The sequence below is a fragment of the Bos grunniens genome, chromosome 3 (genome assembly GCF_055505025.1).
Source record: "Bos grunniens cultivar Pamir isolate PY7600 chromosome 3, Bosgru_T2T1.0, whole genome shotgun sequence".
NCBI classification, from domain to species: domain Eukaryota; kingdom Metazoa; phylum Chordata; class Mammalia; order Artiodactyla; family Bovidae; genus Bos; species Bos grunniens.
The window spans coordinates 88,385,876-88,456,856 of record NC_141167.1 but is presented as its reverse complement, the minus strand read 5'-3'; the positions used below and the strand labels follow the sequence as shown (position 1 = coordinate 88,456,856).

At 48.3% G+C, this 70,981-nt stretch overlaps 2 protein-coding genes and 1 pseudogene across 6 annotated transcripts in view; all 3 read right to left on the bottom strand.

Moving 5' to 3' along the window:
- LOC147376016 (chymosin) overlaps positions 1-3,866 on the bottom strand; it is a 10,820-nt gene extending 6,954 nt beyond the window's left edge. Inside the window, exons 1-2 of the mRNA XM_086394465.1 lie at positions 3,778-3,866; positions 689-839 (exon numbers count right to left, since the gene is read on the bottom strand). Coding sequence (XP_086250591.1) covers positions 689-839; positions 3,778-3,839 — 213 coding nt within the window. The 5' untranslated portion in view covers positions 3,840-3,866. The remainder of the gene's footprint in view (positions 1-688; positions 840-3,777) is intronic.
- A 10,965-nt stretch (positions 3,867-14,831) lies between these two features.
- On the bottom strand, positions 14,832-41,013 carry PROK1 (prokineticin 1). 5 transcript variants are annotated; one of them, XR_015161421.1, is made up of 5 exons: positions 40,797-41,013; positions 20,740-20,865; positions 18,942-19,021; positions 16,130-16,409; positions 14,832-15,239 (listed from the first exon to the last, which is right to left on the bottom strand). XR_015161421.1 is itself a non-coding variant. In XM_086394093.1 (3 exons), exons 1-3 carry the CDS (start codon positions 23,897-23,899, stop codon positions 18,902-18,904), a joined length of 318 nt encoding a protein of 105 aa, XP_086250219.1. The 5 variants fall into 5 exon arrangements, 1 of the variants encoding a protein (XP_086250219.1); XR_015161422.1 differs by lacking the exons at positions 20,740-20,865; positions 40,797-41,013 and adding an exon at positions 19,400-19,521; XR_015161424.1 differs by lacking the exon at positions 16,130-16,409 and having other exon boundaries at positions 14,838-15,239.
- Positions 41,014-66,647: 25,634 nt separating this feature from the next.
- Positions 66,648-67,659, bottom strand: LOC147376014 (syncytin-1-like; annotated as a pseudogene).
- Between the last annotated feature and the right edge of the window lie 3,322 nt (positions 67,660-70,981).

Sequence of the window (70,981 nt, the reverse complement as noted above, 5' to 3'; positions counted from 1 at the left end):
GTGCCTGTTCGGTTCTGTAGGCTCCGTGATTTCTGCCACAAATCCTGCAACCCCTGCTGGAATCACACTAGAGCAAAATGTAAGCCCTGCCTGGTAGGGAGCCTGGGCCACCTGCCAGGGACAGGGACACAGAGGTGGGACACCAGCCAGGTACAGACCCCAGACCCAAGGTGCCTCAGTCACACCTCCTTCTGGCTCTCTCTGTGTGTCAAAACTGGGGCTCAGGTCGGGGTGGGGATGACCTAGATAAGGAAACGAGGGCACCTAAGAGAAAAAGGGTGGGTTGTTTACTGAGTGACAGATGAGAGAGACAGGCTCCAGAAAAGAAGAGGGCATAGGGGGCACTCCTGTCATGTCCCAGGCAACTGACACCAGCTGCCCCCTCCCTGCCCCGGAAACCTAAGATGTGGGTTCCTTGGACCTGGAAAGTCAGGTGTGAGGCTGGATCTGGGCGCAGACCATGTGTCCCCAAGGGATGCTGTCTGCGGGCAGGTCATCCGGGCTCAGACCCTCGAAGGTGGGAGGACCAGTTTTGCAGGGCCTGCTGCTTCCTGAGAGTTACTGAGGGGTGGGAGACAGCCTCACACACCCCCACAGGGCTCTCTGGTTCCTGAAAGAGGGAAAGGGGGGCGGGGTGTCCATCACGCTGTGTGGGGATCATTACTGGAAAGCTGGCAGAACCACTCACATCCAGGTAGTTGGTCAGGGGCACGCTGGCCACCTCCCCGAAGCCGGAGTACTTGCTGCTGACGCCATACTGCTGTTTCTGCAGGAAGTCCTCCAGAAGCCCATGCTCCTTCAGCGCCTTCCTCAGAGACTTGCCTTTGTACAGAGGGATCCTGAGGAGAGGGGAAGAATTAGTGATGAAGTGGGCATCTCCCCAGGGCCACCTAGCCTCAGAGGAGCCCAGAGGCTCTGGGCCCCATAAGTTACTTCTCCATTTTTGTATCATTACCTAAAGTAAAAATTGTGTTCTACATTAGCCCATGCTGGCCTTTACCAACTGCAATGCAATCTGATATTTACAACTCCTTTCTCTTTTTTAATGGTGGTGGAGACTCAATCGATGTATTTTATAAGCCACTAATGGGCTTCCCTGGTGCCTGGACTTCCATGGTGGCTCAGACAGTAAAGAATCTGCCTACAATACAGGAGACCCAGGTTTGATCCCTAGTCAGGAAGATCCTCTGGAGAAGGAAATGGCAACTCACTTCAGTATTCTTGCCTAGAGAATTCTATGGACAGAGGAGCCTGACAGGCTACAGTCCATGGGGCTGCAAAGAGTCAGACACGACTGAGCAACTAACACACACAATGAGTTTGCAGCTCCGCTGTTTGAAAGACACTCGGCATATTCTCATTCAGTCTCCAATTCTTGCTGTGGACCTACTATGTGCCAGGCACCATATGCGGTACCAGGGACACATGAAAAATGTTGTCTCTACCCTCCAGGAGCATACTGTGTGGGGAAGAAAATGGTGTCCCCTACACTCTGGAAAAAGCTATGACTATGCTCCCACCCTTGGCCAACCCCTGTTCTCTGCTTTCTGGGCAGCCTAACATGGGTGGAATTTTTTCAGACTGTTTCTGCACAGAGCATGGTCCCCAGTGAATATGATTAGAGTTTAGATGATAGATGATGGAGGCAGATCAGCAGGAAGAGAATCAAGAAGGAAAACAGCAGAAGCTGGTTGGAGACTTGGTCTCCGGCAGCTGGTGGCTGGTCAAGGCCCTCTGAGCTTCAACTGTTGTGCAAAATGGATTATCTCTTCCTTTCCAGCCACTCTCGGGCACTGCTGTGGACGAACTGAGTGACTTAACCTCTCCAGCTCTTAGTTTCCTCTCCTGCAGAGTGGAAGACTAGAGCATGATCGTTCCCAATGTCACCCAGCTCTGAGTCACGTGGTCCTTCTCCTTGGGGCTGTTTTAAGGACAACTGGAGCCTACAGGTGTGAAAGAGCTTTGAGAGTAATAAAAGGGAAGCAGATTTAACACTCATAAAGAAAATGGGTTTTCTCACGTTGTTCACGTCTCAAAAGGATCCCATATGGAATGCCTTGTATATTAATGACGGTCTCTCCTCTGGTGCCTCCCGCCCCCAGCCCTCATGTGTGACTTTGGCTGGGACCTGATCTATTGATAGAAATGAAAGGTTCTCCAGACGTTTCTCAGCCTTTGTCTCTGATGACAGAAAAGGACTTCAGCCCGAAAGGAAGGAGGTTGGGTTGAGCTCCTGGGAGCAAGCCCACAGCTGTCCTTTCCCATGTCCCCATGTCTTTCTGCTTGTTCCAACTCTGGTTCCCAGTCAGCTCAAGATCCACAGGCTGAGTGCCTGGTGACTCTCACAGTAGTAGCTGCGACTCTGCTGATCTGTCCTGTCTCGGCACAGGACCCACAAAGCCACCCTCAAGGCAAGCGAGGCTTGAAGGCAGTCTACTGCCCTGTGCTAAGAACCAGGAATACAGCCCTGAACGTTTGCAGCTCCAGCCACCACAGAAACCTCCACCTCACTTCTGCCTCCAGATGCCATGCTGAGCCGGCCAGGTGCCTGGCACTTGAAAGAACTTCACTTTTAAGACCGCCACCTGCAGCCCCCACTGGTGAAAGGCACCAGACCCCTTTTTAGGGACCCTGCTTCCCAGGGATGGATTCAGATTTCCCTGGGCTCGGGCCTTGACAGAGTTAGAACCTGGGAACCAGAGGTAGTGTGGTGTCATGGCAAGAGTGCCAGTCCACGGGACTTCCCTGGTGGTGCAGTGGTTAAGAATGCATGCTTCCGCTGAAGGGGGCACAGGTTCAATCCCTGGCTAGGGCACTAAGAGCTCAGATGCTGCACGGTGTAGCAAAAAAAAAAAAAAGTGCCCATCCACCTAGAACCAAGTCTGGCTCCTTCATACCTAACCACCAGGCCTTGGACAGCTCAAGGACCCTTCCTGAACAGCAATTTCCTCACCTGTGAAATGCAAAAAATATTATCTACCTAATCCCTGAGGCTTAGTGAGAGTATAGGTAAAGCCCTAGTTAAGTGTCTGGCATCTAGTAGCAAGCACTTAATAAATACCACTTATAATTTTGGGAGAAAACCTGGAAACTTCACCCACAAAGGATGTGGCACAACAGAGAACTTTAACAGATGCACACATAACTCTTAAAATGTGCCAGGCACTCTTCAGAGCCTTTTATAAATACTAACTCATGTACCCCTTATGAGGGCTTCCCTGGCGCATTGGGTAAAGAATCCGCCTGCCAATGCAGGAGACTCGAGTTTGATTCCTGGGTAGAGAAGATCCCCTGGAGAACTGAATGGCAACCCACTCCAATTTTTGCCTGGAGAATCCCATGGACAGAGGAGCCTGGTGGGCTGCAGTCCATGGGATCACAAAGAGTCAGACATGACTTAGCGACTAAACAGCACCAACTTACCCCTCAGGACAACCCTGTGAGGTGGATACTTCTGTCATCCTAAATTTACAAGTTTACCTTACGTTCATGACGAAGCTGAGGATGAGGCAGTTTGACTCCAGAAGCTGTGTGCTTAATTCCCACACAGCCCATCTGACCCCCTGTTCTTGTTCACCACACCCTGAAGAATAGAGGAACGCTTTAAAGGAAAAGGCCCCAACATAAAAGGCAAAACTGACTGATAACGATTATCCCAGGAACCTGCAGCATTTCCTCGAGGTCTCCCGAGGGGAGCCGATGGCTGGAAGACGAGGGAGACCCACTCAGAGCAGATGCATGCGATGCCCATTCCCTCCCCTGGGGCCTGACACTCACCTGGTGATCTCAGCGCCCTGGGAGAGAGCGAAGACAGCAAGTAGCACCACGAGACACCTCATCTTGGATCTGGGTCCAGCCGCTGCTGTAGCCAGGGCCCACTCCCACAGCTCTTATAGAAGGTACGGGGCTCCCTCTGGCTGGGAGCCCAAGCTGCAGAGATAGCCCCTAAATTCGGGCCACTCCACAAACACATTAAGATAGCACCCAGACTACACAACACCCACTCTGATAAGGGCCACGGGTTCCACCACCCTGGGGACTTCAAAGTTGAAGGGTACGCATGCCTGATCTTCAGGCTAGGAAATGTCATGCAAGCCTCCCTGACCTGATTTCCCCTTTCAAACAGGACTTCTTGAGCTAACACAGGTGGGGCCACTGCCAAAGCCCTATCTCATGTCCCACCTTGTGGTCAGTAAAGAGGCCTGTTCTCAATGGGCGCCTTCCAACCCTCAATGACTCCCTTTCCTGGGCCTGACTTCACAGGAGTCCCAACCTGCCCTGTCCAGGCATCTCCCAGCCCAGGTTTCCAGAAGCCACTCAGTCCACTCCCCAAGGGGCATCTGATGCCAAGGGTGCTTGTTCAGTCTGTCACCTCCATCTAAGAGAGATACCGGGGCTTCCTTGGTGGTCCAGTGGTTAAGTCTCCATGCTTCCAATGTGGGGCGAGCGGGGTAGGGGGCGCAGGTTCGATCCCTGGTCAGGGAACAAAAATCCTGCATCCTGCATGCTGCGTGACATGGTCAAAAAAATAAAAATAAAATAATTTTTAAAGCTCCAAAAAATAAGAGAGATGCAGGCCCAAGACCCCTGCTCCCTGCAAGGCTGTGGCCCTTGGTTCCATGTTAGAAGGATGTTGGGAGGGGAGGGGTAGATGCCAGATCCCATGAGCCACTGGGAGGCCTGGGGAAGGTGGGTGGAGAGGGCAGATGTGTGCCACACACAGAGGAAAAGGAGGAAGCTACGACATGATGGTCAGGTTTGGGGGATGGGTTAGGCGTCTGAGCCACACACAGGGGACCTGGAAGAGTCTCTCAGGGGCACACGTGCAGGCGCTTGTGACAAGTAGAGGGTCCCAAGGTCCAAGCCAGGCATGCTTTCAGGCCTGGAGCCTGGGAGAAAATCAGGGCTAAAGGGAAAACAAAGACACAACCACAAAAGTGGAGGAGATCACATCCCAGGTATGAAGGGAGACTAGGAACTGAAAGATCAGGTTCAAGTCAGGTTAAGGCAGGGGCTTTGGGACCATGGATGTGAGGGAGACTGAGGTACCAGCCACCCACATTCTGCAGGACAGAGGTCTACAAAGTGAGGTAGGCCTGATGAGGTGGAAGATCGGGGCATGTACCTGGAGTAGAGAGGACAGGCTGGGCAGTAGAGAGGTGGACCCTGGACACAGGGAGGTGAGGTGGTGGGGGACTCTGAGAGGGACAGATCCAGAAGTTTATGTATTTGACTTGCAAAGGCCTCAGGAGGCCAGTCGACAAGGGACCTGTATATTTTATGACAGGCCTTAGGAAGACAAACAGGGAAAGATTGAAAGCGGGAGGAGAAGGGGGCAGCAGAGGATGAGATGGTTGGATGGCATCATCAACTCAATGGACATGAGTTTGAGCAAACTCTGGGAGATGATGAAGGACAGAGAAGCCTGGTGTGCTGCAGTCCATGGGGTCACAAAGAGTCAGATACGATTTAGCAACTGAACAACAAACAACAGGAGGGCAGGCATACCCCATCCTGGCCATGGCAGTGCTCCACCCCCATGTCCTTTCCCAGTAGGCCAGGACGTTGCTGCTTCCCAGGCCCCAGGAAGCAGCCATGGGCACATTCACTATTCCAAAAACACCCTAACAGCATCATCACGGCACCCTCCCTTTCCAAAAGCCAGGGAAGTAGAGAGAAAATAACACCACCAAATGGTACAGTGTGTTCCTTGTTTCCTTCCCTGAGGAGGCTGTCCTGCCAGACCAGGGCCTTCATGTCCTCTCTCAGCGGCCCTGCATCCAATCAATGCTCCCCCCACCCCACATCACCATCCAGCATGACCCTTGGTGGGCTTCCCTGGTGGCTTAGATGGTAAAGAATCTGCCTGCAATGCGGGAGACCTGGGTTCGATCCCTGGGTTGGGAAGATCCCCTGGAGGGGTGATGGCAACTCACTCCGGTATTCTTGCCTGGAGAATCCCATGGACAGAGGAGTCTATGGGGTTGCAAAGAGTCAGACATGACTAAGCAACTAAGCACAGCACAGCATTGACACATGGTGGATGCTCAATAAATGCTTGGTTGAGCAGATGAATGGACAATTGATCTTGCCACCACTTAAGGAATAAATAGACGGTCGCATCTTTATCATGTCCTCAGATGAGGAGATGGAGGCTCGGAGAGGTTAGAGTTCTTGCTCATAAGGAAAAAGAGCTTGAACATAAAAAAAATCCTGTCACAAGGCTCCTGGTCTGATGTGCTATAGCTTACCACAGGGCCTGACAAGTTATGGGGGCAAGAGCTGGGTGGGTCATGAGTTTACAATGTCAAGTCTGGGGCAGCACTGCTTCAAGCTCACTGCTCACAACCTCTGGACATCCCTTGGGACAGTCATACTTCTGAGCAGTGGGCCCATCTGTAGCATCTGGGGCTGGGACCTGTGGGTGTCAGCACATGAGGCAGGAGTACGGTACCCCACCCCCCCAACATCTCCCCCCCCACCAGCTCCACGTTGCCAGTGGCCCAGCATGACCCAGCAGCAAACACTCCTGGACAATAAGCCTTGAAACTCAGGCTCAGCCCCCTCTCCCCTTGAGGGTGACCCTCAAAGCCAAGAACCAAAGCACTGGTTTTTCCGTGTTTATTCACAAGATTGGGATCATTCTAACAGCATTCAAGTGCACGCTATCAGGAAGGCTGCCTCAGACTGCACAGGATGTTAGGACTGTTAGGACTGCTAATCCCTGGGAAGCAGGCCAAACACTTCAAAAAGCTTTTTGAAAAGCCACGATAAGATTTCATCAGTGGTTACCCAGAGCCAGGTGGGGACAACTCTCCTTGGTCTAGATTCCTTGTGTCAGGGAACTGACCCACAAAAGTGGTTCAAATGAAATCAGGGCCCAGGGACAGCCACTCCAGGGTACCCAACGTTGGGACCTCCACTCCGATGTGAGCAGCAACAAGGTCAAACATGCACCCTTCCCTGAGCATCTCCTATGAGCTCACACTGTGTGGAGATGGGGGGCTTATTTCATCTCCACCTCCAGGGAGCCCACAGTCAAGTGGAGGAAAGATTGGTTCTGGTTGGTGACCCTGCTGTGATCCAAAGAACCAGGCACCTCTTCTACCAGCATTGGTTTGCAGGGGAGCATGGTTTCTGGAAAGTATGTGTGGGACAATCCTGGGCTTGAACCCTGGCCATGTGGTGGTGTGACCTTGAGTGAATCCCTTTACTTCTCAATGCCTCGGTTTCTTCTTCTGTAGACTAGAGACAGTGACACTGAGAGGGTCATGTGAGGGTCAAAGATAAGAGTCTAGTGCTGCTATTCGTTAGGCATCCTACAAATGGGAGGCATAAACGACTGAGGTTGTGTGGCCTTGAACATCTCAGTCATTCCCCAGCCTCAATCCTTCGTCTGTGAAATATGGGCTTCGCAAGCTCACAGAGCTGGTCTCCATCTCTGCTGCGTCCCAAACAGCAGTTCTTTTTCCTGCTCTAGGAGTCAACTCAATTTCTGCACTGTGCCCCCAGCCCTCCAGACTGAGGGGTCAGTTAACCTCAGCCGTTTTTGCAGCGCCCCGCAGGTGTGCTTTGATGCACATGACTCTCCAGCTGGTCAAGTTTGCAAGGGGTAGGGGGTGCGTGGCGGTCTTCCTTTGTCTCTACCTGGGTTCCTGTTGCCTCCATATCTCACCTGAGCCAACCCAGTCTTCTGGAAGTCGCTGCGGTCATATTCCCCCAGACAAATCACACGGACCCTCCACCCTGACCTTGCCTTCTCCCTGCACCACCACCAAGAAGCAGGATCTGGGTCCCCACCACTCAGAATCTGCCTGCGTCCCCTGCCTCTGCTTCTACATCCTCTGAGGGGCCTCAGGTCCTTCCAGGGCTTCAGGAGAAACGTCCTGCTCTGCCAGTCCCTTCTGCTTTCTGCCCTGCCCACGTCTTCCCTAAGGCAAACAGAGGCAGAGCTGGCTTTTCCTTTCCTGAGGAAAAGAGAAAAGAGAAAATGGGAGGATTTTTTAAAAATAATAGATCAGTACCTCAAAATATTATTCAAAATATGATTCTTGGGGGTGCATCCTCTTAGTTTGACCACATGACCCTCCCAGCACCAAAACCCTATAGTTAAGCAAAGATGACCACATTACATCCACACTCAGCAAGCCTCGGGCTGAAGAAGATGGGAGGAGTCCAGGGGTCTTTAATGCAGGACAGAGGAACTGCAACGGCTCACCGGAGAGAGATCTCAGAAGGCCGGAAACCTGGAAAACACGTTGGAAAATACTGCTGGCACATGTGGAAGTCCCCACCCTTGTCCCCTCCTGACCACAAAGGGATCCCTGTGAGTGACATACTGGCCAGTCCTCCAGTCTTGGTCAGCAGAAATCTGGGACAGACCAACTCCCAGACTCCAAACCCATACCTCTGTTTGTTCTGCATCAAGTGACCTGAGCCCTGGGAATGTCTGCCCAACACATCACAGAATTGCTGGGTCCTCTCATGAGAGCACTGGGGCTGGGGACCTGGCCCCCCGCACACACAGGAGAGCACATTGTGAGTTATGGGAAAATGCAATGGGGAAGCCCATTCCAGCTTCCTGAATAGAATGGGAGAGAGGGAGGGGTAAAAGTGACCCCCCCAACTCCAACGAAGGACTCAGGGTCCCCAGCAAACCAAGTCTCTGGATCCCTGGGTCATGCATCTTAAGATCGTGTTTTGCTTTATAAACACAATTTTAAGGAATCACCAAATAGTTGGGAAAGAGGATTTGGTCAACATTAAGTAATAGTTTTGTATTGATGTCAATTTCTGGCTTCAATACTTGTTTTTTTACGTGTTGTTTAGTTGCAGGAATTCTTTGCATATTCTGGATGTTAACCTCTTATTAGGTATTTGGTTTGCAAATATTTTCTCCCATTCAGCGGATTGCAGTTTCACTCTGTTGACGTGTCCTTTGATATACAAATGTTTTTTGTTTGTTTCGCTATAATCTAATTTGTTTCTTTGCTTGTACTTTTGGCATCAAATGCAAGAAATCATTGCCAAACCCAATGTCATGAAGCTTTTGAAGTTGAAGTTTTGGATTGAGTTCTCCTCCCCAACTATTTAGTGATTCTATAAAACTGTGTTTATAATGCAGACATTCATGATCTCAAGATGCATGACAGAGAGATTCTGTGTTGTTGTCCTGCAGTGGCTCGTGTTCTCCACGGCCAACTTCTCTGTCCCCTTTTAGCCCTGGTTTGTCCCATCATGTTGTGCAGGCATCTTGTGAAAGTGGAGGAACCGTTGGGAGGGGCCTGGTTTCTACCAGAGAATCTTCGCATCCCTTTCTTCTTCTCTTTCCCCCACTTTTCCTCCTCTTTTCAACTCCCTACTTGAAAAGCAACCCCATATGGGATTTAGGAGTGACCTGCCAGCCCCTCTTCCCAAAACCCAAGCTCAATAGCTTTCCCTGGAGTGGGGCTCTGGGTATTGAGTAGCATGCTCCATTGCTGTTTGGTTTCTAACTTCTGAATGTGCTGAATGTCAAATTTATGACTATGGAATTTATTTGAAGAGGTCTTTGGATTGTCTCAGTCTTTAAAATCTTTTTATTTAGAAATAATTTAGAAATAAATTGTACGGAAATAGTACAAAGAATTCCTGATACCCTCAACTCAGATATCAAAAATGTTGAAATCTGACCACACCTGCTTTATTTTCTCTTGTATGGTGTACTTAGAGAAGTCAGATTCATAAAGACAGAAAGCAGAATGGTGGTTGTCAGGCCTGGGGGGAGGAAGGAAATGGGGCATAATTGTTTAATGGGTATAGATTTTTCAGTTTTGCAAGATGAAAATAGGTCTGGAGATGGAGGTAATGATGGCTGCACAGAATGCAAATGTACTTAATGCCCCTGAACTGTACACTTAAAATGATTAGCATGCTAAATTTATGGTATGTGCTTCTTGGTATTTAATCACTAAGTCGTGTTCGACTTTTTTGTGACCCCATGAACTATAGTCTGCCATGCACCTCTGTTCATGGGATTTCCCAGGAAGGAATACTGCAGTGGGTTGCCATTTCCTCCTCTAGGGGATCTTCCCCACCCAGGGATTGAACATGAGTCTCCTGCATTGGCAGGGGGATTCTTTACCACTGAGCCACCAGGGAAGCCCCTTAGTGGACAGTAGGCATTAAAAAAACATAAGCTCTTATTATTAATATTTTTCTCCTCTCTTCTAATCACCACCAAAAACATACAGAGTGGATATCTTTACCCATATTTTACAAATGAGAAAAATGAAGTTTAACAAAGTTGTCACTTACCCAGCTCCCAAATCAGAATAGGATACTGCCAGGATTTCAATCCAGGACCAGTTTGACTCCAAAACCCGTGATCTTTCCATTCCACCCTGCTTGGGTCTCATTTAATGGATGAGAAACCTGAGGATTGGTGACACTGAGCACTAGGAGAAAGCTCAGATGCCCACAGGGGCCAGGCAGGTAATGGAGAAATCATCTGCCAAAGATTCTACCAGAGAATCTTCGCTTTAACTAAATTATGGGTAAAGCAAGTCATATGATATGCGCCTATATGGTACTCTAGACTGTGTTTCCAATTCTAATTTTTAAAGTAAATATCAAAAAATAGAAATACACAGTTAATTTAATTGCCTTCCAAAAATTTTAAGCATAACGCAGCCAGCGCTGTGTAGATCAAACAAATTATTTTCAGATCAGATGGAAATCCCGGTCACTCGGTGGCCACCCTAAGGAAGGTGTGGCAGAGACCTCGACACAGGTGTGGCGAGTTCAGATGTGTCTAAACAACCCTCTACAGCTGAATACCACACCCTCCAATTAGTGCCACTGTGGGAACCCAATTCCAGGATGCCAGGATTCATCATTTTCTAAGAGGTATAAGAAATGTAGGGGCTTCCCACATTCTCAAATGGTAGAGAATCTGCCTGCAATGCAGGAGACCCGAGTTCAATCCCTGGGTCTGAAAGACTCCCTGGAGAAGGAAATGGCAACCCACTCCAGTATTCTTGCCTGAAAAATCTCATGGACAGAGGAACCTGGCAGTTTTCAGCCCACAGGGTCGCAAAGAATCGGACATGACTGAGGGACTAACACTTCCACTTTAACACTTTGATAGGAAATGTGGGTTTGGGGGAAATATACCAAATTTTAAATACAAGTCACTTTATTTACACTGTGCAGACAAAATAAGACAGGTCTTCAGGCAAGCCCACATCGTTGGCCTCCAGTGAGCCTCCTCACTCTCGGGCAGAGCCCAGACTCAAAAGAAATCCTAACTTCTAGGCTGTGATGGAACCAACCTGTGATTTTTCCAGCCCAGAACTGGAGCGGGAGGCACAGAGGAGAAAGGATGGGCTGAGTGAAGGCAGTGCAGGATGCCCAAGCCTGACAGAACCTGCCTGAAGAGGCAAGTCTACAGACAACCTGACTTCATGGCTCATTTTTTCTTCCCTCAGTCAGATCTTTGCCTGAAGCTACACCGGAAGACCTGTGGCAGCCCATCGTCAAGGGGAGGATTGCATGACAGCCGGCCACGCTAATTAAAGGGGATTTTTTTCCTCCCAGATGAATGTGTGTTTAAAATATCAAATATTAATCACTGGCAACATTAATTTATAATAATGCTTGTCTCCCTTTCAGCTTCCAAACCGACATCTGGCATGACTGCTTTGAAACTGACACCCGCTCCATCGCGGGAATTATAAATAGCCTGGGTTAAAATCTTCACCTTGAACCAAACAGGCTGACTCCGTGCGGCGGATTATGGAATGAAGGGGGCTGCCTTGGGCACTAAAGTCCTGGGTGGGTCTATTTGGGATGGTGTTTAAAACATTTTAAAAAAATTAAAAAGACACCAGAGGTGTACTGGGAGGGAAGGTTCTAGAATGGCTCTGATGGCTTCCTCCCTGGAGGAGGTCAGCCTGCCTCCCAGCTAGCCCATTTCATGCTAGGTGAGGTGGGACGGGGCACAGGCTGTTTCATCCTGCGCTAAGTTCAACACCCAGTTTCTGTACTTGCTCTTGGTGACTGATTAGTGCAGACACCATCCTTTATTGAAGGGGCACAAAACCCACTTTCTATAGGCAGAAAAAGTCCTCTATCAGCCTGCAGAGTGCTGTCCGTACACAAGCTCACTGGGCCTGGGATTCGCACCACCTCATTCCAGCCTCACGACAACCCTGCAAAGGGAATCCCAGTGGGAACGCCATTTCACTGAGGAGGAAGGTTAAAGAAGCTGTTTCCCTGAGGTTCCCCAGGCAGCTAGTGGTGGGCAGAGCCAAGATCACCCCAAGAAGAGGGAGTCCCTGGGGTCTCCTTGCTCAATACCTTTCCAACATTCTTCCTGTGGCTAAAACCCCAGCTTCCTAAGGGTCCCCTTTCCAGGAATTAGGACCCAGCATCTCTGCGATGGAACACAGGACTCTGGGTACCTAATGAACAACCCCCACCGTGCTCCACCACCAGGGAGGGTTGGGGCCACATTGCTGTGGGGTCTACCTCACAACGAACTGGCGAGATGGCCAGAGTCGCTGTCCACATGTAGCAGAGGTGCAAACAGACTCTGAGAGCGGCCTCAGCCCTAGCAGAGCTGAGCTGAGAATCTGAGCCGTTGGCCCCAGTGTCACCGGGAGGGGCAGGACCATCAGACGGAAGGGCAGAGGGAGGACAGAGCATGCCGTGGAGGGCAGAAGGCAGGTGGGGGCTGGGGAGGGCAGCATCTGGGAGGGAAGCTGGGAGATGCTAGGGGCAGTACAGGACCCTATTTCTGATCATCCCAAGCTCCCCAGGGGCTCAGGACATCTCTGGGGCAAACAGCGAAGCCCTTCCCGGCCCCCAGACTTTGCCATCCCCATGGGTCTCCCCTGGCCCAGGGCTCCTAGGACAGTGCAGGCTGTCCGGGGCCGTGGTGGCTGTAGGTAGCCTTGCCCAGGATCAGAAGTGCCCACAGGCCCTCATGGAAGGAAGGAACGAACACCTGGAGAGCAGCCCACCGACAGCACTCCTTAGTTACCTCACAGCTGCCCTTGCCAGTGAGGACACTGGGGCCGGAGACTCTACAGGGAGCCCGGCTGGCGCTCAGCACCCCAATGGGACCAAATCCTCCCAAGAGCGTAATTCTACCCGACCCCAAAAACAGTCGTCCCTTTGCCTCTCCCAGGGCCTCATTGAGCCCCTTCTCAGTGTCCCTTCCTGGAAGCTAGTGAGGTCAGGTAGGCAGTTCCCACAGTGAGCTCTCAGAGGTGTGTCCCCTCCCCACACCTGGGAGTGAGCTGTGGGCTGCCTCGGCCCAGGGGCTCCTTGTGAAGTTCTCCATCCCCAGCAGGCTCCTGGGGCAGGACAACCCCGAGCCACGGGGCCTGGGCCCCATTTTCTGCTGCCCCGTCTCCCAAACATCCCCTGCTGACACAGAGCATCCTGTTTGGCAGCTCAGGTCCAGGTTTCCACAGCTGGGCCCCAGATGGGGGCCTGGGAACATATGTAGGACACGTGTTTGCCTCTTGGCTGGGGCCTCGGGGCAGCCAGAGCCGCCTCCTCACCTGCAGGGCTTCCCAGCCTCCAGGTGGGGCCCCAGCTGTCCGCCCTCAAGTGAGCGGAAATTATAGCCCCATGGGGGGCCTCCCCTCTCTCCTCACAGTGGCCCCCTCCTTGTGTTCCTCTTCCCCCTTGGTTTCACTTCAGCGACTGAGGTTTCCTCAGGGACAGTTGCACAAACTTTGAAACCTAATTCTGGATGGATGCAGACCCCATCACATTCTCCCTGCCTTCCCTCCTGTCCTGCTCGTCCTTGTTTTAATATTAAGCCCACGCTCTAGCTTGACTGGTGCTTTTCCTAATGGAAACTAGTCTCTCGGTCCCTTGGGGGAAAAGTAGAACTTTCATTGTATGTTTATTTCCTCCGGAGGTTGGGGAGACAGACAGGGTCGGGCAGCGTTTCTTGGGAAAGGAGGCACCGGGACCACCAGCATCGGTCACAGCTGGAGGGGGGCTTGTTGTAGGCCCCACTGAATCTGAGTCTCTGGAGGTAACCCAGAGACTCAGCATTTTAACATCACCCTTTGGGCTTCTATGTACACTAAGGTTTGGAAACTGCAAGTCTACAGGGTAAATGACATTTCCTAGTCCTGGGGTCACCAGCCCTGAGATGCTTATCTCAGGGGACACACATGCATTGGCAGGTTTAATTTGAACACAATCTGAGAAGAGCCAGAATAAAATTCAGAGCCCACACTCCTTATGCTTTTCCTAGAAAAAAAAAAAAAAAATTGTATAACGCAGTATTAAGATCATAGCCCATATTGAGCAAACATTCCATTTCACTTGGAAACAGTGACTCATATGTTTAAGCACGGTATTAAGAAGCTCTTAGATAAGATTTGTGTAGCTATGTTCCCAAACGGAGTGTTATTAAGCTTTTCCCACATAAACCTGTGCTTTTAAACTACATTATAATAATGGCACACAGGCTGAACAAACTGAGATTTCTTCCTACTGCGTTCAAATTCTGGGAAAGTGAAACGCATCCAAGAGCAGGTGTTTGTTTCTCCTCGGCAGTTTTATGAGTCTCTCACAGGGGAGATGCCTCAGGTAACTGGCTTAGTGAGCCAGGCAGACAGATCCCAGTGTTAATGGGACGTCTTCATAAATAAACAAAAAGTGTGTAAAACATTCCCATGGAGCTTCCACTGGCCAAGGCCGCCCTAAACTCTTCCTGTGCACTAACATCCTGACACCAACCCAAAGGGGCAGATACTATTGTTACTGAACCAAACGTGGACCCTTTGCCCAAGTGCAGTAGAGCCAAGACAGGTTGTGGTGAAGCAAAGTACAGGGTTTATTTCAGGGCATCAAACAAGAAGTCCTGGCAGCTGAGACTCAGAAGATCCGAACTCCCCATTGGCTTTCCAGGGGCAGGCTTTTAAACACAAGGTAAGCAGGCGTTCCCTGACGGTCCATGCTTCCACTGCAGGGGGCATGGGTTTAATTCCTGGGTGAGGAACTAAGATCCCGCATGCCACAAGGTACAGCCAGAAAAATAAAATAAAGACAGGGTGAGGGAGAGGGTTGCAGGGTGTGTAATCAGCTCATAGACATTCTTCTTTTGGTTAGTAGTGAGGTCATGGGGAGTCAACATCATCAACCTTCTGGTTCCAGCCTGTCTGAGGTCTCTGTGCTTCCAGGCAGCATACAGTCAGTTAACTTCTTCCACCTGGTGGGGGTTTCAGTATCTGCAAAACAACTCAAAGGATATGGCTCAAGATACTATGTAGAGCCCCTGAGGGGGAACTAAATGTCCTTGACTTTGTTTAATGGCTAAACAATTATTATTTGTCTCATTTGACTGTTTTCCTTTCTGCATTTTCTCACTTCTCAAATAAAATTTATTCTTTGGAACTCTAGCAAGGCCTAAGAGGTGAAAGTTTTTCTACAAATAAGAGGCAGTCAGAGGACATGGAGATGTCTGTCCAGGCAAAGCCCATAGGATCCTGCTCAGTTACACTATTATTATTATTATTGCCCATTTTACAGATGGGGAAACTGAGGTAGAGAGGCTTAGTAACTTGTCCACAGTTCCTGTCTAATAAATAGCCTGACCAGGGTCCAAACTCGAAGTCTGTGCTGTTACTGCTGTGTCACCCGGTAGCAAGGTAACTTTGCTGCTAATTCTGTGAGAGTTGCCAAACGAGCTAAATGCAAAATGACAAGAAAATGTCAAGCTGCCATTTGACAGATTTGTTTACTTGGTCTTTGGGGCTTAGTTTCATGACGAAACCTCACAGGTTTCTCTGTGCCTTGTCTCTGTCAGAGCTATGCCCACGGCTTCTTACTCATCAGCCTGTCTCTCTGCTTAGATCCAGCTAATCCTCCTCACTAATCTTCAGTCCCCAAATTAAGGCCCCTCTGTCCTCACTAGGCCAGGGCCTTTTCCTGCCCCTGACAACGTAAGCCCACTCTGGGGGCTCTGATCCCTTTTAAAAACCATACCCATATTTTTCCTCCAAGTCACACTCATACTTAAATAAATCTAATATACCTATGATCCATGGGCAGTAGAGCCTTCCAAGTAGGGGTCTAACACAAGAAAGAATATTCAAGATGGAGGGCCCCAAATTGTTACCTTCCTGTTGTCCTAGGCCCAGTGGTCCCTTTGAGGCCCACACACTGTTCTCTCAGGCTTGTGGCAGGCTCCAGGCTCCCACAGGAGGCTTTCTTTATAAACTTTGAGTGGAAAACATCAGTGGAAGTTTATGGAGTTCGAGAGGGGTGTCAGAGGACCGAGGGGGAAGCCAACAAGGAGTGGATCCTGTTTCACCCTTATTCCTATCCAGGGTCAGCTGTCCCAAGCCTCTGTCCTCCGGCTGTGCAGCTGCTCCAGCCACGACCTTCACCATTCAAGCCTGGGGACACAAACAGGACTCAGACACTGCCCTTCTTTCTCCTGCGGTGGAGGCTGACCGAAACATGAGAGCTTTCTAAGAACAAGGGTCAACTCAGGGCCTGAGGTGTGTCCCAGTCACTCTGTGTCGATGGATGCAGGTGGAGGTGAGGGACGCATGTGGGTTAATCTGCACAATTCCTTGAAGTCACAGGACATGAGAGGAAAGCAGGGCATTCCCCACAGAGGGAACGGCCTGGGCAAAGATACACGTGGCATCTTCCACAAACCAAGACAGTCCTGAGGTTGGGAGGGCTGGTGGAGACAGTAGGAGAGCAGAGAGAGGGTGGCCGGGCCAGACCACAAGGAGCTTTTTGCTTCCGGACAAGACAAGCTTTCTCCTTTGTTGCAGAGAAGCCTTTTGGGAGATTTTTGATGAGGAAAGAACCAGGCAAATTTGTTGCCTAGAAGGATGACTGGTGGGTATGCAGGGGTGGATCCTAAGGAGAAACTGAAGGCAGAGAGAGTAGGTAGAAACAGTTGTCATGAACCACACCAAGCAGGGTGAGGGCTCAGACAGCCCCGGACTAGAGGGAACAGGGGCAGAACCGAGAGACTTTCAGGAGGTAAAAGAAAGAGAGCTTGGTGATCATTTGACAAGGAAGTCAGAGACAAGGGACAGTAACAGAGAGGCAGACAGTTCTAGACTGCCCTCGAGCTTCAGACTTCACAGTAGGGGGCGGTGGGAGCACAAACCATCAAGACCAGCAGAGAAAAGGAAGATTTGGAAAGACAAGCGGTTCTTCCCATGCAGTGCTCTGCTGCACACAGACGGGCTGGCAGGCAGTGGGGGGTGGCAGGAGGGGCAGCACCCAATCATTTTCCTCTGACCCCCATCCAGCACCACTTTTCTAATCCTGGAGAACCCGTGAGAGGTGATGTCTCACAGGAAGATGACAGAGGCTTCCAGGAAAGAAATTTGTAGGGTGGAACTGGAAGCAAAAGAGCAATTAAACATGTGTCCTGGCATGCCTCTTCACCCAGGTGGAAGCTTTGTCCCTCTAAATCTCTGATTGAATATAACACACGGGATGTCTGGGGAGTGGTCCCCATCTGCTCTGAGAGCTCCCTTCTTTCTGATGCTGCCATCTATTCCTCCTCAGCTCTTCTGTGCCACCCCCATGTCAGCCACTAGATGGCACCAGACTCCACCAGCTGAGAAGGAAACCTAGCGCATTTGTGCAGGCCTTTGCCACTCTTTGGGCTTCACTGGTAGCTCACAAGGCCTCCTGCCTCCAACCCAGAAACCCATTTGAGCCACACCCTCCTCATCACCTAGAGCCCACTGAGCTGCCTCGAACCCTTCATGCAAACGGACCCTGTATCCACTTTCTCCAAAAAGTTGCCCCAGAGGGGAGGAGGGATTCCGGTCACATCCCTCTCCTACCAGGACACAGCCCGGCCCTGCCCCCTCCCCACGTCCCAGGCACGGCAGGAACACACGGCCACTTGACCCTTGTTCATGCTTTTATTCTGCAACTAGTAGTCAGTGCACACGGCTATGGGCACCACCACGCCTGGGCGAGCCTTGGGCAGGGTCCAGATGAGAGTGCTGAGGGGGCCTGGGATTGTACGCCAGATGGAGGCCAGTGGTCTGACACCCAGACAAACTGCTCTGAACTAGAGGCAACCCTCAGCCTCTAGAGAAGATGCCATATTTATAATAGAAGTGGGGCACACACAGCCTGGCCAGGGTCCTGGGTCACGGTCCCCTCTGTGCCCAAAATCAGTGGCCTGCCGGCTAGCTCCCATCTCTCCTGCAGCTGAGCAGAGGCCAGAGGCTTCCTCAAGGTCACACATAGACCTGCTCTTGACCCTTGGAAGGGGGCTATTGGAGGGAACTTACTCACGGCCTCATGAACCACCACTGTCTGCATTTCACAGGGAGGCAGCAGGATCGGGGGCTTCACTGGGAACTGGTAACATGTGCTGGGAGGGGCATGGGAGGCCTGCAGTTCTGACCCAGTGGGCTGAACCCACAGCAGCCGTGTGGAGGCCGATTGACCTCTTGGGGCCCCATACTTTGCACGAGCTCACTGATGCAGGCAGAAGTGCACGTGCTGGAGGGGAGCAGCAGGGCCCAGGGAGGACGGTTCACCTGTGGTGGAGGAAGGGCCGGGCAGGGAGACACAAGGAAGGAGTACGTCCCTGTTACTCACCGCCCCTGAGGCGGCCTCAGCAGTGCACATGGGCTTCCTCCAGGACCACAGCCACCAGCCAGGACCCCACAGCCCGGCCGGGCAGACCGTAAAACCCTGTGACGTGTGTCTGCGTCGGTGCACATATGTGGGCAGGGGAGCAGGGGTGTAGGTCAGCAGTGCAGGGAGTGGGACAGCAGAGGGGATGCAGGGCTGGGCCTTTCCGCAGAAATAAAAGTCCAAGGGAGACCACCACAGGCTGTGCTCAGAAAGAGGCCTGGCACCCCCAGTGGGTGTCCTGAGACCAGACACACTCCTAAAAGTTGATGTTCTTCAAGTTGGTGGAGCAACGGTACCTGCCGTCCAGGCCACGGGAACACAGCAGGTTGGGCAGGCAGGGGCAGGCGTGGCGCTGCCGTTTTCTGAAGAAGGGGACCTGGGGAGAGAGAGGAGAGTAGACATCACCTTCACCAAAGGGAGGCGGGCCGCCGGGGGAGCCTCTGGCCGGCCCAGCCCTGGCTGAAATGTCTCATCACCTGCACCCCAGCACCCCAAAAATAGCTTTTATAGAGGAGGAAACTGAGGCACAGAGAGGTTAAGTAACATGCCAAGGTCACACAGCCAGCTTGTGGAGGAGCCAGGGTTTGACCTCAGGCAGTCTAGCTCTGACACTGTGATCAGCCGCTAGGCAATGTGGCCCACCCGCCTATCCCCCAAACTCCACGAGCCCCACACCACCCACCGGGGTCCCCCCGCTGACCCAGCACACCCACTCTCCCACAAATTCACACCCACACCAGTGATTGAATATCACCTGTAGCTCATCCATTACACTCTCCACCCTGTGTGGGTGTCGGGGATGTGGCTGCACAGGACAGGGTCCCTGCCGGGTGACTCACACCCACAGGAAGGCTGAGCCACTAAGGGTTCCTCAAGGAGGGTGAGTAGGAGGGGTTAGGAGCATAGATAAGTCGGACAGCCTGGGCTCAAATTAGGTCTGCCAATTCCCAGCTGTGTGACAACCGGCAAGCTTTTTAGCCTCTCTGTGCTTCAATTTATTATCCGTAAAGGGAGTTAATAATAGTGGCTACCACATATGGTTGTAAATAGGTTTACATGATAAAGAGGTTTAAACGTGCAAAACCATCACTTAGTATGATGATTGGCATGTGGTAAGCACTCGGTGTATTACTACCTCTGCTGCCTGTTTTGGGAATACCCCAAGGCTACAAGGACTGTGCTCTGTCTCCCTCACCGCCTCAGCCTCCTCACGCCTAGGAGGGCTGTGCCAGGGAGGATGATGGTTGGAGGATGCTCCTGGGTGCAGGCGTGCTCCCCAGAGGGGCTTGCAGGGCATCTCGGCCACAGAAAGCCCAGGGAAGCGGGCGCAAGCCCACAGGTGCTGCCGCATCCACCTGACAGAAAAGGCCCTGGGGCCGTTCTGTGGTCTCTGGGATGCGGCTCCTCAGGAAGCAGAGTGGGTGCTGGATGCCTAGGGCACAGAGGAGTAAGTCTCCTTAAAGTGTATGCCCTGGGGGCCCGGCCAACCTCACCCTGCACACCCCCTCATACTCAGGCTCTGGGTGGGAACCCACTTTACAGTCTTACTGCGTTGTGTTCTTAACGGGAGGATATGTGTGCGCGTGCTGAGTCATTCAGTCGTGTCCAACACTTTGCCACCCCATGGCTTGTAGCCTGCCATTCTCCTTTGTCCACAGGATTCTCCAGGCAAGAATACTGGAGTGGGTTGCCATTCCCTTCTCCAGAGGATCTTCCCAACCCAGGGATCAAACCTGTATCTCCTTCGTCCCCTGCATTGCAGACGGATTCTTTACCGCTGAGCTACCTAGGAAGTCTAGAGGGAAGAACCCTGTGCAGTAAAGGGCGTTCAGGAGACTCCCAGAATCTAATTTATCATAACAGAAACTTTAGGGATGTCAGTCTAGTCCCCACTTTGTATGCATGAGGTAACTGAGACCCAGGGGCTTCAGCAAATGAGGAACTGGGGTTCCAGCCTCTAGGTCTAACAGGCTGCGTGATTAGGACCCCGCTGTACCCCAACCGCCCCCAAAGTAAAGAGGTGGCAAGAAATCCCTAGATTGGAGTCGGAACACTGGTCCAGCGCCTTGTGCTTTGAGCCAGTGTGAGCAGTACCTTGTGGCTGCCGGGGTGGCACTCCTCTCCTGCCCGCCCCAGCGGGGTGCACACCCGCAGCCCACGCAGCCACAGGCTGACCGCACAGCAGGTGCCCGCCCTGCACTGGACATCCCGCTCGCAGGCCTGCGGGGGGGAAGACAAAGGGGCCGTTAGTGCCCATGGGCACCACTGCAGAGAAACCAGAAGGGAAAGTACATCCAAAAACCCTTCAGAGGGGTGCTAGGAGCGGAACCCAGGCCTCGGTACCCAGGCCTCAGTCCCCCGGGACACCCGGGGCCGTGCAGCACCACCCCTGCTCCTGTCGAGGCAGGAAACTCAGGGCTCAGCGGGGCAGCAGACTTGGATCTGAGAGCGCTCTGAGCTCCTCTGAGGCCACTCGGTGGGGAGGCTCCCCTCTGACAAGGCTAGAGCTTAGGAGACAGAGCTTTTCTAGCACCAGAAGATGCTTAGTGGATGCTAAGGAGATTGAATTAACTCAAATTCTTCGAGGGGGAGGGTCCCAATGGCCTGCACCCCAGGGTGATCGGTGTCAAGTTTCTGTGGACAGGGACCCTCCAGCCCTCACCCAGCAGTACTCGGGGCTGGTGCCTCTCCTCCCCACCACGGCTCCCTCAGTCCTCCCTGGAAACCCAGTTTCATCTGAGGGGCCAGCACCCCCCAACAGGTGTTTCCCCGCCAGGGTGTCTCTGCTGGCCTGCCTGGCCCTTATGTGACAATTGGCAAGTTATTTAGCCTCTCTGTGCCTCAGTTTACTACCAGTAAAATGGGTTACTAATAGTAACTCCTCTAGGATGGACTCCTCTGGGTTGGGCTCCCAGAGCAGGGGCTGAGTAGCCCTGCCTGGTTTCTGAAAGGTGCCATCTGTGTGTGTTTTAGTCTCTCAGTCGTGTCTGACTCTGCAGCCCCATGGACTGTAGACCGCCAGGCTCTTCTGTCCATGGAATTCTCCAGGCAAGAGTACTGGAGTTGGTTGCCTTTCCTGTCTCCAGGGGATCTTTCCAACCCAGGGACTGAACCCGGCTCTCCTGAATTGCAGGCAGATTCTTTACCATCTGAGCCACCAGGGAAGACCCACACAAACCTGCTTAAGCTAAAGCCTACATTAAGGAAAACAGAACTAAACTGCTCCAGACTCAGGAGAGGCCACCTTGTTGAAGCACCCCACCTTCCCATTTCAGAGATCTGTGGCTTCTCTGAGCTGAAGCTGGGAGCTGGGTTTGGGTTGGCCCTTTTCCACGGGGCTTCCCTTGTTGCTCAGCTGGTAAAGAATCTGCCTGCAATGGGGGAGACCTGGGTTCGATCCCTGAGCTGGGAAGATCCCCCTGGAGAAGAGAAAGGCTACCCACTCCAGTATTCTGGCCTGGAGAATTCCGTGGACCATATAGTCCATGGAGTCGCAAAGAGTCAGACACGACCGAGCAACTTTCACTTCACTTCTTCTCTACTGGGCCATGCAGTGCCCTCTGGCTGCCTTGTGGGGCCCTGCAGTAAAGTGGGGCATGCTGGGGCTGCTCGACACTCAGAGGGGGTGCAGGGAGCAGTCATCTGGTCTCCAACCTAGTGAGGGCACGTCTCACACACCAGCCGGTCCCTGAAAGCTCAGGGTCAGGGCTGAGTGGACTCCACATGACTCTTCTGCCACAGAGGTGTGGCATCACTGTCCCCCCTGGGAGGAGGGCCCCTCCAGGACTGAATTTGGGACAGTCGAGGTCTAGGGAGCAGGGCACTGCGGGGATGGTGGAGCCCAGCCTCTTTCTGAGAGTCAGACAGGGCAGCAGCAGGGCTTGGAGCGCAGAGGGAGTGGCTCTAACCACTCTGACTGCTCGCAGTGGGTCTGCTTGGTGTGGCCCTCTTCTCTGTCTTCCCAAGGGTCCGCTTGGAGGCTCTTCTAGGAAGCCATTTTCCCATCTCTAAGCCCTCCCTCCTGCCAGACCTGCCTCTGGGCCAGACTCAGGGTCAACCTGCTGCCTGGTGGGGTAACCAGCGCTTCTCCCCTCTGCTCTCACCCTCCCAATCTTCAAGCTGCACGAGAAGAAGGCAGCCTTCGGTAGCTCACGTTCATTAGGTACAATTCTGTCCTGACAGTTGTATTTATGCTTCGGGTCCCAAAAGCACTGGCTTGCCTTTCATGTTTGTTCTGCTTTGAAACTCAGTCTTTTTCCTCTAAAAGGGAGAAGAAAGAGACTTCGCTTTCTGTGAACATTACAGTTAATCCAGTTCCAGGAATGGGTTGGCCTCCTCTACATTTCCATTTTCTGTGTAAAAAGCTGGAGGAAGTTGAAACAAAAGTGAATGTATCTCTTTTTTGTTGTTGTTCTAGTGGCTTTTTATCTAGAAAGCTCCCAGGTCAGTCATTACTTTCCTGTTTTCATAAGAATGGTCCCATCACCATCACACAACCTGTGCCCATGAGAGGGAGTGCTTCTGAGGGAGAACCACTATTGGGGTGTCTTGAATATTACAATGTGCCGGCCTGGGTGCACCCACAGTGGGGCTGGATTTCTACTTGTTATCTGACACTTGTTTCTCGGTCACTTAGCCAATTGTTGACATCACCTTTATTCCTATCAACTGGGCACAGAGTTAAAACATATAAACTGCACGGGAAAGAAAGAGTTTCAAGATCGACTTTCTTAAGAGTAGAGAAAGCAGAGATTAAACATACCCAACAGAAGGTAAATAAGCTCACAGCCTTTAATTAAGTCAACTTACTATGACATGTGAACCAAACCACGCATGAAAACTAAAATTTACACAAAAGATAAATTAGGGAGTGCTAATCCACTTTATAAAAGATTCATTATTGCTCAAAAACCTTCTTTTGACCAAAGGTCCAAACTTCAGAATTTGCAATGCTCTCCTCATTTATTGAAAGCAGAATTTGATTTACACAGTTTCTCTGAAGCAGATCCCCTTTATTGAGGTCTAACTAACGTGAAAACCCTGTGAGATGCCTCTCGGAAGTGCGGTCTGGAACTGGCTCCCATGCCCTTGGTTTGCTTCCTGTATGGTTCCTGGGTCCTGTCCCATGCAGACCCTGACATCCTCCCAAAACCCAGGGCAGAGAGAATGTTGGACGACTTACCCCGGTGATCACAGCACAGTCGGACACAGTCACCAAGAGGAGTATCACTGAGACTTGCGTGGCACCTCTCATGGTCACTTGGTGTGAAGGCAACCACTGCCAGCTCTGCTGCCTCTGCTCTGCCTCAAACCTACCAGCTCGGAAAGCCAGGCTCTCCCCTGAGATTTATAGTGTCCGATCCAGGCTGCCCGTGGATGTCTTGTCTCCACTCTTGCCCATGACTCTGTTATTCAGATGATCTCAGAGATGGAGATGAGACCTGAATCCCTAATGACATTGAATCACCATCGAAACCAATAAAGATGAACCATCAGTGGCAGTGACAGTCGCTCTGACTCTCAGGATGCAATGACCCAGTCAGCTCCGTGCATCGCACTCCACAGTCCTTGTCGCCTCTGGGGCATCCTTCTATTCTGCTTGGGGCCAGGGGAAAGCTTTGGTAATAAATCAAGGGATTTGCAACATCACCATTCACTCCTCCCTGCACCAAACCCAGGATCATCGGCTCCTTCACACTCAAGCCAACAAGAATGATCTGGGCTTTTCCTGTCGGAGTGAGGAGCTGAGACGACATAGTGAGAAGGCAGTGTCCTTGGTCCCCTAGAACAGGGGTCCCCAACCTCCAGGATCTAATGCTTGATGATCTGAGGTGGGGCTGATGTAATAATAATAGAAATAAAGTACATAGTAAGTGTAATGTACTTGAAATCATCCCCAAACTATCCCCCCAACCTGGTCCTGGTCCATGGAAAAATTATCTTCCATGAAACTGGTCTCTGGTGCCAAAAAGGTTTGGGACCGCTGCCCTAGAAGGTTAATATTCCAATAGGGAGACATAAGACAGTGAGAAAACAAAGCCAGGCTTGTGGGGTTGATGTTCCTGAGAAGTTCATAAGGAATTGCCCTCTAAGAGGCTCTGGACAAACACCAAGTGTCACTTGGCTCAGGAACCAGAGGGCAGAGGATGAGCCAGTTGACAGGTCCCTGAGGAAAAGCATGCTTGAGCTGGGTTTCAGCTAAAGTTACCAGGGGCCACATGCCTTCCTGTTCCATGGGTTGAGCTTGACCTTATTCAGGGGCTAACAAACATGGTGGGCTTGGACACCAGTCTTGGGGAAGGTGAATCTGGGCACAGCCCCTCCTACCAACTGATGCAGAGACCTCCCAGGACCTTTTATCAGACAATCCCCACAGTGATAAAAGTCCCTTCTCTCCACAGTGATAAAAGCCATTATTGCCCAAGAAATGTCCTCAGTTCAGTTCAGTCGCTCAGTCGTGTCCAACTCTTTGCAACCCCATGAACCGCAGCACGCCAGGTTTCCCTGTCCATCACCAGCTCATGGAGTCCACCCAAACCCATGTCCATTGAGTCGGTGATGCCATCCAATCATCTCATTCTCTGTCGTCCCCTTCTTCTGCCCTCAATCTTTCCCAGCATCAGGGTCTTTTCAAATGAGTCAGCTCTTCGTCCTGCAATATGTTAATAGGTGTTGCAACTGCTACTGCTAAGTCGCTTCAGTCGTGTCCGACTCTGTGCGACCCCATAGATGGCAGCCCACCAGGCTCCCCCGTCCCTGGGATTCTCCAGGCAAGAACACTGGAGTGGGTTGCCATTTCCTTCTCCAATGCATGAAAGTGAAAAGTGAAAGCGAAGTCACTCAGTCATGTCCGACTCGTCGCAACCTCATGGACTGCAGCCTACCAGGCTCCTCCGTATATGGGATTTTCCAGGCAAGAGTACTGGAGTGGGGTGCCATTGCCTTCTGTGTGCATACAAATACATACGTATGAGATTTCCACAGTTGAAGCTTTGGGAAACTGATTACATAGTTCCACCAGCTTTTTTTTTACTGCAGGACTTTTCAGGGCCTTTTATATACTAGTAAGCTAGAAACACCAGGCAGGAAAATGCAATTGGTAATTATTTCCTAAACAGATTAATCCATCCAACACTTTTTTTCTTAGAGTGTCTCAAGGGAATGTGACTCCTAGGTAGACACACTGACCAGCATTTATGAGTGAGAGGGCGGGGAAGAGAAGAGCAGCTCAGCTTCACCACCATGAGCAGAGTGAGAATCTAAAGCTAACCTCAGTCTTCTCATCTGTAACATGAGGGTGAGAATAGCACTTACATAATGGGCTTTTGTGAGTATCCGTCCATGTATTTATGTATTCATTGACTATATATTTAGTCACAACTACTGTATTGAAGGGCTCAGACGGTAAAGAGCCTGCCTGCAATGTGGGAGATCCGAGTTTGATCCCTGGAGAAGGAAATGGCAACCCACTCCAGTATTCTTGCCTGGAAAATCCCATGGATGGTGGAGTCTCGGGGGCAACAGTCCATGGGGTCGCAAAGAGTAAGACGCAACTGAAAGACTTCACTTTCACTTTCTTTTCACTATATTGAAGGCACTATTTTTGGCGCTGGAAATAGAGAGCAAAACAAGATCCTTGCTCTCATGCAGTGGAGACAGATAATAGACAAATAAACAAATAGATTTATAGTAAAATGGCCAGGGGTGCCGAGTGCTATTAAAAAGGAAGATAGAGGGACTCCCCTACTGGTCCAATGTCTAAGACTCTAATCTCTCAATGCTGGGGCCCTGGGTTTGATCCCTGGTTGGGGAACTAGATCCCACATGCCACAGCTAAAACCATGTGCAGCCAAATAAACAAATAAAATTCAATATTAAAATAAAAAGGAAGACAGAGAGGACAGCAGAGTATGACATGGTATGGTGCTTTAGATGGGGTGAGGGTCTCTCTGAGAAGACACTCAAGAACCCCGATGAAGTGAAGGAATGCACTGGGCAGAGCCTGCAGGGAGGAAGCGGTGCAGAGGTCCTGTGGTAGGGCCTTCTTGGCCAGTTCCAGGAGCAATAAGGAGGGTGGAGAACAGGGGAAGGGGGAGGGAGGGATGCTGTCGGAGCAGAAGCGGGGGCTACACCCTGCCAACCTTGCAGGGCATGGTGGAGGCCTGCAGCAAAGGTGATGCACACCCTTGGAGTGTTTGGAGCAGAGGAGGAGCAGGATGTGATTTACACTTTGAAAGATCTCTCTGGTGGTTCGTGGAGAATTAAGTGAGATGCTGCTGCTGAAGTCTCAGCAAGATGCCTGGCACACGGCAGCATTTGCAACTACTGCCATTTTCTATCATTAAAAAGATGGGCCTACGGGGAGAAGGGATAGTTAGGGAGTTTGGGATGGACATGTACACACTGCTATATTTAAAATGGAAAACCAACAAGGACCTACTGTACACCACAGGGAATTCTGTTCAATGTTATATGGCAGCCTGGACAGGAAGGGAGTTTGTACGAGAATGGATAGATGTGTATGTATGGCTGGATCCCTGCACTGTCCACCTAAAACTACCACAACATTTTTAATCAGCTACACTACAATACAAAAGTTAAAAAAAAAAATTAGATGGGCCTGAGTGGGGGACAAGAGGGAAGGATTGGGAGTTTGGGATTATCAGAGGCAAACTTTTATATATAAAATGGATACACAACAAGGTCAGACTGTATAGCATGAGGAACTTGTATTCAATATCCTGTAATAAACCATAATGGAAAAGAATATTGTATAACTGAATCACTTTGCTGGACATCAGAAATTAACACAACATTGTTAATCAACTATACTTCAATTAAATTTTTTAAACTGATGGGCCTGTCAGCCTTCATGTAAAATTCTCCTTCCAGGTGAGAATCAAAATAATATGGTTATGGCCCATCTGTACACCACGGCACTGAGCCAGACACACCACAGGAGAACCAGGAGACCACCACCCGTCAGTAACTTACAGAGGGAGAAGGTGGCATTGTGCCGGGTGCTAGGAGGGGCACAGAGGCAGGCCGGCCTATGTGCTTCTGGGGCCCTGCGCAGACCGCCAGTCTCACACAGGTCGCTTCTCAAGAGACAATGTTAGCTAGCAGCGATCTCAGGCTAGCACCCACCTTCTGCCCTCATACCCCACTCTCACCCCCTCCCTCACTCTCCAAAACAAAACTAATTATTGCACACAATGGCGTGAAGAATGGTAGCGAGCGATGCTGCTGCAAACAGGACCAATAACAGCAACTGAAAGCACTTTATTTCTCTTGGATACTGGTACTTGAGGACAAGCCAGTTAGAGGGAGGCCAGGGATCAACAGCAACCTGGTGGAAATACCAAAGGAGACTCTAGGGAGATTTGGGGTTCTTGACTCAATAATTCCCATCAGCAGATGTTCACACGGAGCCTCCCACATGTCAGGGTCACGGTTCACGGCTGTCGGGTCTGCTTTCTTCCGTAACTGAGGGCTCTCCTGTTTCTGTGCACAGGTGGATTTCAGCAGTATCCTCCCAGCGCCCAGCACAAAACCAACTTCTCCCTCTCTCTGCTTTAGTACTGTGGTGCGGATGTCATTATTTTATGGGACTGTTTATACAGTCCGTGTGTGTGCCTGTGTGGTGAGCACAGCCATCCACTCAGGTATAGGTATGCCCTGGAACAGAGGCACAGGCTCAGGAAGCCTGACTTGACTCAGTCCCCGAGGTCATTCATCCTCATACGTGGGGTAACCTGGATTCCTAGGGGGTCTGAATTCTACCTTCAGCTCTACCTTCCAGCTCTACCATGAGGCCATTGCTCTGCAAACTAGAAAGGGAGTGCATGTCCACAGGCCACACAGCTCCTGCCTGTGACATGGGTGATCACTGTATTAGTGGTTCATTAGTGGCTAATGATTAAATGAGAGCTGCCTCTGATCCACTTAAGAGAGATGTGAAGAAAGGAAGGAGCAACCAGGGACTTCCCTGCCACCCAGTGGTTAAGACTCTGTTCTTCACAGCAGGAGGCACGGGTTCCATCCATGGTCAGGAAATTAAGATCTCACATGCTGTGCAGTGCAGCCAAAAAAGAAAGAAAGAAGCAATAAAACTATGGAAACCCACACATCCAAACCAGCAGTTCTTAATCTAGGATCACAGCTCCCCAAACGGTTCATGAACAGAATTCAGAAGATCCATGAACCTGGGCAGAGAAAACAATTGCATTCTGTTATCACTCACTGCTAAGTGAATTGTAACATTCTTCTCTTCTAACAATAGGCCACAAACACAGAAGTATTCATCATACCTGGGTCCTTGTCACCAAGAGAAATTAGAGATCTTTTAATACCGTGTTGCTACCCTACGTCCAAGGTAAGAGAAACCTAGGTAAGATGGTAGGTGTTGCAAGAGGGCATCAGAGGGCAGACACACTGAAAACATAATCACAGAAGACTTGCCAATCTGATCACAAGGACCACAGCCTTGTCTAACTCAATGAAACTAAGCCAGGCAGTGTGGGGCCACCCAAGATGGGCAGGTCATGATGGAGAGGTCTGACAGAATGTGGTCCACTGGAGAAGGGAATGGCAAACCACTTCAGTATTCTTGCCTTGAGAACCCCATGAACAGTATGAAAAGGCAAAAAGATAGGATACTGAAAGAGGAACTCCCCAAGTTGGTAAGTGCCCAATATGTTACTGGAGATCAGTGGAGAAATAACTTCAGAAAGAATGAAGGGATGGAGCCAAAGCAAAAACAATACCCAGTTGTGGATGTGACTGGTGATAGAAGCAAGGTCCGATGCTGTAAAGAGCAATATTGCATAGGAATCTGGAATGCTAGGTCCATGAACCAGGGCAAATTGGAAGTGGTCAAACAGGAGATGGCAAGAGTGAACATTGACATTCTAGGAATCAGGGAACTAAAATGGATTGGAATGGGTGAATTTAACTCAGATGACCATTATATCTACTACTGTGGGCAGGAATCCCTTAGAAGAAACGGAGTAGCCATCATAGTCAACAAAAGAGTCTGAAATGCAATACTTGGATGCAATCTCAAAAACGACAGAATGATCTCTGTTCGTTTCCAACGCAAACCATTCAATATCACAGTAATCCAAGTCTATGCCCCAACCAGTAACACTGAAGAAGCTGAAGTTGAAAGGTTCTATGAAGACCTACAAGACCTTTTAGACCTAACACCCAAAAAAGATGTCCTTTTCATTATAGGGGACTGGAATGCAAAAGTAGGAAGTCAAGAAACACCTGGAGTAACAGGCAAATTTGGCCTTGGGATACAGAATGAAGCAGGGCAAAGGCTAATAGAGTTTTGCCAAGAGAACACACTGGTCATAGCAAACACCCTCTTCCAACAACACAAGAGAAGACTCTACACATGGACATCACCAGATGGTCAACACCAAAATCAGATTGATTATGTTCTTTGCAGCCAAAGATGGAGAAACTCTATACAGTCAGCAAAAACAAGACTGGGAACTGACTGTGGCTCAGATCATGAACTCCTTATTGCCAAATTCAGACTGAAATTGAAGAAAGTAGGGAAAACCACTAGACCATTCAGGTATGACCTAAATCAAATCCCTTATGACTATACAGTGGAAGTGAGAAATAGATTTAAGGGACTAGATCTGATGGATAGAGTGCTTGATGAACTATGGACAGAGGTTCGTGACACGGTACGGGAGACAGGGATCAAGACCATCCCCATGGAAAAGAAATGCAAAAAAGCAAAATGGCTGTCTGGGAAGGCCTTACAAATAGCTGTGAAAAGAAGAGAAATGAAAAAAGCAAAGGAGAAAAGGAAAGATATAAGCATCTGAATGCAGAGTTCCAAAGAATAGCAAGGAGAGATAAGAAAGCATTCCTCAGCAATCAATGCAAAGAAATAGAAGAAAACAACAGAATGGGAAGGACTAGAGATCTCTTCAAGAAAATGAGACATACCAAGGGAACATTTCATGCAAAGATGGGCTGGATAAAGGACAGAAATGGTATGAACCTAACAGAAGCAGAAGATATTAAGAAGAGGTGGCAAGAATACACAGAAGAACTATCCAAAAAAGATCTTCATGACCCAGATAATCACGATGGTGTGATCACTGACCTAGAGCCAGACATCCTGGAATGTGAAGTCAAGTGGGCCTTAGAAAGCATCACTACGAGCAAAGCTAGTGGAGGTGATGGAATTCCAGTTGAGCTATTTCAAATCCTGAAAGATGATGCTGTGAAAATGCTGCACTCAATATGCCAGCAAATTTGGAAAACTCAGCAGTGGCCACAGGACTGGAAAAGGTCAGTTTTCATTCCAATCCCAAAGAAAGGCAATGCCAAAGAATGCTTAAACTACCGCACAATTACACTTATCTCCCACGCTAGTAAAGTAATGCTTAAAATTCTCCAAGCCAGGCTTCAGCAATATGTGAACCGTGAACTTCCAGCTGTTCAAGTTGGTTTTAGAAAAGGCAGAGGAACCAGAGATCAAATTGCCAACATCCGTTGGATCATGGAAAAAAGAAGAGAATTCCAGAAAAACATCTATTTCTGCTTTTATTGACTATGCCAAAGCCTTTGACTGTATGGATCACAATAAACTGTGGAAAATTTTGCAAGAAATGGGAATACCAGACCACCTGACCTGCCTCTTGAGAAACCTATATGCAGGTCAATTCTGAAGCAACAATTAGAACTGGACATGGAACAGACTGGTTTGCTTATTTAACTTCTATGCAGAGTACATCATGAGAAACGCTGGGGTGGAAGAAGCACAAGCTGAAATCAAGATTGCCAAGGGAAATATCAATAACCTCAGATATGGAGATGACACCACCCTTATGGCAGAAAGTGAAGAGGAACTAAAAAGCCTCTTGGTGAAAGTGAAAGAAGAGAGTGAAAAAGTTGGCTAAAAGCTCAACATTCAGAAAACTAAGATCATGGCATCTGGTCTCATCACTTCATGGCAAATAGATGGGGAAACAGTGGAACAGTGTCAGACTTTATTTTGGGGGGCTCCAAAATCACTGCAGATGGTGACTGCAGGCATGAAATTAAAAGACGCTTACTCCTTGGAAGGAAAGTTATGACCAACCTAGACAGCATATTCAAAAGCAGAGACATTACTTTGCCAACAAAGGTCCATCTAGTCAAGGCTATGGTTTTTCCAGTGGTCATGTATGGATGTGAGAGTTGGAGTGTGAAGAAAGCTGAGCACTGAAGAATTGATGCTTTTGAACTGTGGTGTTGGAGAAGACTCTTGAGAGTCCCTTGGACTGCAAGGAGATCCAACCAGTCCATCCTAAAGAAGATCAGTCCTGGGTGTTCTTTGGAAGGACTGATGCTGAAGCTGAAACTCCAATACTTTGGCCACCTCATGCAAAGAGTTGACTCATTGGAAAAGATCCTGATGCTGGGAGGGACTGGGGGCAGGAGGAGAAGGGGACGACAGGATGAGATGGCTGGATGACATCACCGACTCTATGGACATGAGTTTGGGTAAACTCCGGGAGATGGTGATGGACAGGGAGGCCTGGCGTACTGCAATTCATGCGCTCACAAAGAGTCAGACATGACTGAGTTACTGAAGTGACTGATGGTTGCAAATAGCTCAAAATATTTCTGTTCATCACTACATTGAAACTACAGTAGTTATTAGTCCATGCCATGTTATTTGATCAATAGACATGAGTTTGAGCAAACTCCAGGAGATGGTGAAGGACAGGGAGGTCTGGCATGCTGCAGTCCATAAGGTTGCAAAGAGTCAGACACGACTGAGAGACTGAACAGCAACAATGTTATTTGATACATTAATAAAGAAGGACATATATCACCATATCATAAATTTGTTTTTAATATAATCATTTGTAACATTTAAATTTCAGTATAATTATTTGCAATCTTACATATTTATTTTTATACATTTTAAATAATTACTCTGAGTGAGAGTCACAGACTTCCAAGACGTCCATGGTACAAAAATAGCTAAAAACTCCTGAGGCAGGGTGAGGAGACTTAGGTGGGATATAGGGTCATAAGGTCAGGCTAGCCAAACTTAGCTAGAACATTAGGCTGGACACATCTGGGGGGAAATTGTCAAAAAGAAGAAGCAGATCTGTGACAACCTAGAGGGGTGGTGTGGGGTGGGGTTGGGAGGGAGGTTCAGGAGGGAGGGAACATATGTATACCTATGGCTGATTCACATTGTTGTATGGCAGAAACCAACACTGTAAAGGAACTATCCTCCAAATAAAAAAAAAAAAGAAAAAGGAAAAAAGTCAGAAAAAGAAAAGAAAGAAGCAGACACAGCTAAAGCAGCCAGCTAGAGCAGGCACAGAGCTGTGTCTGGGGTGAGTTGCACCAGCAGGACTCACACTGTTGGTGGCTGTTCCCACATGAAGAGGTCACACAGTGATCTGGCTTTTGATCTGGGTCTAAGGAGACTCCATCCTGGGCCCTTGAGACTCCCTAACCCACAGACAGCTTGTACTGTATCTACCTCATCTTCAGAACTCAACTGGATTTTAAAAATCCAAGGACCAGTTCCAATCAGTCCTTGCATCTTAAGTCCCCACCAAGTTACTTCCATCCCAACCATCTAAGTGGGTTGACAATGATTGATCACCAGACCTCTTCCTTCTACAACTGGAAGATGCAGTTAAAGAGAAGACACAACTACAATGTATCAGAGACTACCAAGTACCTAAGAAGAAATACTCCACAACCTGGACTGATCACCCACCACCCACACCACAAGCTCACTGCTCGAAGGAACTGCCCTTGGGCTTGCCCTTGAATGTGGCCCCACTCCCTCCTTCAGCTTCCACCTGTTCCTCTTCTTCCTTGCACTGTAGGTTTCTAGAAAGTTAGGCTCCATTCCTCTCCTCCTGTCCCCTCCTCAACCCTCTCCAGCCTCTCTTTGGTTCCCACCTCACCAGTGAAACCACTTCCTCTAAGCCGCCCTTGTCCTCTAAAAGCCAAATACATAGTAGAAGGTACTGCTGCTGCTAAGTCGCTTCAGTCGTGTCCGACTCTGTGTGACCCCGTAGATGGCAGCCCACCAGGCTCCGCCATCCCTGGGATTCTCCAGGCAAGAACACTGGAGTGGGCTTCCATTTCCTTCTCCAATGCATGAAAGTGAAAAGTGAAAGTGAAGTTGCTCAGTCGTGTCCGACTCTTCGAGACCCCATGGACTGCAGCCTACCAGGCTCTTCCGTCCATGGGATTCTCCAGGCAAGAGTACTGGAGTGGGGTGCCATTGCCTTCTCCGAGTAGAAGGTAACACAATGTCATAAATCAACTATACTTCAATAAAAATGTTTAAATTAGAAAATAAACAAAAAAAAGCCAAATACAAAACTCCATTTTCAATCCTCATCTCACTTGCTCATTTGCAGCCTTTGACACAGGCACCTACTCTTTCCTTAAATCCCTCTCTCTTGCTTTTCACAACATGGTTTTCTCCAAGTCCCCCACAATTTTCAGTCTCCTCTAGAGGTGCCCTAGGGCTGCACACTCATTAGCCTCTTGGTCCCTCCACAGGTTTCATGGTCACCTAAGTGCTGATGACCCCAGACCTGTCCCCACCTGAGCCACCCTCATCCCTGCCTATCTAGCCAATATCCTGTTGGATGTCACAGGTTGATACCCGGGCACCTCACCTTCATGTGCCCCTGTCCTCCAGCATCCTTTATTATCACTCTTACCTCTGTACCCACTCATACAGCTCAGGGATATTAGTTCCAAATAACAGAATCCATCTGACGAGCTTAAGCAAAAGGAAATTTAATAAAGATTAGTGAGTAGTTCATTGAGTGGCCTGGGGTCTTGAGAAATGGATTGGAGCTGAGTGTCCAGGAACAATGCCCAGAACCACACCACAGAGTCAACTAACAAGGAAGGCATCTCCCTCAGGGCAGCTCTGTTGACATCCATACCACACATGGAGCCTCTTTCTTCCTGCAGCTTCATTCCTACAGAATGGAATCAGCATGGCTTGGTTACAGAGCATGGGTCCAATGCCTGCCCTTCTGCAAGGACCGTGGGAAGGACCCGACTCATAACTGAACACAGAGAAGATGTTCAGAGTTCTTGAGTAGCTACAAAGCGTGGGCACCCACCAGCCCATCCTTCCTGCTGTGTCCCCTACTCTGTTAGTGGCCACAACACAGTCTGTGGCTGAACCTGGGAGTTTCCTAGATTCCTGAATTTCCCTGCTCTCAACAGTCATGTAATCCTGTCACTCAGCCCTTCCCTGGACCTCAGACTCTCCCCTGCTTTCCACCTTGACCACCAGGGTCTATTATCATCTTCCTGACTGGCCCCCTCCTTTCAGGCTTACCCATCTTCCACACAACCCAGAGATCTTCTCTTTATTTTTGGAGACTGAGAGTTCTCCAAGGAATCCTTGCCAACCTCAGGATCAAGCCCAAACTCCTCGGCCTGGCAGCCAAGGGCATGAATGACACAGCTCTGCTCCCCTTCCAGCTTCGTCTCCATCACCCCCACCCCCACACACTTCCCTCTCCAGCAACACGAAACCATTTACAGTTCCTCCCCAGGCCAATCTGCTCCATTCCTCCCTACCTCCCACATTCTGGTCCCCTTTCTTCTCGTCTGGGTGGACAAGACCTAGGTTTCCATTCTCGTCCAGCCACCTACCAAGGTATGAACTTGAACAAGTTAGCACACCTCTCTGGAGCTCAGTTTTCTCTTCTGAAAGATGAGAATGATACCTTCCTCCCAGGTGCATTGTGAAAAGCACATGACATGCCCGGGCAGGCTGCTTAGACATTACTGTGGGTTGAATGGTGGCCCCCAAAAGACACGACCCCATCCCATTCCAAACTGTGAATTATTTGGGGAAAAGGTCTTTGCAAGTGTAGTTAAGGATCTTGACACAAGATCACCCTGGGTTAACCAATGGTTCCTAAAGCTACTGGCAAGTGTCCTTATCAGGAAGAGAAAAGGAGACCATGTGAAGATGGTGACAGAGACTGGAGCTATGCTAGCACAAGCCGACGCACGCTAGGAGCTACTAGCAGCTGGAAGTGGCAAGGAGAGGTTTTCCCTTGGAACCTCTGAGGGGGTGCAGCCTTGCCGACACCTTGATTTTAGACTTGTGGCCTCCGAACTGTGAGAGAGCACATTTTTGTTGTTTTGAGCCACCAAGTCGTGGCAACTTATTAGGAAACTAGCATAGACACTCACACAAAGGATGTTCATCTCCTCCTCCTTCCTCATCCCTTCCAGCTGGGGTCCCATCAGGGATGCTCCTGGACTGGGGACCCCCACAGCCAGGTTCTGGATGGCCAACAGCACACAAAACACCCCATCTCCTCTACAAGCAATTGCCACAGAGATGGCCTCTCTGAAGAACGAGTTTGAATACAGACATTGCTCCACCCTCATCTCAGGAAGGGAACAGGCTTCACAGATGGTCCAGAGCAAGTGAACCCAGGGGACCAGAGACAAGCAGCTGGCCCCCCAGCCTCATAGCTCAGGGACCGGGCAGGATGACTAGCTTTCATTTATCTTGGTTTCTTAAAGATGCCCCAGGGACTTACAGCTTATGTTTATTTGTTTATTTCTAACCTCTTCTAGGAAAAAGGAACATTTTTCCCCCCTAAGGAAATCTGAGGGCCCAGTGACATCTGATTATTTTGACTAAACTCCTCCATCACAATTCCTAATGGTCTACATAGGAGCTTAAATTCCTAGGCATGGACTTCCCTGGTGGTCCAGTGGTTAAGAATCCACCTTGCACGGCATTCAGTCCCTGGTTTGGGAACTAAGATCCCACATGCCACAGGACAACTTAGCCTGCAGACTTCAACTACTGAGCCACAGCTAGAGAGAAACCTGTGTGCCACAGCAAAGATCTCATGTGCCACAACTAAGACCCCATACAGCCAAATAAATAAATATTCAAAAAATAAAAAAACAAAGTCCTAGACATTGTAAGAACACTGACATCACTGTCCAGAGATACACTAGGGGCTGGCTGAGAGTGTCCAGGAGAAGCTAACCATGGAAGAGAGAGGCCTTTTTTCCACGCTCATCAGCATCCACAGCAGGTACCATTTGGCATTTTCATCCTCAAGACAGTCCCAAAACAACCTAGTCTCTCCCTACCTCTTCATTCCACAGAGAACGAGCTTAGCCCAGAAGGTTACAAAATCTCCTGAAGCCACACCGGGCTAGACAGCGGCAGAGCCCAAACACTCCACCCAGCTATGGTAGAGGAAGAAGAGAAGTAAGTAGAATATGGAGAAGCCCAGTTTCAAATCCTGTCTCTGCTGCTTATGTCAGCAGTGATTCTCTTACTCCCCCGCCCTCCCCGCCCCACCCTCCTGCTTTCAAGAGGACTGAAGGGCGAGGGAGTGCTAACATGCCTGCCAACCACAATAGCTTCCCCGTAAGTGGGCCAACCGTGATATCTTTCCCCTAAGTGGATGTCTGTCCTTGGCCCAGAAATAGCCCCCACCATGTAGCTCTAACATGGAAAACCATAGTAATGCAACCATCTTCTCAGGTCTTCAGGGTGGGGCTCTTGTTAAAGAAAATTCACGTTGATTTGGCAGAGCCCTGGAAAGGAGGCAGCCAGGCGGGCCCATCCTAAGCTGTGTTTGTACCTCCTCAGTGCTTGGCCAATGTCAGACACACGATGGGCTGCACTAGGAACTGCCAGGCTGGCAGATCAGCCAGTAAGGACTGAAGAAGGGGCACAGTGGGTATCAATAAACTCCACGGTCTCCCCCAATCCCACACATTATTCCATGCCATCCTCCTCCCCTTTTCCCTCTGGGGCTCTCCCACTCACCCCCAAAGCCAGGCTTTTTATTCCAGTCCAGTCCAGCTCCTTCTTTGCTCCATGGAGGTTTGTATTTGAGGGACTCTGGGACACAGGAGGGACAGGACAGCCTGGGGTCTTGAGCCCAGAGACATGCCCCACAGTCTAGACCTGGGGAAACTTCTCCCATAAGGCCCAGCCCAGGAAAAAAGGGAAAAGATCCTGGGGGGGGGGCCCTTCTGTCTCTGGCTGTGTTCGCAAACAGTGGGAATGCAAGTGTCAAGTTTGGGGGTTAGATGATCAGCAGGACAATTTCCTAGCCCACCTGTCTCGCAGCCGGTGGGTCCCACCCAGAAGCACAGCTTCCTGATCACCTGTCTCCCCAGCCAGCCCACGCGTGGTCTTCCCTCCCACCAGCCTGTCACCCATCAGCTTCCAGACCCTCCAGTCATAGACAGCAGTCCCAGAATCACACTGGCTCCCTACTTCATCAGTTGCAGCCAGAGTGGGTGGGTAGGCTGTTTTCAGGTGGGTCTTGAAATGGCAACCAAACATGAGGAAGAGGCTTCAGATTCTTAGCCTAGAAAAGCAGGCAGGATGGCCACCTTCCACTGCAGTAATCCACTACAGAGCTATTTATAGCATCATCTGATTGAATTCTTACAACAGTCCTGAGGGAATATAATTACCCATATCACAGCTGAGAAAATGGAAGCTCAGTAATTACCCAAATCAAACAGATCGTAAGTCACAAGGCTGGAATCTGACCCCAAATCTGACTTTAAATGCCTGCTTCCAAACACCATGCTACCCCGCCTCTTACCTAGGCGAAAGGATGATAGAAGGAGGGTGGCTGAAGCTTCTTCTGTGTTACTTCAGAGGATGAAAGTGGGAGGAAAGTATGGAAGTTATTGGGAGGAGGTTTTAACCCAGGACAAGGATGACGATTCCAGCAGGATAAGAGCCCTCCAGGCTCCTCTGTCCACGGGATTCTCCAGGCAAGAACAGTGGAGTGGGTTTCCATGCCCTCCTCCAGGGGATCTTCCCAACCCAGGGATCAAACCCAGTTCTCCCACATTGCAGGCAGATTCTTTACCAACTGAGCCACCAACAAAGATCCCTCTAGAAAATAGGGATTTGCAGACGCTGTGCCTTAGGGACTGTCCTGGGGAAGAGGAAGCCTCCCATGGCTAGTGAGGTCCAACCAAGGGTCCCCCACCCTGTCCAAGAGAGCAGCTATTCTCAGCTGTCATATTCTGGGGTTCCACATGAGTTCACTTAATCAAAGGATTTGTGCTTTGACTTGTTAAAAGACCACTGGGTGACTGGGTCTTGAATGTTCCCTCCAAGCCCTAGAGGCAGTTTTAGAAAGGAGAGCTCAGTCAGTCCCCCAGGACACCTGCTAAGATGGAGCCCCTCATCCGAGTGTCATTACTGAGGCCTCCTATACCAGGACACACTCCGAGCCCTCTGCCTGTCTAGTCATGAGGTCACATCAAAAAGAAGCATGGGGTTAGTATGTACTCTTGCCTGGATATTTTCAATAAATTTCTGGACATTCCTAGTATCTGGGATGGTTTTCTTCTTCCCGTAAGAGGATCCCGCAGGCACCAGAAATTTCTCTGGTTCATTAGCTGGTTGGTTCTCCTATAAATGTCAAAGCCACTCCTCTATGGAAGCGTAACTGTGTCTTTGAAGTGGCAGTGGCCATAAACAGCCCTGGTGCTGCCTTGCTAAGGGCAGGGCATGGAGGTCTGGGAGACAGTGGGGTGACTCCACCCTGCTTGCATTCTAATTACTCCCAGTTAAGCAGGAAGATGGCCCAGAGCTGGCAGACAAGCAGGGCAATTGCTAAAAGCCAGAGGCCTAGAAACAAGGAAACCTGTGGTGGGCTAGACCCCCTTTCCTGGGCATTTGGAGAGAGTTCCTCCTCTTTCTGCAGGTCATAGCAGAGTTCTCAGGAGAGGGAAATTCAGGGGTAAATGCTCCCAGCCAGTTCCCATCTGGTCCAGTCCACACAAGCACCTTCCTAGGCATAGATAGAGCCCGAGCCAAGGAAAACCAAAGAGAGTCCCTGAGGGATCCCCTAACCCTGCCTCTGCCTTCTCAGTGGGGTGTGGGGGTCTCCCCTGGTCCTTGGTTTTCCATCCATGGAATGAGGGGGATGCCCCTATGAAAATCACAGACTGCTGGGACAGAAATAGCTCAGAAGTCTTCCTTCAGCTCAACAGGAGGCAGGGGACTTACTGGACTGGGCTGTGGCAGTTTGCAGTGAGGGCTGGGACCCCTGCCCCTTCCCAGTGTGCCTCTGCCTCCTGGCATGGACCCTCCTGATTCTGACTCTGCTGCCAGCTTTCTCCTCGCTAGACTCTTACTTGTTCTCTGCCTGTTCACCCAGCACTCCTCGGTCACTACCAAAAAATAGTGTCATGGCCCCTCTTGTTAACTCAAGGCTCCTACCCTACCCTCTAAGTACCTAGCTTCTCAGGCAAGTAGGTGACACCCAATCCAAAGGACAGCACAATTACAAACAGACCTTCTTAAGAAGTTACTTCCATGTCAAAACTGAATAGTGCTTTTATTTCACAATGTATACAAAATATAAAATCATTACTTTGTATACTTGAAACTAATGTATCAATTATACATTGAGAAAGAATGAAAGAAAGAAAGATGGACAGTGGTCTAGAGCAGTTTTTCAAACTGCTTTTTACCATGATCCACCTTAAGAAATAAATTATAGCCCAGCACCCCCAGATATGGATGTATGTTTATATAAAACTGAAAGAAAGGGCTCGTGCAATAATATTCATTCTTATCACATGCAATGTGTCCAGATAGTTCCTATTCTAGTCTATTCAGTTTCATCCTGTAATGCTTATTGCAATTTTCTAGTTAGGGATCAGCAAACTTTTTCTGTAAAGGGCCAGATAGTAAGTATTTTAAGCTTTGAGGACCATATAATCTCTGTTGCAACTACTCAAGGTTTCCATTGTGGTGGAAAGTTGCCATAGACAACAGGAAAGAAGTGGGCCCTGCTGTGCTCTGATAAAACTTTATTTACAAAAATAGGTAGTGGGCTGAATTTGGCCCATGGGCCGTAAATTTAAGTCCTGATTTCATGATCACCAATGGGTTAAACCACGGTTTGAAAAACACTGCTCCAGGAGATCATTCCCCATGTCCTTCCGCCTAACAGAAACCAAATTGTTTTCAGTGCGTACCTCCTCTCCATGCAGCACAACCCCCAGGGAACTTATAAACCGCGACTCAGGAAAGTGACCATACTCCCTGTACTAGCACTACGTCTTCATCAGTCACGATAGCCCATCACGCCACTCACCTTTTAACCGCTGTAGCTCCGGTGTGGACACAGGATGTAAGCTGGCCCAATCAGCCTAAAGAGAAGGCTGTGAAGTCCATGCCTGGGAGAGTGGCTTCTTTCTCCCAAGAGATACGCAGTGACACTGTGCCTGTTTCCCCTGGCATCCTTGGGGTTGGAGGATTGGGCCTAGCAGGGTAACCAGTCTTAGGAAGAGCCCAATCTGAGGAAGACAGAGCAGAAAGATGAAAACAATCTGGATTCTTGGTTTGACCACTTGTTAAACTGCTTTGAGTCAGGTCTTTCCCGTTCTTGTGGCCAAAAGCACCCAACACCAGGGCTGCCCATTAGGGCTCTTGGGCCCCTGTCCACAGATGGAAACTTGCTCCATTCCAAACAATTTCCAGCTTCTATGGAAAGATCCATTCTCACTCTAAGTAACTGGGGCCTCCAAACCCCTCACCCACAGAGCAGTGCCCCCTCAATCAGGGGTACCCACCCCACAGAAGCAGTGGCCTTCAGGGCATGTTAGGCTCGGGTCGTCCCTCAGTCACATGTGCTGACAAGAGTAGGTTGGCACACTCTGAAATCAGGATGAACTCACTTCAGTTTTTATCTGAAGAGTCTTCTGCTGAGAGAAGTCAGGCTTAGCAGGAAATTTACATCTATCAAATGGGCGATGGTTGGGAAATGAAGCAAGGAGGCCACTAAACTGGGGTGGCTTTGATGCCTTAGCAGCTACATAAGCACCCCCATGCCTAAGTCAGAGTCAATGCACTCAACTCTGAGAAAAAGACACTTAAGGAGATCTACTCACAAACAGACAGCTCAGCTTTCCCAAATGAGACAACCACTTCAGCTGCAGCCAAGCAAATCATCTCACTTTGCTTCAGCATCTTCTCTATAAAGACTTTGCCCCAGCTCCTGTCAGTGAAGTGCTCCTAATCACCTTTGGTTTGGTACTGACTTATTCAAATTGATACATGCTCAAATACACTCGAAAAACATGCCTCAGTCTCTTTTTAACATGGAATAGAAACCCAATTTATAAATGGGAAATATTGGGTATCCAGGGTTTCTCAGGTGGCACTAGAGGTAAAAAACCTGCCTGCCAATGCAGGAGACGCAGGAGACTCAGGTTCAATCCCTGGGCCGGGAAGATCCCCTGGAGGAGGAAATGGCAACCCACTCCAGTATTCTTGCCTGGACAATCCCATGGACAGAGGAGCTTGGTGGGCTACAGTTCGTGGGGTCACAAAGCAACTCAGCACGCACACATGGGGCATCAAGCTGACTTTCCCCTTTGGCCCAGGAAAGAGGTCCTCATTTAGTCTACTAAGAGCAAGAATGAAATAAAGTATCTAATGCCAGTGAATTGTATGTTCAAAAATGATCAAAACGGAAAATTTTATGTTATGTATATTTTACTGCCAAAAGGAAAAAAGGAGGAAAGTAAGATAAACGAAAGACACTGAGGGCAGCAGGGCAGGGCGACAGTATGTTGAAATCCTACACAACCTCCTCGGAAAGGCAGTCACAAAACACTGTCCTGCAGGGCTGTTGACCTGGCTTCACTTCCAGGAAGGCCTGGGTGGGGACCGGCTTTGGGGACAGTAGGCTAATAGGCTGGGGAAATGGGGAGCGGCCTGGAGCTGAGTCAGTAGCAGCAACAACAATCAGACTCTTTCAGCAGGCATTTTTCTCCCACACCCAGCCTTCTACACCGCACTCCCAACAACTCTGTTATGAACGGGGAGGCTAAGAGAAGCATTCTTTGATTTATTTAGTTTTGTCGAAGTATAGTTGATTTACTACGTTACGTTAGAGTCAGGTGTACAGCAAAGTGATTCCAAATATATATATATTCTTTTTTTATATTCTTTTCCATTATAGTTTGCTACAAGCTATTGAATATAGTTCCCTGTGCTATGCAGGAAGTCCTTGTTATCTGTTATATATGTATCTGTTAACCCTAAATTCCTAATTTATCCCTCTCTCCTCTTTCCCTTATAGTAACCATAAATTTGTTTTCCATATCTGTGCATCTATTTCAATTTTGTAAATAAGTTCATTTGTATCATATTTTAGATTCCACATGTAAGTGATATCATATATTTGTCTTTCTCTTTCTGACTTACTTCACTTAGTATGATAATCTCTAGGTCCATCCATATTGCTACAAATGGCATTGTTCCATTCTTCTCATGGCTGAGTAGTATTTTGCTGTGTGTATGTGTATATATATCTCTCTCTCTCCTTTATCCAGGAAGAGCAGTCTATTGGCCAGTTACTGTCAGCAGGCACCATGACAGGAAGGGTATGGAGAATGGCAAGAACTAAGAAACCCGACAGGCTCAGCAAAGGCCTTGATTTATTTCCAGCTCTTAACTTGCAGTTTCCCAGCTGGGGCCGGGAGGAGGGGAAGGAGGCAAGGCGGATCACAGTCACCTGAGGCAGGACCCCTCTGGTTTTACTCGTATGCTGATGCTTGTGAGGAACGAAAGAAGGAAGGAAGGCAGGGCGTCTCCCCTCCCTCCCCCAGCAGCCCCACCTGGCAGAAGCAGGTCTCTAAGGGGATGGGCTGTGGTATGCGAGCAGCAAGCCTGAGCTCAGGAAGCAGCTCCCCCTTCTTGGCATTTGGGAGGAGAAAGAGGAGATGGGTCCCCAACAGTTGTCCTTTTTCATCAACTACATCCCTGATAAGCAGGAGGTGGAGCCCCATAATTCCAGATGTCCCTATATGACAGGCTATCTGCTCTTTCCTCCTGTAGGGGTTTCACCTAGAAATGAAATTCTACCACAATAAAACAAAGCCTTGGGAGTGGTTGAGATGTCTCAGTGCTAGGCAAGAAAAGTCATGGAAATAAGGTGCCGTCTTTCAGAAAGAAAGAAAAAATAGCTTTTCTGGTTCTGGGAAGGATCCATCTGGGATTTCCAAAGAAAGTGGGAATTTGGAGATACAGCCAAGTGATGCCAGCAGCTAGGCAAGATGGCTAGGGGGCAAAATCCATCTTCTGGCCCCTGATGGATAGCACCTCCTCAGTGTGTTGATGCAAAAGCACCCCCACACACAGAGTCACCAGAAGTGCTGTTCATCACTAACATTTTCATTTTCCGACCTGACAAGCCAGGCTTCCTGACAGCTAGCCCAGTATCCAGTCTTCCTGGAGGAGCTTCATCTCTGATGGAGCCTCAGCAATTTGTCCAGAAACATACTTTAGCTGGGGCAGGCAAAAGACCTGAAGGACGAAGAAACACACAAAAGATAGGAGATGAGATGGGGGTACTCCCAGTCTGGTCACTCATTCATCACAGTATGTATCGAGCTCCTGCTGTGTGTCAGGCATTATCCCCAATAACCCTGTCAAGTAGCCATTCTTGTGGGGAGCAGGGTACAGGCTGGTGGAAAAGATGTAAGCTTGGGAATCACCTCTTGAATTCAACTCCTGCTTTGCCATATATCAGTTGGGGAAGCTGGTGGGCAAACAAGTGATCCACTCCAGGAAATGGACAGACTGTTACCACAGCACTAGATCCAGTGGCGGCCAAAACAGCAGGCCTCATGGAGGAGAGGATGCTGGAGGCAGAGTGGAGTTCACTCAACAGACATGGAGAGAAAATGCTCCAGCCAGAATAAGTCATGTTTATGAAGGCAGAAAGACAGACAGGGCCCAGTGCCCTTGGGGGCAACACTCAGAGATACAGACTGGAAGTGACGAGCATCAGAAGTGACACTGGAGCCTGCTTGGGCATGCTGACACAGGGAGATTTCTTCTTGTGGATGAAGAATTATTTGAGAGAGTCTTCAGCAAGGGCAAGATGGATGAGTGGAATCAAGTGTGGAGATGCTATGCTAACCAGGAGGCTATGTCAATAGATGGAATGAGAATAGAGAGGACCCAGTCTAAGTGGGTAGAGGGGTGGGTGAGGGAGAAGGAAGAGCAGCAGATGACGGAGGTTTGGAGAACCATGTAGGAGTCAATGAAATTCACCAATTCAGGGTGTGCAGGAGAAGGAACACACATCTATCAGTGCCTCCACAAGAAATGGGGGGATTCAAAATAGAATAATGCAGAGAGCACTCTCTTTAAAGTACACGTGGGCTTGGTGTAAGAGAGAGACAAGAGCTAATGCAGCGACGGGGGCCAGTAACAGCAGAGAAGATGTGCTTTTAGGCCAGAAGACAAGAGAGAAAACAATTGCCTAGACCAGAAGGGGAGTCTTATAGAGAAGTTCTCTCGAGAGGTTCTACAATCTTTTGGCCAAGATTCTATCCCTTTTGGCCTAGGGACAGCCAACTCAGGTGACCTCACTGGGAGCATGCCAGGGAAATAAATACCTAGTTTAATTTTTCCCTTTCCTCCAAGCATCAGAGGTTCCCATTAGCAAAAGCCATCTGGAGGCCAGCCAGCACAGAAGCACATGGCTGCCATTCCCCAGGGACACACCCTCTGGGACACAGCAGGGCAAAGAAGTGGGGGAGTAGACTTGAGGAGCAAAGAGCTGATTCAAAGTGTACAGCTGAGTGACGGAATCAACAACAGTGAAGAATCTGCTTCTGAGAACTGGAGGACAGGTCAGTGGGCTCCAGTGGATGGTAGAAGACAGCCTAGGGTTAAAGATAGGAACTTGGGCTGAGGAATGACCCCAAGACCTTGCATCTACTTGATGGCCACCTACAAAAGATTGTGAAAAGGAAATCAAAATGGAGTCAGCTTTGCTGAGAGCTCTCCAAAACAGAACCAGGAGGCCACTGAGTAAAGGTGACTTATGCACATCCCAGCCCAAGTAGAATCTAATCTTTTGACCATGTAGTGTCCTGACAAAGGCATCAAGAACTTCTGCCAGAAACTCAAGATATTTATCAGACCCTTACCCTAAAACAACCCACGATGGTCCGTCCCTGAAAGACGAATAAATATTTTCTTTTTGTGTCAGAAGACAGTCTCATTGTTTTTGCCTTTATAACCCCCTGATTGTTTCTTTTCCTCAGAACACTTATTCAATATTACCCAATTCTGTGTTTCCCAAATTGCAATTCTTAAGATCCCCAAATAAAGTTCTTTGTTCTTTGTAGCCTTGATGTTGGTTAGTACGCCACAGAATTACGAGATGACCAGCACTGTGTTCAAGACTAAAGGCTCTGATCTGTGCTCGGAGAGATGGCCACCGGGGTAAGGGTGGCAGTTTCGACCACAGAGCCGTCCACACGGCCTCATTAACCACAGACTGTTGATAGTGGGGTGGGGTGGCGGAGGCAGGGATTAGGCAGGTTGGGAGGTGCAGAATGAGTACAGCCTGATTTGGGGGGAGCGGGTAGGATGCAGGAGAATGTGCAGAGATGAACTCAGTTTAGTGTTTAATTTTTTTTTAATTTAGTTAACGATTTAGTGAAGGAATGAGAGGCTAGATTGGGTAGGTAAGCAGGCAGGAATTCATGAAAGACCTGAGTGCTCAAACTTGGACTTTTAATCAAGTTTGAAGCAGTGGGGACAGGAGAAGAACACAGTCAAGTCTGCTTGGGAGTAGCCTGTTGCAGAGGGATGTTCAGTAAGCAGCATCCAGACAGTAAATTACTGTGAAAAGCTTCTTTTAATGCAGCTTTTGTACTTACAAATGCCAGCAAGTTCCCAACAACGCTGGGGAACAAAGTCCAGGTCCCTGGGGAGGGCAAAAACATGAAAAAGAAAAAATGCAACAATTCATCTCATATTAGGAATCCATCCACCTGGAAAAGATAATATAAGCTCAAAATCCAACACAGCCCTCCTGCCCACTCTGCATTCTGCTATTACAAACCCAAAAGGCTGTGATCTGTGAGGAAGCAAATGGCTGTCTACCAGTCCCTGGAAAAGAGAGAACTCCACAATCCCTCACCCAGGATGAGCCATGGAAACACGTGGAAAATAAAAACTCAGGATGGTCTGAATGAACATCAGAACAGACAGTTGCAGGAGCCATGTGCCTGCCCCACCGGTCAGGACACAGAGGCAGGGGGCTTGCCGACAGGAAGCAGGTATTATTTACAGCCGGTGCTGATTGACGAAGGCGATACACGGAAGCTGCTATATATTAGGTCATAAATCTGAGCTTGCCAATTTCCCACTAACATAGCTCAGGTGTATCCTCCTGGAGAGCCCCGGGGAAGCAAGGGACAGCGGGGCTGGCCCAGTTCAGGCCTGAATCACTCTTTTATTCTCATTAAAGAATAATCCTTCAATTTCTGAAGCTGCAGCAAATATGTGGGTGACATTTTTAATATTATTCTTCAACCCACGATCTTTCATGCATGTGAAATATTTCATTAAAATAAATAAAAGCAGTAATTACAAATAATTCTCTTGGTGGTAGATTGGGGACTCTCTTCAGCTGAAGGACCTATGCTTCTTCCCTCTATTTTTTTTTTTTCTCTTGTTCGATTTAGTGACCGAACATTAACTCTTCTTTCTTTTTTAAAAAAAATATTTATTTATTCATTTGGCTGTGCCAGGTCCTAGTTGCAGCATGAGAGATCTTTAGTTGTGGCATGTTGAACTCTTAGCTTAGCTGTGGCATGAGGGATCTAGTTCCTTGACCAGGGATCAAACCTGGGCTCCCTGCATTGGGAGTGTGGAGGAGTCTTAGCCACTGGACCACCAGGGAAGTCTTGAACACAACTTTTCTTTAGGAAATCCTGAGATCAGCAGGGTATGGAGCACAGTTGACTCCTTTAAGGTAGGGGGTCTTGGGAGGCATGGCTGGCCAGTGACCCGAGGGCATGGGCCAGCTACAAGGCACCAGGGACAGAGCTCTGCCCCTTGCTGCCCCTCAGGAAGAAGGAAACCCCGGCCCCACTTCAAGCTGCCCCGCCCGGAGATAGGAGAAGTCCCAGGGCTTCATTTAGGAACAGACAGGAACAGAGGTTGCTTGTGGCAAGTGAGAAGAATCATGCGTGCAGGCATGCTCGGTCTTTTCAGTCGTGTCTGACTCTGTGTGACCCTATGGACTGTAGCCGTCCTGGCTCCTCTGTCCATTGGATTCTCCAACCAAGAAAACTAGAGTGGGTTGCCGTACCCTCCTCTAGGGAATCTTCCCGACCTAGGGATGGAATCCGTGTCTCTTATGTCTCCTGTATTGACAGGCAGGTCTTTACCATTAGTGCCACCTGGGAAGCAAGAAGAATCAGATCAAGTCTTAAATCAGAAAATGGTAGGACCAGATAAAGACCCGTGGCTCTCTTTAACCCAACTTCCTTCATCTACCTCCACCCTTCCCAGCTATCTCCTGCCCACATTCTTTTTTTTAATTGAAATAGAGTTGGTTTATAATATTGCATTAATTTCTGAAGTACAGACAAGTGTATATACATATATACATTCTTTTTCATATTCTTTCCCATTATGGCTTACTACAGGATATTGACTATAGCTCCCTGTACTGTACAGTAGTCCAGTACTGTAGTATAATGTATAGTATAGTGTATAGTGTAGTATACAGTACTACACAGGCTCGAGCTATTTGCTCAGACGGTAAAGCGTCTGCCCACAATGTGGGAGACCTGGGTTTGATCCCTGGGTTGGGAATATCCCCTGGAAAAGGAAATGGCAGCCCACTCCAGTACTCTTGCCTGGAAAATCCCATGAACAGAGGAGCCTGGTGGGCTACAGTCCGTGGGGTCGCAAAGAGTCGGACACGACTGAGCGACTTCACTTTCACTATACCGTAGGACCTTGTTGTTTATCTCATTTCGAGTAGTTTGTTTCTGTTAACCCCCAAACTCCTGACTTATCCCTCCCCCCTCTTTCCCTTTTAGTAACCATAAATTTGTTTTCTACGTCTGTGCATCGGTTTCCGTTTTGTGAATGAGTTCATTTGTACCATATTTTAGATCCCACATAGAAGTGATATCATTGATGTTCATCTTTCTCTTTCGGACCTACTTCACTTAGTATGATAATCTCTAGGTCCATTCTTGTTGCCTCAAATGACATTATTTCATTCTGTTTTATAGCTGAGTAATACTTCGTTATGTATATATCTCCATCTTCTTTATTCATTCATCTGTTGATGGGCATTTATGTTGCTCCCATGTCCTGGTTATTATAAACTGCGCCATGATGAACACTAGGGTACATGAATTTTTTGAATTTGAGTTTTCTCCAGATACATACCCAGGAGTGGGATTGATGGATTGCATGGCAACTCTACTTTTAGTTTTTTAAGGAACATCTACATTCTGCCTTCATTCTCGTTGGGAAAAACAAACAAACCAAAAAAAAGACATCCTGAGGGTCTTCTAAGTATCCTTCCAATGAGAACTTGACACACAGCTCCTGCCTATGATTATAAACTAATTAAGGAAAGTCAAAGGAGTTCATTCCATAGGCCAATGCTGACTGATTATAGTGGCTGCCTAGAGAAATGTGTTGAGACTGAGATCTGGGCTCTGTGAGAGAGACTGCCAGCACTGAGTGGTGAGGTCTGCCATGAGAACAGGATGGGAAAGTGTTGCCCCTCATTCCATGTATTTTCTAATTAGGGGACTCTATTCAGAAATAATTCATTTATGCTGGGAGTATCCTGGAAAATGTCAATGAGATAACCACTGAAGGCTCAGGATCAAGGAAGTTTCAAATCCCAGTGCGATTTTGTCTCTCATCACAGAATTGAATTCTACAGTGTATTTGTCCTCCTGATTCAGGTCAACAAGTCAGAATCACCGTTCTTCCTTTGAGAGCTATGGGTTGTTGATGCTGGGAATGGAGTTATGGCTGATGATTACTTTCCTGTATCTAGTGGTTAATGAAACAAACTGCTTTAAAAACAAACAAATACCTCTTGGCAAAGAGGCCAGGGCTGAGCCTTGGAAAACCTGCCTAGGAACCTTACCCCCAGGCTACCAGTACCTCCTAGGGAGGTCACCGACCGGGGTGGCCTCCTGGACAGAGGCTATGAGACACACACACACGTGGGCCAAGATGATTTCTATAGGCTCAGAGCATTTGCCACAAAGTGAAGTACTGTTTATTTCCCCTCGGCTGAGCTGAAAATAAGACCTTCTCACATTCAGGTCTGAAGGCCAATGGCTCCTACCTTGTCCATCCGTACAACATCCCTTTAAGAATTGTTTCCAGAGACCAACAATTCATTCCCTTCAGGAAATGGACACCGGCGTGGCTGCAAGGGGTCAGCCATCCTAATGGGGCCATGCTTCATCCTCTGTACTTACCCTTCTGCTTCTACATCCACTGCAGGGGTGGGAGTCGGGGCGCATGGCCTTGGAGCTTGCTTGTGGTAAAGACTCTCCCTCTCTCTCAAAGCGTCTGAACAAGATAACAGGTCCCTCTTGAATAGAGTTCGATAGATTTACAGGCAAAAGAAGGATGCGTCACTTGCAAAGCAAGCCCTTCATGTACAAACCAGTTCGATCTCCTAAAAAGGGCTCAGTGTCCCCTGGAGCGCCGTCCAGAGAAGAAGTGTGTGACTGAACACAGAAGAAAACCAAGCTGGACAGAACATGCCTTGGATGAGTTAATGAGCTTGGGCCTGAAGATGGCTTATTGATGGGCAAATGCTAATATTATACGGCTAAGTGGGAAAAGCTGGAAACAAAAAATGAATGTACAATGTAACCCCATTTTATGCGAGAGTATGCAAATGCCTGGACACACACAAAGAACAAGGTGGAAAAGAAGGGAACTGAACTGTCCACATTTCATCTCAGCAAGGAGGAATGACTAATGACCTTGGGTTTGGTTTGTCTTGTTGGTTCTTTTGTCTTCACATGTTATTTCTACATTTTCTGTTTTTTATATGAGCACACATTCCTTTTGTAATAGAAATGAAGTAAATCTTACTTTAAAATAATTATAAAAGGGTGGGAAAGGGAAAATTAAAAAGAAAGTGAGTATTGGAATTATTTAGAACTAATAGGAATCCTTATTCTGTCCGTTTTTAGCTGGTGTCCGTGGACAAATTATCTCCCCCTGGCCTCTGTTTCCTCTCCCTAAACCACAGTGCATGATTAGACAGAGAAGGCAGACTTACTGTTTTTTATGGTGGTTGGTTATTGGTTTCATAGCAGGGGTGCTTAGCAGCCAGTAAAAGATGGTTGTGGTGCTCGGGAGAGATTTGTGGTTTCTTCTGCTGAGACGGAGGGTCTAGAGTGGACATGAAGTATCCTGGTGAATGCCAAGAAATGGTACATCTGGGAGGCGCCCAGACTCACCACCCAAACCCCCTGCAATGTCTCCAACCCAGGCATGGGGAGAGCTGACCACCGGGGACCCTGGGAACTTCAGTCGGCAAGATTCCAGCCCATCTGTAGCCATGACTGATGTGAGCGGACACTCACTCACTGGGACGCCGTCTCCAAACACAGCCAGCAGACATTTCCTTGAGAAACACTGTGTAGGTGCTTACGAGTTGGGGGCCAAGTCAGGCTAGGAGAGGGGACAGACGGATTCCCCTGCAAGTTGATGAGCCCCACATCCAAGTAAAGCAGCTGGGCTCTCATGGCAGAGGCACAAGGGACACAGAGGATGCCAGGATGGGGCTGAGCATGGCTCCAGAGGCCTTTGGGGATACTGAACACCATGTGCAAGATCATCCAGTGACCCAGCAGCTCCAGCCAAAAGGAGCCATCCTGGGGCCATTCTGCTGTGTAAATTTGGCTCCAAATCACTCATGTTAATTTCTGCATGAGCTCCAGAGTGTCCAGAGTTCTCAGCTGGACACATAATTTCACCTTCTTAATAGATCACTGGAGTTTCTCCTGTCATAAGAAAAACAAGATTGACAGCCAAAATCTGTCAAGAAATTATCTGAAAGCAGCAATGAGAGTCTCATGAATATGTAATAAGATAGTAATTTCTCGTTTCTCAGAGGCAGCCTTGGAGGGTCAGGAACATTTCCCCTGAGGATGGCTGACCCAAGGCCCCCCGGTTGCTGGGAGGAGGTGATCCTGCCTCCAGCAAACTGTAGCTGTTCCTTCTCTAGAAAAACTACAAACAGCACATCTTTGTACCCCTCCCAAGCCAACCCAGGAGCTGGGGCCATAGATATCACATGTCATCAAGGATGGTTCTAAGAAAAGCAAGGAAATGAAAAAAAAAAAAAAAGCCTCTGTGTATTATGTGCATCTGGAAAAGGCTCTTGTGTTTGTTCATTATATGTTTCATTTATGTCTTTGCATTCAGTAACTCCTTTCTTGTATGGATGATGACCAAAGTAGGATCCAAGCATTTTAGAGCTGGAAGGAAACCCTGAGATTAGACAGCAGCCCGCCCCACCCCACCCCGCCCCCAGCACAGCATCCTGGACTCAAGTGCAATATCCTCACTTGATGGGTGAGACTAAGGTCATGGTCACACGTTCTAACCACAAGTCTGCTGCTCCCAGTGGCTCTACCCCAACATTCCTGCTTCAGTCTCGTTCAAGAAACCAGAAACAGTGAGGAGGCAAAGCTGAATAAGACAGAGCCCCTGCCCTCCCCCAAGGGGCTGGTGGGAAAAGCAAGGATGTAAGTGACTGGGATGTTAAAAAATAATACTAAAAATTTAAAACCTGGAAATCAGGCCCTGAGAGGACAGTAAGTCCTTCCAACGTCATTTGGTCATTGTTTCTCAAGCCCACCCAAGGATTATTTAATTATCTAGGGGAACGTATCTTTGTTCAATGTCTATTTACTATTAATGAAGGGCTCAGACTCTGAAGTTACATGCTAACTTGAAGACCATGCCCAGTAAAGATACAAATAATGTCTACCAATAGAAGACGTAACATCAAAGATTGACCCTTTTAATTACCCTGTAGGACATTAACCAGTTATGCTTTGTTTTTTAATTGTGGTAAAATACACATAACATAAAATTTTACCATCTCAACCATTTTCAAGTGCACAATTCAAGGTCATTAACTGCATTTGCCTTGTTGTGCAACAATCACCACTATCCATCTCCCGACCTCTTTTCATCCTGCAACACTGACACTCTGTACCCATTCAACAATAACTCCCTACTCTCCCCTCCTGCCAGCATCTAACAACCACAGTCTACCTTCTGCCTCCATGAATCTGACTACTCTACATATTTTATATAAGCGGAGTCATGCAGTATTTGTCCATGAGACTGGTTTATTTCACTTAGCATACTGTTCTTAAGTCTCATTCACATTGTAGCATGTGTCAGTTTCTTTCCTTTTTAATGCTGAATAATATTTCACTGTACACATACACCACTCTTCGCTTATTCATTCATCTGTCCATGGATGCTTGGGTTGCTTCCACCTTTCGGCTATTGTGAATACTACTACTCTAAACCTGGGTGTACAAATCTCTCTTGAGACTCTGCTTTCAGTTCTTGTGGATATATATCCAGAAGTGGGACTGATATACCCAGAAGTGGGACTGATGGATCATATAACAACTCTAATTTTTTGTGGAACTTCCATATAGTTTTCCACAGCAAATATACAGTTTCACAGTTCTACCAGCAGTGCACAAGGGTTCCAATTTCTCCAGATCCTTCCCACTTGCTATTTATTGGAGTTTTTTTTATTTTAATGGGTATAAGGCATCTTATTATGGTTTTGATTTCCATTTCCCTAATGGTTAGTTCATTGGAAGGACTGATGCTGAAGCTGAAACTCCAATACTTTGGCCACCTCATGCGAAGAGTTGACTCATTGGAAAAGACCCTGATGCTGGGAGGGATTGGGGGCAGGAGAAGAGGGGGACAACAGAGGATGAGATGGCTGGATGGCATCAGCAACTCGATGGACATGAATTTGGGTAAACTCCGGGAGTTGGTGATGGACAGGGAGGCCTGGCATGCTGTGATTCATGGGGTCGCAAAGAGTCAGACACGACTGAGTGACTGAACTGAACTGAATGGTTAGTGATATTGAGCATCTTTTCATGTGCTTATTAGCCATTTGTATGTCTTTTTCAGAGAATTCCAACTCATGTGCTTTGCCCTTTTAAAAATATCAGGTTTTTAGATTTTTGTTGTTGAGTTGTAGGAGTTCTTTTTATGTATTCTGAGTATTAACCCCTTATCAGATACATGACTAGAAATGTTTTCTCCCAGTCCATGGGCTGTCTTTTTACTCCATTGACCGCATGCTTCCATGCACAAAAGTTTTTAATTTTGGTGTAATCCAATTTATCTATTTTTTATTTTGTTTCTTGTGCTTTGGGTGTCATATCCAAGAAATCGTTGCCAAATCCAATATCATGAAACTTTTCCCTTATGCTTTTTTCTAAGAGTTCTATAGTTTTAGCTTTTCCATTTTGGTCTTTGATCCGCTTTGAGTTAATTTTTGTACATGGTGTAAGGTAAGAATTCAACTTCATTCTTTTGCATGTGGATGTTCAGTTTTCCCAGCACTATTTGTTTAAAAGAAAAATACGTCCTTTCTCCATTGAATGATCTTGGCATGCCTGCCAAAAATCATTTGACTATATATGTGAGGGTAACCGGTTTTGTTTTTAACTTAGAAATTTTACTAACATCTCCTTTTGCTAACTGCTAAGTCACTTCAGTCGTGTCCGACTCTGTGCGACCCCATGGACGGCAGTCCACCAGGCTCCCCCATCCCTGGGATTCTCCAGCAAGAACACTGGAGTGGGTTGCCATTTCCTTCTCCAATGCATGAAAGTGAAAATGAAGTCGTTCAGTCGTGTCTGACTCTTAGCGACCCCATGGACTGCAGCCCACCAGGCTCCTCCATCCATGGGATTTTCCAGGCAAGAGTACTGGAGTGGGATGCCATTGCCTTCTCCAACATTTCCTCTTAAGTGCTTATAAATACCCAATTCCTCAAAATGCCTTTGAACTGGTTTTGCCATCTTCCTGGTTCCCTCATCCATGAATTTCTAAATCTCTGAAGCTTGCCCATTCCATGTTTTATGAAATGCATGTTTTTAAACATTTGAACGTTATGCTTTGGCAGTGACATACAAAGTGCTGTGGCTATCAGGGTGAAGATCATTTCTAGTTGAGGGATTCAAAAACCTTTTCACTTTTGAAATTAGCCTTATGATTAATGACTAGGCTTGGAAGATAGACATGGTGGTTTGGGGTGAACATTAAAGACCCCAGAAACAGCAGGAAGACCGTTTTCCTTGCTGGCTGTTCCTTTCTTGTGTGTCTTAGCCAGCAAAGGCTATTGGCCAACACAAGTGTTGATACTTTTTATGAGAAAGCCTTGGGGGAAAAAAAAGCGCCTTGCCTCTTCCATATGGCATTTTCTTCGCAACAGAATCCTGCCACGCTGCCGGGTCAGTGCCTCCTCCTGAGCCTGCACCCCTATCTCACCCCCTTCCTCTACCTCAATGAGAGACTTGAAAGGCCTGGGCCTTTCTCTCCCCATTTTAGATTCGTCTCTGATTATGCCTTAACCAGGGAACTGCATTTCCTGGCTGTCTCCTTCCCACCACATGGGGCATCAATGAAATATCTCCCTGACAGAATCTAAATGTTACCAGCATCAATCACACGGATAAACCACAAACAAGCCCAGGACAGAGCAGTCATCTCTGTCGGATCCAAAGTGGTATTAATTAGAAAACTTAACTTCTGGCCTTGGAGGATGAGAACTGCCGCCCTCGAGTGACCTGTCTCAGCAGTGTGTCTGCAGCCACGGCGGGCAGCGAAGCCCCTCTTTCTGGGGACCTTTACTCTGCAGGGTGCTTCTGCCCCTGGTGGAATTTAATGCTGGAGCTTGGTTTCCTGGGATCTCAGGTGTGCACATGCCTCCTTGGGTCTTTGAGATGACATTGTTGTGGTCCCCAGGCCTTCCCCACCTAAGCTTCCTCGCCCATGGCATTCCCTCAGGCTCAGCAGCCACAGCAGCCTGCCCGTGGCTGGATGCTGGATGTCCCAGCTTCTGTCTTGCTGAGAGGCTGTCACTGGCCTCCCTTTCCTCCATGGGAATCCACACACAGCTGTGACCTAGAAGAGCCTCAGAAGAGCCTGCACCCCACACGCTGCTGTGACCCATGGCCTTGCGCTGGCCCAGTCCTCTACCCTCCAAGAATCTCAACTGTCCCAACTCTCTGACCGGGACCCTTCAGCCTTGGTTCAGCCTCTACTAAGAGTAAAGACGCCTCCCCGCTGGGAGGGCTCCCTATGGGGCCGACCAAGGAAGGAGTGAGTCGGGTGAAGACGCAGGGATCTTGAAGTAGGGCTGCTGGGTAACTTTCCCAGTTGGGTAACCAGTATAGACTGTGGGTGGTTGAGGGCAGGCTCGGGCTCAGCCAGCCCACACTTGATTTGAGCCTATGCTAGCTGAGTAACCTTAGGCAACTCGCTCAACCTCTCCGAGCCTCAGTGCTCATAGTAATACTTCACAAAGTTGCTCAACAGTAAATATAAAACAGTATAGCACCTGGCAGTACTCAATCCTCAACAAATGTTAACAATTTCTTGGGGATCAGGGGGTGGGTTTTGTCATGCTTGTGCTGTTGCAGTTGTGTGTACACAAAGAACATGAAGTCCTAGGAGAAGGACAAGGGAACAAAGGCCAGAGATCCTGCCACTCACATCCCTAGACGCTCTCTTTGCTAATCAATGCTTCTGCAAACTCATAAAGGAGGTCATCCTACTTTCATATCTGCTTGTACAGAGAATGATAAACTGTTATCTCCTTAAAGTAATCTGGGCTGTTTTCTGCTGGGCCCTGCTCCACCTTGACAGATGGAATTACATTCATCTCCCTTCCCCTTTGGCCATCGGAAAGATCAATGAGACATTAGTCTCCTTGCCTCCTACTTTTTCCTGGGGGAAATGCTGACAGCCCAGAATTAATGTGGCAATTGATTTACCCATGGTATCTAAAGGCACAAGACAAGTCCTCCCACTGCTGGGCGGGGAGACGGGGAGACAGCAGCCTCTGGCCACTTTATGGGTCTGGCTCACAGGCCGGCACTGTCTAGACTGGTTGGGGAGACAGTGGCAAAGGGGCCGATTCACCTGGGATCTACAGCCTGGAGACTGGCCCGCCCTAGTCTTGAAGTCCCAAAGCCATGGACACTCTCAAGTTCTACAATCTTAACAAGCTGTAGGCCTCTCCAGACCTCAGTTATTTCATCCACACAATGAGGCTGGAGATCCCTGCCGTGATGACTGGGGGAATATGAATAGATGTGCTTTGTAAATGTTAATTTTTTATCTAAGTACAAATGTAAATGTAATGTTCTTGAGTGAGAAACTGACCAAGTTTACAGATATTAAAACTGAGGCCTAGAGAGATGAAATCCATATCATTTAGGGAAGTTAGGAAGACTGTCCACCGCCTTCACTGCTGTTGACACTGGGATTGCCTCCCATTCCCCACTTTCTACCGGTTCCTTGGGAGCGAGAATAATGGACAGATGAAGGGTTGAGAGGGTCACGTTCTTGAGATTCTCAAAGGAGATTTCCTCTTGAATAGAACATTTGTTGGACACCTTCTGTGTGTCAGATGCTTTCCTAGGGACCATGGAAAGCAGACTCTCCTTGAGAGTCCCTTGGACAGCAAGGAGATCAAACCAGTCACTCCTAAATCAGTCCTGAATATTCATTGGAAGGACTGATCCTGAAGCTGAAGCTCCAATACTCTGGCCACCTGATAACGAAGAGCCGACTCATTGGAAAAGACTCTGATGCTGGGAAAGACTGAAGGCAGAAGAAGGGGGAGACAGAGGATGAGGTAGTCGGATGGCATCACCGACTTGACAGACATGGGTTTGAGCAAGCTAGGGAGCTGGTGATGGACAGGGAGGCCTGGCATGCTGCACGCAGTCCATGGGGTTGCAAAGAATCATATGAGGCAAGTGAACGCATAACCATGAGACCACCAGGGAAGTCCCCCCCATATAACTCATTACTCACACAAAGGATGAGATGGTTGGCTGGCATCACTGACTCAAATGGACATGAGCTTAAGCAAACTTCAGGACACAACTGAGTGACTGAACTGAACTGAGGGACCAGGCGGGTAAAGACAACACATTCAAGTTCTGAAAAGCCCTCGATCCTGAGGATTTGGTGATTCTCTTTTCACCCCCTCTCTCTCGCTCTCATCTTCTCCTTCCCAGAAGCAGCTCTGCCTGCCCCTCTGAGTCCTTTCCTCACAATGAGCCAGACATTCGGGTTGTTAATGGTAATGATCATTGGTCTGGAAAGTTTCTCTTACCCAAAATAAAACTTGGGTGTCTTTTTTTTTCCTTTCATTACCTCTAGCTTATTTAGTGTACAGAACATAAACTCCTCCAGTGAGGAAGCTCTGCATAATTTACTACTATTATCCACATTGAATTTGGCAAACTAAGAGTGAGAAATTGATTTTAAAAACTGGAACTACAGATCTATCGAGGAAGCGGGGTGTTGGGGGGAGGTGCACAGCATGCAGCTGGCTGACATACAGACTCTGAGATGCAGAATCTTTATGGCCCTTATCTTTAGAAGCACAAAGCAAAATGACCAGCCCCTTGAATTCTACATACTTCTTTTTTTGTTTTTTGGCTGCGCTGGCTTTTGTTGCTGTACTTGGGATTTCTCTAGCTGGAGTGACGGGAGGTCCTCTGTTGCAGTGCTTGGGCTTCTAATCGAGGTGGCTTCTTTGTTTGGAGCACGGGCTCTCGAGTGCAGCTTTCAGTAATTGCGGCACGTGGGCTCAGTAGCTGCAGCTCCCTGGCTCTGGAGCGTGGGCTCAGTAGTCGTGGTGCATAAGCTTCGTTGCTCCGAAGCATGTGGAATCTTCCCAGACCAGGGATAGAACCTGGGTCCCCTTATTTGGCAAGTGGACTCATAACCACGGGACCACCAGGGAAGTCGTCCCCCCCCCCCACATATAACTCATACTCACACAAAGCATGAGATGGTTGGCTGGCATCACTGACTCAGATGGACATGAGCTTGAGCAAACTTCAGGCCATAGTAAAGGACAGGGAAGCCTGCCTTGTTGAAGTCCATGGGGAGTAGCTGAGCAACAACTCACACAGAAGAAAGGGCAGAAAACCCGCTTCACTTGCCAGGAGGCGGAACGCTGCCCAGGAAAGTTGCTCTTGGAGCTGTGGAAGGAGCTGTGGGTGCCCCACCTGAGAGCTTCCCTCATGCAAAGCAAGAAGCCCCCTCTAGGAGACACGGGAAACACTCTCCAGCTGCCAGCCCCCTGTGAATGCCTTTGCTTTGCTAAGGGCACTTTCAGAACAGATAGAAAAGGCAGGCGTTTCCTCTTCAGCCTCCTTTGCACCTAAAGCCAGGCGTGTGATCCAGGCTGCATCACTTAAGCCTACCCACATGAGACTTCAATTCAGAGGCTCTGCGAAAATCCTACCCTGCTAGCAAGGGCAGCAACAGAGGGGTCTGGCTTCAGGGGCACAGTGGTTACAGAATTGGGTTCCTGCCACAGTAACAGCCTTGGTGCCACAACTGTTGTGTGTGTTGCTGTGACACCAGTGGCAGGGGTGGCATGGTGGGATTAGAGCTTCATCACCAGAAGCTTAGACTGAGCTCTCCAGCCTGCCTAACAATTGGGTAACCATGAACTACTCAGTGTCAGTTTACTGATTTTTTTTTTTTTAAAGCTCTGAGTTTTTGTTTGTTTGTTTTTTGGCTGTGCTGGGGCTTCCCTAGTTGCGGCACGAGCCCAGTATCATTTTAAAATTTCCTTTCCTACTCTATAAGCCAGGGTCAGCTTCTGTTGCTTGCAACTAAGAGCCCCGAATGACAGTCTAGTTCAACTTCGCCTCGGCCATCATTTCCTGAGGTCCTGGCAACAAGAGCAGCACTCACATGTCCGCTGTCTGTGGTGGTCCCAGCGACTGGGTTAGGGGCGTTGTATGCATGTTTCAAGGAGTTCCTACACTGTGAGGTGGATACTATTCTCATCTTCTGTGAGAGGTGAAAAAAATCTGAGCTATCAAGGCATTAGAGGACTTGTCCAAGGTCTTACAAGAGGGTAATTCAATGTTGCAGCAGTAGGTAAGCTCTCATAGTTACACTCGGATTCCAGGAGAGACAGTGGCAGTCAATTGCTCTGCATGGCAGGATGCGCAGAACTAGGCGGACCATCTGTCTTCACAACATTCTCTACTCTGAAGGAAGGACCAGAAACACTTCATTAAGTTCACAGAGGGTGAAGTAAAGACACAAAGATGGTTCACTGTTCGAGGAGAATTTTTCCAGGACAGTGGCAGAGATTATTAACAAGGGATCACATTGTTACCCCACAAGCATGTTTTCTGAAACTTGCAAGGGGAAGGCTAAGGGAGTCCACGCCTGGTAGACAGTGAGGAGTAGCCAAAGAAGCTGAAAGCCTGCATTTAATTAAAAAGCATCAGTTTGCTCAGGCCTGCACTGCAAATACATTCTAATACAGGTAATTTCTGTTCCATTCATTTTCAAGCACTTATTTCATTTATGCAATTCCAAGGCCAATAAATCTTGGCATTAAGGCTGGCTTGATGCGTGATGCAGACAGTCTAATTAAGGATAGGGCATTTTATCAGCTCCTCGAAATTTCCTTTTCCCTAGTATACAATTTTTTATACGGGGCTGATCTTTTTTTTATTCATAAGAGCTTCATTGCCATTCGTCATAGCTGCGTTAACTGGGCATCTAATGAAGACTTGGATATGGAAGTCTGCATCTCATCTCTCCTCAATAGGGAAATTAATAAAGCAGCAGGAAAATAGCTTCCTGAACTGAAATGTTTTTAGCCCACCCTGAGTCATCTAAAATAAATTTTGCTTGTGTCTTCCAAAATTGGGTTTTGTATAAACTTTAGGAGACAGTATTCAATTTCAGCTCGCACCCACTGACAGCCTGTACCCTACTCCCCTACTTAACACATCACTTGGAGAGGCTTGGATCAGAGTAGCCACAGCCTATTTTCCCACTACCCCCTCTACACACATTTACTGAGAACCTGTCATAGGCCAGGTTCAGGGACAGAAAACAGGCTCTAGAAGGCCACAGTCAAATGAGCCATGTTACCACTATTGGCCAGTGTAAGAAAAACATCTTAGTTAACCAAGCATCAAGGTTGGGAGCAAGCTAGGAAGATTAGCTGCTCTATCCTTTTGCCTCTGAGAGTGAGCCTCCTAACTCTTTTTCTCCATAACTGTTGCCTGTGATCACAGACATTAACTTTTATGGATATGTGAGTACACTGGGTTTCCCAGGGGTGTCACAACAAAGTACTACAGGCTGAATGGCCTGAACAACAGAAGCATATTGCATCACAGCTCTGGAGTCTAGATGTCCAAAATCAAGGTGTCAGCAGGGGTGGTTCCTTCTGACAGCTGTGAGAAAGGGTTCACTCTTTGGCTTGGAGATGGCCATCTTCTCTCTCTGTCTCTTCACATTGTCTTCCCTCTATGAATGTATCTAAATTTCTCCTTTTTATAAGGATGTCAGTCATATTGGATTAGTGAAAGTCACTCAGTCATGTCTGACTCTTTGCGACCCCATGGACTGTAGCCTGCCAGGCTCCTCTGTCCGTGGAATTCTCCAGGCAAGATACTGGAGTGGGTAGCCTATTCCTTCTCCAGCAGATCTTCTCAACCCAGGGATTGAACCAGGAGCTCCTGGATTGCAGGCGGATTCTTTACAAGCTGAGCTACCAGAGAAGGACCCACCCTAATGACCTCATTTTAACTTGATTACCTATGTAAAGACCCTGTCTCCAAACAAGCTGACATTCTGAAGTACTAGGGGTTAGGAGTTCAACATATGAATTTTGGAGACACACAATTCAACACATAGTAATGAGTGTCTCTAAAACTGGTTTAACTGGGAAATGCCCTGGTGGTCCAGTGATTAGGACTCCACACTCCCACTGTAAGGGGCCCAGGTTTGATTCCTGGTCAGTGATCTAAGATTTTGTAGGCTGTCCGGTGCGACTAGAAAAAAAAAATTTTTTTTTTTAATTTAAAATAAAATAGGTCTAAATAAGCAGTAGCAGCACAAAACAGCTAGAACACTGCATAGAGGGCTAAGAATTCCATGTTCAAGTTCTAAATTAGCCACTTCCCCTCTCAGAGTCTTGGATTTCTTCTCCAGAGAATAAGAGAGCTGGACGGGGCCTCCAGAACCCTCTCATCCCCCGGGATCCTGTTGCTGACAAAGTGAAAGAAGTTGAAGCAGCACAGCAGGAAGGTTAATGATGAGGCTCCCCCACTCACTAGAAGACTGATCCTGAGCAAGGACTGATGTGAGTCTTGGGTTTTTTTTTTGTTTGTTTTTAATACTCTAAAGTGAGGACAGTGATAATAACTACTTCAAAAGGTTCTGAGGACTAATAAGGCCTGTGAATTGCCTGACATACGGTTGTCACACCAACCGTTATGTTATGAACTTCTAAAGGTATTACTGCTCTTATTACTACCAGGAATCAGGCGTTGGACCTAGGACTCAGCTCTCAGGTGGTGTCCGCGATGATCGGAAGGCAGGGGTCTGTGTCCCAGGGTCCTATCCCATAGCTCACGTGGAGTGAGAGGCTACAGCTGGCAGGATTCCTGTGAATTTTGTAGCCATTCTCTTCTCCAAGGGACCTTCCTGACCCAGGGATCAAACCCGGGTCTCCTGCATTGCAGGCGGATTCTTTACCGCTTGAGCCACCTGGGGAAGCCCAACTTTCCCCACCTCCACCTTATCCAAATCCCATCCCATTCTGACATCCACATTCATGTCATTAGGGTTAGGGCTAGGATTTCAGGTGATTTTTTTTCTCACTGTTTTATCGATTTTATACACCCTAGAAAAGTTTAATAAAATCTATTTAATTATCTCATTTAATGCAGCCCTGTGACCTCACCCCCACATGAACACTAGATTGCTTGGGGTCTGTAGTAATCATTCAGCTCTCACCTTCATTGAACTGTTAATTGTTCATATGTGTCTCCACCTAGACTGAAAGTAACTTGAGAAAACAAATGGGTCTTCTTAGTGATATTTAGCAAAGCTTATTGATTGACTCCCACAATGCACTGGCCCTCTTACATAAACTATCTCATATCCTCCTGATGACATGATGAGGCAGGTAATGGTGCTCCTGCATCACAGATGAGACTCTGAGGCTCAGAGGTCGCATGGGTAGGCAGTGACCAAGCTCAAAGTCCAATTCCACATTTGTCTGACCCTGAGGTCACCAACCTAGCCTAGTGCTGTCCTCAGCAAGCTACCAGCTACGGAATCATGAGCGCTCCTGTCCCTCACCTAGGCTCCTCCGGCCTGATGGGGTTTTCCATGGGCTTGCTGCCCCCTGGTGGCCTGTGAAGGCCTGCTCCCCCTCCCAGCTTCAGGCTCATTCCACTCCAGACCTGAGACCCTAAGCACCTCCAAGAGTTACCAGCGGGGCTGGCCTTGGTGCAGCAGAGCCCTCTGCACCTACGGGAGGGCTAGAGCCTCTTGCAGAGTGTCACTTTTTAAATGGACCCCCCTACCAGGAGGATTCTGCTCCTAACAGCCAAAGAAGAGGGCTTAGGGTCCGGGGCCAACAGCTGTGAGATGACCCACAGGGTTTGGTTCACCCCACCCAGCTTCTCATCTCCCCCTTCCCAGTCAGGACACGTGGGCGTGGACACTCTCTGCAGAATCCGCCTGGGATTTCCATTTCCCAAGAGCTTGTTTACGGACCAGAGGAGGGAGAAAAGGATAAAGGTGGTTAAAGTGAAGAGCTTAAAGTTTCTTTACGTAACACAGAGTCCTTTTCTCAAACAACCCATCAAGATTCTTCAATAAGTACTACTGGGTTCCTATTGTGCTCCGCAGCTGCAGTGCTCAGGATGCAGAAAACACTCTGTCTTGAAAGTAAACATATAAAAAATAACAATTCAGTGAGACAAGTACTGATATTGGCGTCCTGGGACTTCAATCACACGAAAAATGGTTATCAGCACTCAACACTGAGAATAGTTTCATCACAAACTGAAGAAAGTAGAAAACAATGAGGGCTCAGACACCTCCTCCAGCTAACCATCACTCCAACCCCCAGCACTTCTGTAACTCATATAAGCCATTTGCTCCCTCTGCCTACCTGGGCAGGGGAAAAACAGCAGGAGGACACAGCAGGAGGGGGTGGTGTGGAATAGCCTGTCTTTCCATCTCTGGAGGGACAAGGATGTTTGAGCCAGCGGTCATCCTCTTCCTATTTGTTCGTTTTCCCTCCAAAGACCTTCCTTAACAGAATAAAAAGTGATCACTACCTTTTCTGAGACTCCTATAATGACTGTGGAAAATTCTGAAAGAGATGGGAATATCAGACCACCTACCTGCCTTCTGAGAAACCTGTATGCAGGTCAAGAAGCAACAGAACCAGACATGGAACAACAGACTGGTTCCAAATTGGGAAAGGAGTATGTCAAGGCTGTAAACCGTCACCCTGCTGGTTTAACTTATATGCAGAGTACATCAGGTGAAATGCCAGGCTGGATGAAGCATAAGCTGGAATCAAGATTGCCAGGAGAAATATCAATAACCTCAGATATGCAGATGACACCACCCTTATGGCAGAAAGTGAAGAAAAACTAAAGAGCCTCTTGATGAAAGTAAAAGAGAGTGAAAAAGCTGGCTTAAAACTCAACATTCAAAAACCTAAGATCATGGCATCTGGTCCCATCACTTCATGGCAAATAGATGGGGAAACAATGGAAACAGTGGCAGACTTTATTTTGGGGGGCTCCAAAATCACTGCAGATGGTGATAGCAGCCATGAAATTAAAAGATGCTTGTTCCTTGGAAGAAAAGCTATGACAAACCTAGACAGCATATTAAAAAGCAGAGACAGTACTTTGCCAACAAAGGGCCATCTAGTCAAAGCTATGGTTTTTCCAGTAGTCATGGATGGATGTGAGAGTTGGACTATAAAGAAAGCTGAGTGCCAAAGAATTGATGCTTTCAAACTGTGGTGTTGGAGAAGACTCTTGAGAGTTCCTTGGACTGCAAGGAGATCAACCAGTCCATCCTAAAGGAAATCAGTACTGAATATTCATTGGAAGGACTGATGCTGAAGCTGAAGCTCCAATACTTTGGCCACCTGAGGCAAAGAGCCGACTCACTGGGAAAGACCGTGATGCTGGGAAAGGTTGAAGGCAGGAGGAGAAGGGGACGACAGAGGATGAGATGGTTGGATGGCATCACCAACTCGATGGACACGAGTTTGAGCATGCTCCAGGAGTTGGTGATGGACAGGGAAGCCTGGAGTGCTGCAGTCCCTGGGTTCGCAGAGTTGGACACAACTGAGCGCGACTGAACTGAAGATGCTCCAGCCCAGCAAAGTTTTACACCACAAGGGACCACTAGGGGGCGGTACTGCAATGGCAAGCTGCCTGGGGCAGGACTTCCACCGCCAGCCCGCCAGCTTGTTACGTTTTCTAATGCTAATTTTTAAAGACTGTTTTAAACTGCTCTTTCTAAAATTTAAATGACCCATAGTACGTGACCCCTGCTGTTGCTGCTAAGTCGCTTCAGTCGTTTCCGACTCTGTGCGACCCCAGAGACGGCAGCCCACTGGGCTCCCCCGTCCCTGGGATTCTCCAGGCAAGAACACGTGACCCCTAAGTTAATATAAATAATTTCTCTAGGGCAGAAATCTAAAACTCCCGAATTACAACATTCAAGACTGGAATTAAGAAGGGGGAAAAAAAGTAATTTTTAAGGCAGCTGCAAGTTTCTCACGGTCACAGCTCGGGAACGAAGAGAGACTCTGAATTTGAGAAGAGCCTTGAAGCTGAGCCCCAGAACAGAAGGTGTACTGTAAAAGCTCGAGGTGAGAGGATTGGAGAAAAGGTAGATCCAGGAGTGATGTAAGGAGGGCTTAAGCACAGGGAGTGAGTATCGGCTTATGGAGGATGGGTGAACTCGGGACATAAGTCCCATTTTTATCAAAATGCTACCAATCTTACTGTAAATTGGCACCATCTTTCTGGGGTACAACATGTAAGTGCATATTAAGTCTTAAAAATGTCAATATCCTTTGACCCAATAATTTCATCTTAGTAACTTATAAGGAAAATTTTTAACTGCACAAATATTTGGCTATAAGGATATCCAGCATTTGTAAAAGCCAAAACCCCCAAAATAACAAAAAACTATAAACAACCTAACTTCACTTTAATATGAGTTGCTTAAATCAATTAAGGACTATTTTGTAAGTATTACAAAGGATGTGTAAATAAAAACTTACATGTGCGTGCATGTGTGCTCAATTGTGCACACTCTTTGGGCCCCCATGGACTGTAGCGCCACAGGCTCCTCTGTCCATGGGCTTTTTCAGGCAAGAATTTTGGCGTGGGTTGCCATTTCCTTCTCCAGAGTGTAAGGTATAGTTCCGACCGAGGCAGAAAGAGGAAAGACAACCTCAACAGAAGTAGGTTACCTTTATTCAGGCAAGGAGGGGAGACAGTCAGCCTAACGACCAGGCTGAGCGCTGAGAGGGATCAGGGAGGCTCCATATTTATAGGGAGGTTTGTGGAAGCCATAAGGGAAACATGAGTCAGGCAGGATGTTTTGGGTATTCTTTAGTTGAGATGGCATTTGTAGTTGGGCAGGGGGTGATAAGTCTTCTGGGCAGGTGTAGGGCGTGGAAGGTTTCCGAATAGGAGGTGATAAGTCTTCTGGGCAGGTGCAGGGGGTTACAGGTGAAGGTTTCTGGACAGGGGGTGATAAGTCCCAGATAGATGCAACCTACCTGGAGCATCAGGGTGGGACCTAAAGTTCTGTTTTGTTTTCTCTGAAGTTAGATGATGCAGCAAGGGTCTTTGAGACTGTTGTTTTCTTTTCTAGGCCCAAAAGACTCCTTCATTCCAGACCCTGAAATCATAAAAAAAATGGGGAAAAGGGCGCCGTATCTCTCTGACTACTTCCTGCTGGATAAGGGTGACGATTTTGGGTCTGGAATGGAGGATCATCCTAGGGCCTAGGGTCTCCTTTTTCTGAGCTTGGGGTGAGGCTCTCGAGAAGAAGAATGGTCTTGACCTGATCTCGAGAGATGGCCCAAATCCATTCTTGGAGAAACCTTTGAAAGAGATTGAAGAGACAGGGTCCAAATAAGAGGAATAGAATGATAAGTACCAGTGGTCCCAGGAAAGGGAGCAACCAAGGGAGGACCTGTTGGAACAGGTTTTGGGGACTGTAAAGGTTTTGTAACTCTTTTCTGCGGCCTTCAATTCTGTCTCTAAGTTCTTTGACTCTGCCCTGGACTATGCCTGTTTCATTAACAAAATAGCAATAGTCCTCTCCTAGGAAAAGACAGGTCCCTCCCTTTTTTGCAGTGAGAAGGTCCAGGGCTCACCTATTTTGTAGGGCCACAGAAGCTAATGAGTTAATTTATCTTTGGATTGAAACGAAGGACTCCACTACCTGCTCCATGTCTTCATTAAGTTCTTGGGACAGCTTGTAGTAAAAATGGGCCGAGGTCGAGATGCCCCCAGTCCCAGGGCCTAGGGCTGCTGCCATGCCGGTACCAATCAGGATGGGGGCTATGACAGCTCGTCTTTTCCTGTGGGAAAGTTCTCCTTGGGGGTAGACTATTTGTTCTACCTCTTCTTCTTTGAGGAATGTTAGGCCCAGGGTCAGGAAGACCAAGATACAAAGTCCAGGAGGGTCCAAGGGGAGACATGAATATGCATAGGTCCCACAGAGGATGAAGATTCCCGGATTGGTGCAATTATCTGTGCTGTTCCAGAGAACCCAAGTGGAACAGAAGGAGGGAGCGGAGTTTATAAGACCAGTGTAGTTGGGAGTAGAGTAGTTGATACAGGTTAGGTTTGAAGAGGCTGAGAGTAGGACATTGTCAGAGACTGGCCCAATGAGTTGTGTAGTTTTTTTGTTGGGAAGGGGAAGTACAGTTGCCCTGTAACAGCCGGGTTGAAGGTAAGGGAGTTGCTATGTGCGGTGAGAGAGACAGTGACATGCATATCCAACACTGGGATGTGTGTTGTGTATACTGAAAGAATTGGAAGGAAGAGTTGAGAAGGCGGGTAAGGCGTTGGTTGCCAGAGGGAGGTTTTAGGAGAGGCCGTAATTGGGAAAGGAGGTCTAAGCGTTTTTAAGGCTCAGGGGTTGCCTGTAACCGGGAAATTATGTTCTTTATGACTTGTTCTTGTTTCTTTTCCCAATTTTGATCTAGTACCCCGCCCCTGTCTGAGTTCCCCTAGTGGGTAATGGGATAGAAACATATGTTTCTTCCATTTGGCTTATGGCAGGAGTACAAAACTCCCTCTCTTTTGTACTTTAACAGTGAGTAGGGATTTGGACTTCTGCCCCCGAGGTTCATGGTGCATGGTTTTGGAGCTGTATTATAACATGAGGAATGTACATAGGAATGAATGTCAGAGCAGGGGCAGGGAGTAGCCAGAAGGCTGTGGAGTGCAGCAAGGATAAGGAACAGAGGAGTCATGGGGCTGTTAGTTAGGCAGTGCAGAGGAAATAGAACCCTAGGAGTGGAACACAGCTAGCAATGCAGGCAATACCCACGGAAAGATGAAGGATAGGTGGCCAGTCCTGAGGGGAGACAGTTACTAGGCCTATAGCAAGGATTAAGATTAAGAGTGCTATTATAGTTAGAGAGACAGGGAGAGGCCAGTCAGGGTGAGGGGAAAAAGGCTCCAAGTTGGTGGTTGTTTGAATCTGAGGGGGAACAGTGTTCATTAGGATGTAGAATGATGTAGAGAATGAGAGTAAAGAAATCAGTTTCGTCTGAAGTCAGGTTGTAGAAGGTTCCCTGGAGCCACAGTTGAAACACCAGCGTGTCAGGTCTTTGAAGGAGGTTCCTGTCAGGGTGCTGGTCCAGAGGTCTTGTAGTAGTTGGGTCAGGATCGGTTGTAGGTTAAGGAGAGTCCAGGTCACTCAGTGTCTTCTTGGATGGTTGACAGAACTTGTTGCCTGGTGGATTTTAAGGAGGTGGGTCCTGTGAGGGAGACCTGATAGGGGTCAGTTAAGGAGGGAAGTGCAGGGTCAGAGGTGACCCGTTTTAGGCAAGAGAGGTGTACCCAGGAGGTGACCTTCTCGAGTTTAGCTGCAGTTGGGGTAAGGAGGGTGATTTTGAATGGTCCCTGCCACTTTGGGTTTAGGTCACCCTGGGGATTATCAGACAGATAGACCATGTCCCCAATTTGTAAAGGGGGCAGGGAGGCTTGGGGGTCAGGGGCAGGCACGTTGTGGTTGATGTATTTCCAGAGGGCATTGCGGAGTTCCGCCAGCAGAGGGGAGTGTAGGAAGCTTGGTGTGGGAGAAGGTTCAGAGGGGAGTCCAGGAGGGAGCATGGGCCTTCCATACATCACCTCAAAGGGGCTCAGCCCCAGGGGCTTTCTGGGCAAAGCCCATATTCTGAGGAGAACAATTGGCAAAAGTTTAGTCCAATCCAGATATACTTTGAGGGTTAGTTTAGTAAGGGTTTTTTTTTATTCTTTTCATCCTTTCTACCTTTCCTGAGGACTGGGGATGGTATGGAATGTGAAATTTCCAGGGTATCTGTAAGAATTGGACAAGTTGTTGGGTGACCTTGGATGTAAATTCCGGGCCATTATCAGACTGTACGGATGAAGGCAGGCCAAACTTGGGGATAATTTCTGTGAGGATTTGGGCCACGGTGTGGGCTCTTTTGTTTGTAGTGGGAAATGCTTCTACCCATCCCGAAAAGGTGTCCACAAGGACCAGGAGGTATCTGACTCTCCAGACCGGGCGCATATGAGTAAAGTCTATCTGCCAATCCTGTGCTGGAAGGCTGCCTCGCATTTGATGGGTTGGAAAGGATGTCGGTTTAAGGTTGGAATTGGGGTTAGTACGTTGACATGTTTGACAGGAGTGGGTAAGGTTATCTAAATATTGTTGGTCAGCATTGGATATGGGAAAGTGGTTATGCAACAGTTGAGGAACTGTTGGAGTGTCTTGGATTAGGGATGAAAAAGTGAGTGTAGACAAGAGAGGATTTCTCTGGTGGTGGGAGGGTCGGGTGGAGTCAGAGCTAAGATGACAGGAGACGGGAGGGAAAAATGGGACAGGGCTATCTCCTTTGCCTTCTGGTCTGCAGCATTGTTGTAGGCTGATATGAGACTTCTCTTTTGATGTCTGCTACAATGGAGGATGGCGGCTTTATTTGGTAAGAGTGCTGCTTCTAGAAGTTTGTGGATCAGGTCTGAATTAATAATGGGGGATCCCTTTTGGGTTAGAAAACCTCTCTCTCTCCATATTAGGATGTTTGAGTGAAGTATGTTATAGGCATATTTGGAGTCTATGTGGATGTTAACCCTTAGATTTTTAGCCAGAGTCAAAGCTCTGGTGAGAGCTATCAGTTCTGCCTGGTGGGAGGTGGTGTGAGGTGGCAGAGGTGAAGCTTCAATTGTCTGGGTCTCGTAATTGTGGCAAAGGTCCCCCTGGATGATGGTATATCCTTCTGCGAAGGGTGGGGATTTTTGAGAGCTGCCATCAATGAACCAGTGTGGGGTGTCTGGGTCTAGGATGGGCTGATCTGTTAAATGTTGGAAGGGGTTTTGGGTAAGATCTACTGTTAGGCTGAAGCTATGTAGGAGAGGGTCTGTTGTAGAGGATGTGGGTATTAAGCTGGCAGGGTTAAGGGGAGAGCAGGGAGAGAATGAGAGCTGAAGGTCGAGGAGAAAGCCATGTAGGACCTGTACCCCGGAAGGGGGAAGAGAGAGGAAAGTCCAAAGTGATAGTAAGTCTCAGAAGGTGTGTGGAGAACAGACTGTTAAAGGGGCATGCCTAGAGAGTTTATTTGCTTTGGGTACGAGGGCTGCAATAGCAGCCATGGCCTGTATGCAGGGAGGCCACCCCTTGGTCACCATGTCAAGCTGTTTTGATAGATAGGCTATGGGAGCCCAGGTGTCTCCAGCCCGCTGACACAGAAGTCCCAGGGCCTGTCCTTGGTTGGAATGGGCAAAGAGAAAGAATGGTCTGGTGTGATCTGGCAGGTGGAGAGTTGGCACTTGGAGGAGGCTCTGGGTGAGCTGGCGAAGAGGATTGACCAGCGAGGAGGGATTAAAGAAGGGCTCATCCAGACATCCTTTAGTTGCCTCATAGAGCGGCTTTGCAATGAGGGGAAAGTTAGGAATCCAGATACAGAAAAAGTTTAGGAGATCGAGCATAGACAGGAGTTCCCTTTTTGTTTTTGGAAGTGGACAGTTAATCAAGGTCTGGATTCTATCTGGGGGGATAGTTCTTTGTTGGTGGGATATGGAGAGCCCCAGGTAGGTGACGTTTGTCTAGGCTATTTGGGCCTTA

Bases quoted from the DNA above. Each gene is read 5' to 3' on its own strand.
- PROK1 (XM_086394093.1), bottom strand. From the start codon at position 23,899: ATGAGAGGTGCCACGCAAGTCTCAGTGATACTCCTCTTGGTGACTGTG. The intron at 20,866-23,827 runs GTAAGTCGTCCA...TCCCCCCCGCAG, and splicing joins ACTGTGCTGTGATCACCGGG to GCCTGCGAGCGGGATGTCCA. The intron at 19,022-20,739 runs GTACTGCTCACA...CTCTCTCCCCAG, and splicing joins GCCACCCCGGCAGCCACAAG to GTCCCCTTCTTCAGAAAACG.